Genomic DNA, 72,089 nt, shown 5'->3' with positions numbered 1-72,089 from the left:
GAACCTGAGATGTGGACATGAAATTTGGTGGGTAGGGATGGGACTTGACCTGGAATGTGGACATAAAGTTGGGTGGGTAGGGACAGGGCTGGACCTGGGATATGTGTGTGAGGAGGTGAATATATTCAAAATGCATTGTAAGAAAAGGCTTTGCTTTTACTTCAGAGAGGAATATTTATTTTGTTTGTTTTTTGCTCAAGATCATATCCTTAACCTTAAGCAATGCTTAACAACCTCAGACCTCAAAGGGAGTGCTTAATGAGGAAACTCTTTTGGTGCCTAAATGAATTATGAAAGAAAAAAAAAATCTAGGCTCCTGCTTTGTAAGCACCTTGGCCTTTGTTTGTTTTGAAATCAACAACAATGACTTTCTGGACTCTGGGGTAGGTGTTTACGAGTCCAGTCACAGGGGGCAAAGTCTTCCTGAAAGAGGGCATGGTCAGTGCCACATACACGTGGAAGAAGGGCAGGCTGCCCACGCAGGGCTTCAGCGGCTTCCCTCGGAACCTAAACGCAGAGGGTTTCTTGCACACACACTGCGGGTTGTGCCTAAGTCACGGGGAACGCTGGGTCCCTGACGGCTGCTGCCGTGTTTGTCACTGAGACAGCACACTGACAAGTCCTGTATTTGATTTGTCTCGAATGTTCTACTTGAGTATCAGATAGAATAGAGAATCAGAATTTTTTTGTTTTTTAATGGTGCATGCTTGTGTTTTCCTAGATGCAACCCACTGGTCTTGGTTACTGAATATTTTGCTAAAGCAAGTTTGATGAAACAGAATTCAAAGGAAACAAATTGTCCCCCAAGGGGAAAACGGCAGCCCAGATAGGAGATTCATATAACTACACGAGTGGGATGCTTTCATGTGAATGTCCTTATCATGAGAGCTAACGCTCAGCGAAAACACCAGTGTTAGGTCATGGGCAAGGCAGCATTTGGGGAAACCGTGGCTTTGTCCTGGAGATGGGGAGCTGGCTGGTTTTAAGAGCCACAGAAGTGATAGCCTTGGGCAGGGGGTTCTGTTTCCAGACAGACTTGATTCCTGATTCTCTGAGCTTGTCCCCTGTGATTCTGGACCCAAACTGCTCTTCCAGCCCCAGCTCAGACACTAGCCCATCACAGGAATCACTAACACCGAAGCAAGTGTTTCAAACCTAAGGCTTGCAGAGAACACAGTCTGCACTTACTTTACAGTGTGGACAAACGTTTCTAATCTTTTTATTGGAGGGTGTGTCTAGGGTGCCCATGTAACAAGAAATTTGTTTGATATGTTAGCAAGTCTTAACCCGTGGGTGCTAATAAACATTTTCTTGCAAAGAAATGAAAACATCTGGACTTTAGAAGCAATAATTTGTGCTTGCTCATTAAATTTGGGAAGTTGAAAAGGGCTGCCCTCAAACTAATGTGTATAACCCATCTTCATTTCACACTGGCATGGCGTCCCCACTGCTGCCCTTTCTTCCCCAGAACGCCCTTCACTGGCTGTTTCTACTGTTTCCTCTAGGGGTCCTCCTCGAGGCTGGAAGAGTCTATGATCTGCAAGGAAGCTGTGGGGGAAGTTGAGACAGTTCAAAGGTCATGGTACACGAGAACCAACAGTGTAAACCCAGGCAGAACTGGAAGCCTGAGAGCCAGGTGTGCTGAGGACAGGATGAGTTTTCCTCAGTCCTTACCTGCTCACAGGAGTGAGTCAATTGCTGTTCCCATCCACAGACAGCCTCACAGTCACATCCAGAAACAGAGTTCGCCCAGGGACCTGACCCAGCTTCTCACAGAGGGGCAGAAACATCAGCGTGGAGACAGACGTGGCATTTCATACATACATATTCTTTCCTACCTCCAAGGAGGGAAACTCAAACTCAAGTCACCCAAGTGTGCTGAGTGTCCCCCACATGCATCTATTTCCAGAACAGTGATTATTCTTAAGCAGCAAAATCATGGCTTCCTTCTCCAAAGAGATCAGCCCTGCGCTGCTTCCTGTCTGGAGCCTCCAAAGCCACCACCAATCCTTGGGAGCCTTAGAGGCGAGGAAGCCGCAGGTGAAGTGTTCCAAACCTCTTTGCTCTTTTCAAATATTTGTCAACGGAGATGAGGAGGAACTAGAGATAAGGGTGTTTGGAGTCGCAGAGTGCCTCTCACAGAAAAGTCTGTGTGGAGTAGAAACACTCCCGTGGAATCCTCTCCTGTCTCGTCTGTGTCATACACTTGTGTTTTCCCAGCATCCCAAGGTGAGATGAGCAGTAGTCTGTGAATCTACTCCTGGATAATGTTTGGAGAGCTTTGCCCATCACTAGACACAAGGCAGAAAGAGTAAAGTGTGTCACTGCCCTGGTTCATATTGTACTCTGGTGAGTGGTTTGTTTAAGGGATGACTCACACTAATATTCCTAACTTCTGCAAGCACAGCTGGGAATGGATGGATAAGGGCAGCGTGCTCAGGCAGCATTTCTTAAGGGGTGAGGCTTCTTTCCTTTTCATTAAAAATGTTTTTTTATTAAGAAGTGGGTTTCTTTTCTCTAAGCCAGCAAACCAAAGGAGATAAGCAAGTAGCAATTTCTGGCAGAGTCCTTGTAGCATCCTCTAGAGAACAGTCCATGGGTCATTTCTGCAGCGGTGGAGACATCATGGACTGCTGGGGACTGCACAGTATTACTAAGCAAGGAACATTGTGTCATCCCTGGAAAGGACTGTATGAGCACCCAGGAAATATTCTGTGCAAGACGGCTGAGACTTCTCCCAAGGGTTGGGGGAGAAAAATATCTCTAAAAGTCACACTTCGGTTTCACTGACATGGGTGTGAAACTGTGAAATCCAGTAAGCGCTCATGAGTGAGAAGATGGAGAGCAGATAGACAGGTTTCTGCAAGACGAATCCAGATACCCAAAGAAGGATGAGGGAGCTGTGGTCTGCAGGGGAGCTAAGTGTGGATGCGGGGAAAGAGCCAGGCTGGAAACAGCTCAGGGCTTCATCTTTAATTTACCAACCAGGTTTCAGAACTGTCAGGAGCCGTCCCAGGAGCCACAGCAAGTCTTGCCTCTCATGCTGAACACACTCATTTCTAGAATGTAGGATGTCTGAGGCCATGACGATTCCAGAAGAAAAGCCCCCACTAAAATCACACCAGAGCTGAGAACCAGGATGTGGTCTAAGCCACCACGCAGCTCAGTCAGCTGCTGCTCCTGAGAACCGTGATATAAATGTTGTTTGTTTTCTCCTTACTAAGCAGGTAAGATTTATTAAGACACCCACCAGAGAATTACTGTGACATCCTGGGAGCTGCCGGTGCAGAGAAAAGCTGGCTTCCTGGACTCGCCCAGCAGAAAGCTGAGATCTGATGGAAGCACCCCCCTGTCCTCTTTACGGAGGCACTCCACCGTTCTCGTGCTGCAGTTTCTTCCTCGTCAGGACATGTCAGCAACCAAACTCCACAGCCGCCCTCGCATGGGCAGGCAGCTGGGAGAACACTAACTAGGAATCCTGTAAGAAGCAGAAACTCATTCCTTACAGCGCTGGAAATGCAGGTTTGGAATCTGGTGCAAACCCCTGCCTTAGAGATGGTGGCTTTCCTCGTCTGACTCCACGTGGCAGGCAGGGTGGAGGTCTCGCTGATGCTTCTTTATATAATGGTAGTAATCCTATTCACCAGCGCTCCGCCCTGTGGCCTGTTCTTTCCAATGCCTCACTTCTTAATACCATCAGGCAGGATGTTGGGATTCCAGCAGATGAACTTTGATGGATCCATGCTCAGATCATGGAGACGAGTGCATTCACGGTGAGTTTCACACGGACGGCATTCATAGTCCATTGATCAAGAACTCGAAGAGCATAGACTGCATGCCAGCTCCTGTGTCTCACACACCATTTTGTTCTCACATAATTGTGTCCTCATGGGACTTGGAATCTACCAAAATTCATGAGGAAATAGAGAGAGGAAGAGAGAGAGAGAGAGAGCGCATAGGGTTAGTAAAAACTGATAACCATGGAGCCAGCCCGGTCTGTGAGGCCTCTTAGAGGAAGTGATATCATTTTGGAACATTGCTGAGCCCTAAGTCAAGATAAGCGATTGATATCAAAGTCTTGTGTAGAAGAGGTCTCCAACAGGGAGAAGAGCAGGATGAAGACTGTAAAACCAACCAACCAACCAAACAAGCACAAGGTACACCATCGTCTCTATCAGGATCTTGATGCAGTTATTTTATAAAAACATATATTTAAATTATTCTTTCAGACATTCATGTATATAATGCATTTTGATCATATCTATACCATGTGTCTCCTGTAACTCCTTCCAGACTCCCCCGCTGTGTTCCCTCCTAGGCTTCCCGCCCTCTTGTGGGCTTTTCTGCTTTCATTTTAAAATATTTGCTTATTATTTTTATTATTTTATCATCACCACCACCATCGTCATCATCATAGCCCTCCTGTTCGTCAGTGATGCCTGTACAAACACGGATACAGGACCATTCACTGGAGTATGGGCAGCCTATGAGGGGCCACACCCCTGAAGAAAAGTGATTCTCTCTCCCCCAGCAGGTGTCAATTGCTTTGCTAGTACTTTTGTACTAGTTTCTGCGGGGAAGTCCAGAAGAAAGCAGCGTGTCACATGTGAAGGTGGAACACCCATATGAATGGGCCCCCAAAGTCCCCCCAAAGAGCCAGGCACCCGGTTAGCTGTGGTTCACAGACCCCTCCCACCCTGCCTTTTCTTGCTTCATTTGCTTGATACTCTGCGGGTTTACCTTCTCTGTGTTGATTGTCCTCTTTATGGAAATTCAATCAACAACAAATGACACAAAGAAAGGACATTACCCTGCCGTTGTCTCCTCTGCTGCCTCCCTTTCAAAGAACACCCAGAAGATCAAAAGCCCACCGAAGGGTCTCCTGGTCCTTCACTGTTTTCAGAGTGTCAACCATGCACAACATTCCTGCAGGCAGGCGCTGGTGCAAGTTCACTGGGTCCTTGAAGCAAGGATCCTTGGTGCAAGGCATGGCTATGGCTAACAGACTTTTTCATGGCTGTGCAACTCGGAGGTAGCACGCAAGGGACTTGTCCCAGGGCAGTCTGTCTCCACAGGCTGTGCTCTGTCCACTAGGGATGCCACCACACTATGTCATGTTATCCATATACTTGCTGACCATATGGAAAGTTCAAGGATGCCAAGGTAACTTCACGGTGCAGTCATTACAACTTACACCTGGGACCAGTGACAATGCTCATCCATCCAGGCAGCCTTCAGATGTGCCTTGGTCAACCAGTCAAGGGAATAAATAAGCATAAATAAGCTTAAATAAGAATGTGCTGCTGTTCTTGACTGACGAGGCAATGCCTGTACTCTAGGGGCTGAAACAGAAGCAAGGTAACTCACATTGATTTGAATCAGGCTCTTCCTCGTGAGACAAGGATTCTTTTCACCTTCACCTAGAGATAGAACGAAGATGATGGCAGTAATCTGAGGCCCTTATCCCTCTGGGACATTTCACAGTATTAAAATATACAGTGGTGTGTGTGTGTGTGTGTGTGTGTGTGTGTGTGTGTGTGTGGTTAGTGAAAGTTAAAACACTTGGTACTAGTTATTTGTTAGCACTGAATTATAGACAAGCTGGTTTGAACTTCCCTGCTGACTGTGTGTGCCTCCTTTGAATGATGACCTCTGAAGCCTAGCCTCAGAAAGGCAGCTTTAATCTAATCACTTTTAGAGATTCTTGTTTTAGAAGTACCCAGTAAAGTGATAGAGATCTTGTTCACTAAGAACACTTACTGGTCTTGTAGGGGACTGTTGTTCAATTCCCAGCACCTACATGGGGCACTAGACAATCTCTAACTCCAATTCCAGGTGGAACTGAATGCTTGTGGTGCACATAAACTCATGCAGGCAGAAACACACACACACACACACACACACACACACACACACACACACAGAGAGAGAGAGAGAAGAGAGAGAGAGAGAAGAGAGAGAAATAAATCTTTCTTTAAAAAGTACACAGCAATCAGACACATACTTTAAGAAAATATGAATTTAGCAGAATATGTTGATCTATTTAAGGGAATAACGTATCAGGCCACCAAGTTGACCACTGATCTGTGTATAAATAAATCCTTGGCATAGGCCCTCAGTAGTCAGCCCCAGCTACAAATCTGGAGCAGTGTACCAATAAAAGAAATTTACGTTTCTGTGTATAGAACTACCCTCAACATTCATGAGAATTATTTGATAACTGTTTGAATTTATGTGTGCAGAACACTCAAGCTCAGGGCTGGCTTTACATTTTTGGGTTTTTAATTTTAAATGAGGAAAGGCATGCCAGTGCAAATGGTCCATGCTACAAAAAATTAAATTTGTATATTTCTTTATCCTAATTACCTCAGGGTTAGTTTTGGCTTAGCTGTCTGATAACAAAACTTTTATGGAATTCTTTGCCTAGGATAAAGAAAGAAAAAGAATCCAAACCCTTTCAAGAGGACGATAATTATAAACCGGCCCACACAGTGCGGTGCTACATTAGTTACAGTGGTTTCCTTAGGAAATACTGGTTTACGTCTTGAATAATTGAAAGTTTGCTGAATGCATAATAGATGTATGCATGGCAATGAGGTTGGGAGGCCCACTTCAATAAGCCACTGAGAACTGAGAGCATTCCATAGCCCTTAAAGCACAGGGCAGAGAGCCTCCCTGGCCCGGAGAACATCCCTGCCTGGAGTCCCCAAAGCATGACTTTCTTCTCATTACTTTGAAGTATTCTTCATGAACTGTGCTCAGCATTATCGAACACAGGGTGTGTTTCTCCAATCTTCCCCTGTTCCTGCAGGACTGTGAATCAGCACCATGGGTTTGTCTCTCTTCTTCCTTTCTTTGTCCCGCCCCACCCCCCCAGCACCCGTTTGTAGCTGGGAGGATGACAGATGACCGGCAAACCATCTCTTTCTGAAGCACCCTATCTCCTAAGGCAGGAGTCTGATCGTGGATCTAACTGTTAAAGTGTTCCAAGGAGAAAACTCTCAACTCCTTTTAAGTACTGTGCACTGAATTGTATCCACTCCCCCAAATTAACATATAACCCCCAATTGTGGGGAAATATTCTGTAGGGGATAATTTAACTAAGGTATAAGAGCAAGATCCAAATCTGATGCCCCCAAGTAATCTTTCCCATTCTATTTCCTATGTGTGCATGAGCAGGAAAAAAATCCCATGAGCATGTGGAAATGAGGAGCCATCCAATTGCAGGCCAGGGGGTGGAGATCATCAGACAGACACTGAATTCTCACCACTTGACTCTGTATGTTTAGCTTCCAGGGTTGTTCAAGACCCCGGGGTATAGCTTTCTGTCCTGCAGCCCTAGCCGACTGAGAAGAAAAGTGCGTGCTGTTCTGAATGAGTGGCCACAACCAGTGGGGATCCTCGGCCCAACTCTGCAACACAAATCTTAATCTTATTAATAAAAACAAACCCGGAGCCAGGTATTGGGGTGAATTCTGAAAGATCAGAGAAGCAGAACCAGCCACAGCTAACCTCACCTCACCAATTCCTCAGCTGATCCTGTTTCCTCAAACTGGAAGCCTCTGAGTTTCATCCGAATGGATCTCAGCTGTAGTGCTGCTAAAAGGCTAAAAGCTTAACAAGGCTCTAGTTCCTGGTTTTCATGCCTTATATACCTTTCTGCTTCCTGCCGTCACTTCCTGGGATTAAAGGCGTGTATCACTGTGCCTGGCTGTTTCCAGTGTGGCTTTGAACTCACAGAGATCCAGATGGATATCTGCCTCCCAAGTGACAGGATTAAAGGTGTATGTGCCAACATTTTCTGGCCTCTATGTCTAACTGGTGGCTGTTCTGTTCTCTGACCCCAGTTAAGTTTATTAGGGTGCACAATATATTGGGGACACAGTATCACCACACAGCTCAAAGGGCTCTTGCAATAGTGAGATGAATTTGTAAGCTAGAGGTGTAGGTCCAAGGCAAAGCTGTATCATGTTCTCAAATTGAAAGTGATGTGTAGACTCAGTCTTGAATTCTGGCCACCCTGAGGCAGCATCCTCAGACTGTCATAACCAATCCAGGAACTGTCCTGAGGCCCTAATTCCCTGCACTGGCACTGAATGATAAACACCCAGCCTACCCAGTATTGAACACTTGGACTCATTCAATCATTAATCTGTTCCTTCTGCAAACATCTGTCATCTAGGGGATCTCAGCCTAGCACTCAGCCCAAGTCTGCATTTATTTCACTACTGAGAAAGAACAAGGGATTTTTTTTCCAGTGGATCCAGTGAAATTGGATGGCATAGAGATAAATCTCTTGCACTTCTCCCAGGGGACAAACCAATATCCTAATTAAGAAGAAAAGACTAGTGATGTCCTTTGGAAGGGGACATTTAGATAGATGTGAGTGATGATTATCTGTGATGCACGGGGCTCTGAGCCTTGTCCCCTCCCCCGTGTATGGAGGTTAACTATCGACAGTGTCTCTGCATCAGGCAAAAGGAATAAGGTCTTGCTGATGCCGGCTTCCACTTCCCACTTTGCACTTTATCGAAGGGAATGTAGCTAGGGACACAGGGTGTCACATCTGTAGAAGTGGTGGGACCTAGGAGAATGGAGCCAATGAATGGGGCAGGCTAAATTCTCATTCAAAATCCAACTTCATTCAGAGCCTCAGATAATTTATATCGCTGCAAGTTAAGAAAGGTCATGTGAGTCAAGTTCTCATGAGCTCAAGCTGTAGAGACTCACAAGGACAAGTCACATGTGGCATAAACATGGTTTTCCATAGAAGCGTATAAAGGATAGTTTAAACATTTAGTTGAAAAACAACAGCAAGCAATAATGAACAATTTGAAGTAAACTCATTCTTATCTGCTGCATCTGGGAAGAGCATGAAAACACATTCCAAGAACAATTCTGTAGTTTGTAGAAATTGAGGTCACAAGACTCTTGTCTTGTTTTCTTGGAGTGTTCTCAGAAACACTTAGAATTCTCGTCATACAACTCTATTCCTGGACCATGATCTGATGACAGGGGCAGTCCCTTGGTTTTTTTTTAAGATCCATAGCCAACATATGAGACAGCCAGGCTTGGAATCCACACTGATGAAGGTACATGCAGACATGACCCATGGAGAAGGTTCCAGTGTGTGAAGATCAGGCAGAGGGAACACAACCTCCTCACGAGACTAGGGAGAAAGGAAGATTTGGACCTAGGAGGTCATTAGGAATTCAGTGTCCTGCCCATGGACTGCAGGCACACGTTCCCTTTTAGGATCTTGCTACAAGACCCATCCCAGGACAGTGGTTGGCCTGTGAGAGTCTGTAGCAAGAGTGGGGGTGATCTCACCCTCACTGAGATTCTTTTGAGTGGAGTTGCTCAATAGGTTAAAAGCGTGAACCAAAGACCATCTCCTGACCCTTCCAGATGGTTCCACAAGAAGCTCCAAGTAACTGCATCTTCTCTATATAAAGGAAGGATCACCTCACAGTTCAGCATCACAAATATTAAGATTCACTTGAGACCTAATTGCAGCTTCCTGGGAACAAAGTACTAACCCATAACAACCCTAACTGGGTATGGGAAACCAAGGGATGGAGCTCTCACTGTTGCTGCCATGAACAGCCATGCTTATGTTAAATGGTTATGGAATATTTATGCACATGTTCCTATCTTGTGCACACCTTTATAGCAGGTGCCTTCTGGGTCGTCATTGCAAAGTCCAACAGAGCAATCTAAAGTTAAAACTTCCCACTTCTTCCTTGGCCCCACTCTCCATGCCTATGGGAGAGCTGGCTCTGCCCTGGGGTGTGTCCCCAGGGACTTCCTACTGGATGCAAGATTTCTGCATTCACTGTTTCTCTTGGTGAAAACTCGACTGTCTCAGGAAGAGTCCATTGCGAAGTGAACCATGGTGTGCCCTAAGCACAGGGACTTAGCCAGTGACAAGCACACTGGAACTCCACCCCAGCAGGGAGTCCACAGCATGGTCACCAGAAAATGGATTTTACATGAAAGATTGGAATCTAGTTCAGGGCATTAAGAACCACAGTTCTCAATGCCAGAATTGAAGGAAGGGATGGTATTTATTATGGAAATGCTTTTTTTTTTTTTTTTTTACCTGCAACCTGAAGTTGGTCTTTTCAATAGCTTTGAGATAATGGAGGGGGACATGGGCTTTAGGGAGTCTCGGTGGGTCATGTAAGGTTCACAGAGTACAGAAGCAGCTGTGGGCACAGTGACGGCTCTTGTACGGCCACCTTGCTTTCTGTCCTTTGTGATTAATACCATTTCCTGGTAGGTATAGAAGCCCCTGGAAGGGCTGTAGTATGGAGGTGAGACTCATGTGACTGTCACTGAGGTAGAGGGAACAGACTGTATCTACTATTCTTTTGAGGTGGAGCATGTGGGGAGCATTCTGACAGGTACCTCTCTTCACAGGGTACAGATGCTCTGTGCTGATGAACTCTCTGTAGACTAAAAACATGGCATGATACCATAGCATGGTGATGTGCAAAAACATGCATAGTCCCTAGCTGGGCTAAGCATCCTAGCCTTAGAAAGGTCTGATGTGGCTGGGTGAGCAGAGAGACGAACATAAACGGTATTTCCATCCGATGCTGCCTTGTGTTCCTGCTACAACTTGGAGAGAAATAAGCAACAGCTGGGAAGAATGCCCGACAGTTGCTGCCCCTTCAACCTTGAAATTGCTAAGAGCCTTGGGGTAGGAATCACAGAGATAAAGCTGTCTTGACGCAGGAGCCGGCCCCTTGCATGCAAGCCTGCTTAAGCTCTGCGGTGTGTAATTCTTTTCTCTCAGCTCTATGGTTTGTTTGTTTTTTTCTAGCTAACTGATGGAGACAGCCTCCAAATGCAGCTTGGCTCCTGGTAAACAGAAAAACAGTGTGGCTCCCTGTAGACTGTCTTCAGGGACCTGGCTGACTCCCACAGCAGAGAGGCGAGAGGTAGTCATCTGCTTACCTGCAGATAGGGTAGACTGAGACCTGGATTTGACAAAAGAGTTCTTTGGGTGCCTGGCACTGAGAAGATGCTCCTGTCATTATGGAGTATTGCATAACACAGTAACAGGTGAGAGCTACGGTAGGAGTTGGCTTGGGCCAGTTTAACAATCATATTCATGTGCAGCGACCCCAGTCATTGTGGCTCCTATTGACCCTGGAAACTTGCCCTTGGACTCCCAGCAGACATACTCCATTGTCTCCTATACATATCACCTCCCATCACACATCCTGTCCTCTCCAGTCTCTACCCAGCTTGCTTACTTTCTCATGGCACCTGTACTGTTGATTCCATGTCCCTGGGCAGCTTGCAAGCTCTGTGAGAGAGGAACACCATGTTTTGGGAGCCACAGTATCCTACACTCTTCCTTACTTGTCTTGGTCATGGAGGCTCATGCCCTTAGTACTGCATGGACACATGAGTCTGCATAGACACATAAGTGTAGTGATCATCCCTGGGCAGAAAGAATTTTAGGATACTGGATAGGTAGATCTATAAAGAACATTTTCTGTTTGATTCCTAAATTATTTATCTTTACTTTGTAATTGATGCTGAATGGTTATAATGATTCTTAACTTGGGAAGGAGGCCCCCTTCTCTCAGGCTTGGAAGATGTTCTTCCTTGAGTTTACTTAGAGAACACTTCCTCAGACTCCTCCTGAAGACCTGTGTGCCTCTCTCAGGACCCAGGCTGGTGAGCACTAGTGTGGCTTTAGCTATTTAGGCTGCATAAAACCATTGCTGTGAGAAAGGTTCTGCATTGCAGGGCATTTAACAACACCTATTAGCACATGCCTCTCAAAGCAATACAGTAAAAAAAAAAAAACAGTCTCCCAGCATTGCTTAACCTCACCTAGGGACAAAGTACATCTGTGCTCCAGTTTAGTGACACTCAGGTACAGTCTGCTTCAATGGGCCCATCCTATGTGTGCGAATCTGCCATATCCGAGGCACACAGGTCCTCCCAAACTTGTTTCTATACCCCAAAAGAATCAGAATGGATTTGAAACATGCAATTCAGAGTCTGTTTATGTACAGGGCAGGCATTATTTTTGTGATGGGTACAATCACCATGGAAGACTTCAGCAAGAAGACGTGAACCCAGCGGCAAGAACATCCTATTCACAGAGGGCCGTACAGGAGACATGGGAACTTGCTCCAGCTGCTACAGATGTGCAAAGATGCCCAGTCAGCAATGGACTGGGAAATTTGGGGAACCTCAGCAGGCACTTCTAGATAGGTTTGCCTGCCACTGCTCACATTGCTACTTGATAGGATGCCTCAGTCTTGCAGGCACCAGAGGGAAGAATGGAACGTGAACAGAAGACCAGGGCCCTAGTGAAATGTACCCTGAGGACAAGGTGGGGTCTACTGTGGCTGCTGTGCTTCCTAAACAGAAAATGAGAGAGAAGAGAGAGAGAGAGAGAGAGAGAGAGAGAGAGAGAGAGAGAGAGAGAGAGAGACTAGTGGCATCTTGATGCACACAGTAAACCCATATAACTGTGGTAGCTAAGGCGCCACAGGAATAAGCTTCTGTTGTTTAATTAAGGCTCCTGTTGTATAGCAACTTCTGCCTTCTGGATCCTCTACTGGGACTTCTCCAGATGTGTAGGTGTCCACCTGAAGTCACTTGAGGGGATGAAGTCAGGAGGGACGGCAGTGGGCTAGGACACATCTCAGTTCCTGTTAAGGTACCCTGTTCCCTGAGCCCAATCTCACTCACGGTGCATGTATGCAGCTAGGTTCCAAATGAGGTCCTGTGGGAGAGATGGACCTAGACCTTAGACCTCTCAACAGTGTTTTCATTTCCTGTGGCCGCCCTAGAACACCACTACCCACCCAGCAGGCTAACCCTACAAAGTGTGCTGTCACACTTGTGGAGGAGAGAAGTCTAGATCTTACCCAGTGATCCTCAGCACGATCATATATCTTCTGCCACTGATGGAACATTTGTGTCCCCTCAGAACTCACATGCCTAAAGGCTGCTCTGGAAGTGATAGGAGGTTATAAGAACGAGATGACAGAATCCTCATAAATCCAATCATTGCCCCTGTAAAGGAAGTCCCAGAGAGCTAGATAGTACCCTCCTCACCACACACACACACACACACACACACACACACACACACGTACGGAAAGAGAAGCTGCCTAGGAGCCAGAAGGCATCTATCACCAAATGCCAAATTTGCTGTCACCTAACCCAGGACATCTTGCCAGGGCTGTGAGAAATATGTTCCCATTGTTTCTAGGTTGCCCAAATTACAGGATTTTCATTACAGTAGCTGTAAGGGACTCAGACATCCACAAAGATCCTTTTACCAGGAAAAGTTACATGGAGAGGTACCATGGGTTTGGATATGCAAACGTCTTTTGGGTACCTCGGTCCACCCACTAAAAGCGTTGGTGTACCTAAAGGCTGTGTACATGAAAGAAGGGCTTCCCCACATGTCCTCATCTCCTGGGTCATCATAGCTGAGGGGTCCTGGCCAGCTCTTCAGACCAGCTTGTTTTTGGGGAAAACCTCCATGTCTCTGAAGAAACATGTATTATTCTGGGATGGAGCCAGAGCTCTGTGGGTGGGGCAGAGAGGGAGCAGAGGTAAAGCAGGGTAAGTCGTCATAAGTACAAGTGGACTCTTTACATCTGGAAAAGTGCATTCAATTTTTTATGTTCTTGTCGTGTAAACACAGCCACCTGCATGCACAGTGCTGTGTCAGGAGCTTTGATAACCCTCTGGGGTTTGCGTGTGACTGTTTGTACTGCCTACTCGGGAAGGAGGAGGCGGGATGGTGGCCCATCACAGAGCAGAGGAGTGATGGAGGATGAGGCTGGCAGCAGTGGTCTGCCACACACAAGATTTCTTAAATACTTGATGTTGAGGCTGGGGGAAGGAGAGCCAGAGCGCAGATGCAAAAAGAACAGTTGCCCCAGTCTCATTCCCGCTACTGGGATAAAACATCCTGACGTAAAGCAACTCCGGGGAGAGGTGGTTTATTTTAGCCGACAATTCCAGGTTACAGTCTGTCGCTGAGGGGAAGTCATGGCAACAAGGGATTGAGACAGCTAGCCACATCACATCTATAGCCAAAGAGCAGAGAGAAATGAATACACAATGTTTGGTTGCTTGCCTGTGCTCAGCCACACCTCACTCTTGGACAGTTCAGTGTCTCCCCTAAGGAATGGTGCCACACACAGTGGACTGAGCTTTCCCACATTAATTTACTCAATTAAGACAGTCCTCCAGAGATGTGCCCACACACCAACCCAAGTCTTTGAGACTCTTGATGGGTGACTCTAGTTTTGCCCAGTTGGCAAGTAAAGCCAATCATCACAGACATGTCACTGGTCCCTAGAGAGGACTCCTCGATGCATTGGCAATCTTCTAGCTTTACTAGGGCTAGATGAGGGGAATGCCCAAGTTCTCCAGGCCACAGCCCAAGGAATTAGTTTAAGGACTTTTGGCGATTTATACACAGGGCTCTTGGAACATCCTTTTCTGGGCCTTGGATTTTCTCCAGGTCTTTCAGGTTGACCTTCAGTGAGGATTACAAATTCCAAGTGTATAGACGAAGCATCACAGCCCACAACTTGATTATTAGCTGAGCTTGGTGCCACACTGGGTTCCTGATCCTGCTTTCCTTCTGAATTCATTGTTCCAGTTGGCAGATCAGAACGCTGAAGCCCATACCTGTATACAGCTGAGTAAAGAAACAAATCCATGGCTCTGTCCCCAGCCATGCCCCTGCCCTCTCTACACATGGTTCAGGGACCTCACATGCTTACATATGGTCCAGCAGACCTGCCTCGGGGTGATTCTTTGGTGCATTCGTGCATGTTTGTGAGGGGGCATGTGTTTTGAGATTCTCTCCATTGCCTCTGCATCCTCTACAAGCTCTTCAGCATAGACAGTATTTCATATAGAATACACAGTAAATGCTGAATCAAAATTAATCATTACAGCATGAACGAGGCTAATTCTATAATTTATCACCACGGTAGATTGTCTTTATTTCAAGACTGTAATGGATTCTGCTGCTTCCTTTCCCTTCAGTGTAAGCTATGGGCTATGAGTCCCAGTTCCAAAGATGAACACTGGCTGGATTTCCCCACAGAGAGAGGAGGGAACTGGCATTTGTAACTGTCGCTGAGCACAAGCAGCTGGATCCAGGGATAAATGTGATTCTATTTTGGGGTCCAGATAAAAGATCAGAAAGATGCTAATTTTGTACCATCATGTCTGGGTTACCATAACCTGCCTCACAATAGCAACAACCTCCAGGGTAGGGAGACATTGAATTTGTCAGTGGTGACCTTCCAGCAAGAATCATAGTCACTACTGGGTCACCAGGAAACTCCACTGAAAACCCCAGGCATCCTTTTGCAGGAAGTATCTGGTGGTGGTGGTGGTGGTGGTGGTGGTGGTGTGTGTGTGTGTGTGTGTGTGTGTGTGTGTGTGTGTATGTGTGTGTGTATGTGTGAAAAAGAGAGAAAAAGACAAAGACAGAGAGAGACACACAGAGAGATATTTCTCTCTTTCCAGATCCTACTTTATTTCCACAAATACAATTCTCTAAAGAGAAATTCTTGTAGTGTAAAATGACTGCCTGTGTCCAAGAGAGTAATCATTAACATCTGTAATATTAAGGGAGAGACAAAGTTCATGAAAATTTCAGAAAAAATGACTCCACTATGGGCAAAGCCTTCAAAAGACAGTGAAATGAGATGGTTCAGATGACAGTTTCATATAATGTAGCCACTGTGGCTTGAGGAAGCCCATACCTAAGGACAACTCGGGATTGTAGTGATTTGTAGAGTGGAGATACTCCTGGGGAGAGAGTGGTGAGGCGGAGTGGTCCACAGAGTGGGGAAGCCCATGAGAAAGGAGGCTGGGTGGTACTCCAATGGGGATGATCCATTATGGTATGCTTGGTTTATGTGGATGACAAAGGCAGGTTGACAATTCACACAAGGCAGGGGTCAAGTGGCATTGTATTCTATAACCCTGTTATGTACCAATTAGTCATATGGGTACATGCTTATTATAGAGGATGATCAGGATAAATGGAGAATGCTCTCCTTCCTTAACTTTCAAACAAAATATAATCATTGATACCTACAATACATTGAAAACAATAATAGAGTTTAAAATTAATATTTAATTAGTCAAGTAGTAGATAATCATCTTGTAAAAGAAAATTAAAGAACATACTGTCAGCCAAAACAAGAAAAGAAAGGTCTGAAAAAACCACTGTTGACTATAGGGAGCTGATGGTTTAGATCTTCTAAATGTGACTTCAAAACAGACCAAACTGAGTTCCTTATCTGTTTTTTCTTGTCTCAGAGGTGGAGACAGCCACAGGTGTTGAGTGTATGATGGGCTGAGTCTGACAAAGCACACAGCTGTTGAACCGAGAGTTCATTATGACAGCATACAATATTTTCTTCACTCCCCAAATGTTTGCTCAGACGTAGTAATCAGCCACTCTCTCAAAATCCCAGTTCTGTGAAGATCCGTTTTCTGTGACCATAGCTTTGTACAATGTAGATGAACACAGTGACGTCTTATACTACGCAATGTTTATTTTGCTTAACCCAGGACTCTTAAATTCGCCTATGTAGCACAGGACAGTGATTTATTTTTATCTCTGAGTAGTATCTCATTGCAAAAATACTCTATCGACTCACAGGTCAGTGGATTCTTTAGTTTGGTTATATTTAAAGAGTCAGGTAAAAATGTATATAAACAATTGTTTATGTGGTCTAGCACCATTTGTTGCAAAGATTATCTTCTTTGGGGCTGAGGATATGGCTTAATCATCACAGTGTCTGCTGCATAAGCATAAAGACATGAATTTGGAACCCCAGAATATTCCTTAAAAGTTGAGCTTGGCTTTGCACACCTGCAGCTTCAGCACTGGGTATGTGCAGATAAGGTAGAGATGGAGACAAAAACATCCACGAGTCTTATTTGCCAGCCAGCCTAGACAAATTGATGGAACTTCAGGCTTCGTGAAAGACTTTGTCTCAAGAAATAGAGGTTGAGAGTAATTGAGAAAGATGACTGACATTCACTTCTGTCTGGTTTCTTTTCAATCACCACTACACAAAACACCATGGTCAAGGCAACTTATAAAAGAAAGTGTTTCATTTGCAGCTCATGGTTCCCGGTGGCTAGAGCTCATGATCATCACGGCAGGGAGCATTTCAGCAGGCATGATGCCGGGGAAGTAGCTGAGAGCTTACACATGATCCAAAAGTACAAGGCAGAGAGAGCGAGGGGAACACTAGGAATGCTGTGGGCTTTGAAATCTCACAGTTCACTCCCAGGGACACACCTTTCTACCAAGGCCACACCTCTTAATCTTTCCCAAACAGTTCCACCAACTGGGGACCAAGTATTCAAATATTTCAGTCTATAGAGGCCATTCTCATTCAAATCACCACAGCCTCTGACCTTGCACACATGCACATAGTGTGTACATATATTAATAAACACAAATACTACACACACACACACACACACACACACACACACACACACACACAATTTATGAAAAAGGAGTGTCCAGTCCCTTAGGAGATGTATTGCAAATCTTGTTGCAAACAACATTTCCATGTATATGATGTCTTTGCTCTGGACTTTTCCTTATGTTCTTTGTCTAATACTCTCTCGACTAGTACAGCTTTGCAGTAAATCTTTAGTTTGGGAAATCCAATTCTATTATTTTCCCACACATTTTGACTCTCCTAAACTCTTTGTGTTTCCTTATGAGTTTTAAAATTGGCTTATAAGTATATACACATTCTGCTGGCTTTTGATTGGAGCTACATTGAATTTGGTTATGGACAATTGACTTCTTAATGTTTTGAGAATTCAGTCTATAGACGTGGTACATAACTCCAGTTACTGATGGCCCATTTATTTCTCTCTGAAAGTCTTTTTACAAGTTTCAATGTATGTCTTGCATTTTTCCTCATTTTTATATATTTGTGTGTGCATGTGGACACGTGCACACATGTGTTCACGTACATCATCGTGAATTTGTGCAGGTCAGAGGACAAGTGAGACTGGGCGCCAAGCATCTTTCCTCACCGAGCCATCTTTTTAAACCGTCTTTTATTAGATTTGTTCTCACTTGATCTTATTTTATTAAGTTTTGGTACTCTTGTCAATTGTATTCTTTTATTAATTTTTATAAACAAGATTTCATGGTAGCACATAGATTTCAAGGGATTTTATAGTTATTATTATGATGTACTTTTGTTGTAGGTTTTCCATGTTGTTTAAACACAAGATCATTTTATGTTGTTGGGTGATGATTTCTTGATTTGTCTTTGGTTCAATATGATATCTTTTCTTAAGGGTTTAGATTTTTTGGGTTCCTTATGGGGGAGGAGTGAATTTTGGCTGTGCTATGGGCATGGAAAACAGTGGACAATTTTATTATTTTACCACATTTTAATATGTGGTCATTCAAATCAGAGCACAATGTTTAGAAAATAGGACATTTCTGCAATTCCTCTGTTCCTGGTCTGGTAGGCATGACTGAGAATAAAAACGTAGAGACTAGAGGAGAAAAGAAATGATTGACAGAGTTCAACTCAGATGGTGATTTCTTCTTGTCTCTCAAAGGCAGCAAGCCCTGGGACTTTCCCAATTCCCCTTCTAAAGCACCCTGTGGACATCAGACAGTGTCATCCCATGTCCCCTTGACCCTCATCTCCATCCTGTCTGGGAAGTCTTCTGCAGAGTTTTGCAAAGTTGCAATTGACATAAGGTGACCTACAGGCAGTCGGAGGGAAAAATCTCAACTGGAGCAAAGACTGTGCAATCCCAAGAGACAGACTGAGAGTTCTGATGTAGAAAGATATGGAGTTCAGAAAAAAGCGATTAGCAAATATATGTAGCTTTACTCAGCCATGAATAAGAACAAAATGCCATGTACAGAAAAATGAGAAAAGTGGATGGGATTGAATATTGTCACATTAAGCAAAATAAACAGGTCCAGATAGACAAATGTCACATGTTCTTTCTTACATGTGGAATTTTTTACATGCATACATACACGAACACATTGTAAAAATATAAGGGGACTCTTTTGGAAAGGGATGGGAATGAGCAGGCAGGGTAAAGGAGACAGGAGAGGGTAATGGGGAGGGAATATGGTCAAAGTGATTGATAGACTTAAAATGTTATTATGGAACTCATTGTTTTATGCAATCTGTGTAAACTAAAAACTTTGGAGAAGAAATAAGAAGTCAAAGTTTATTGGCCTCCAAACATGCACAGAGCGGAGAGAAAGCTGCTGTTGTGGCCTCCACTAAGTGCCTTGGCTATGGAAGCTGCACCTAGTTCATGATGTTGAGCAGGCTTGCTCCTCCAGTCTGGGCATGATCTCCCAAATGAAGAGGTGGAATGGTGTGGCGGGTACAGGAAGAAACTGTCAGAACTTCTGCTGACGTCCTTTCTGTGTTTTATTTCATTTATTTTACAGAACACACAAAACATCTGTAGAACATTGTCCACACACAGATGATGGTAATGTGGACTAAATGCTAGTCAAGCATACACATTACAGTGACGGTCTCCAGATATATTTTATTAATGTGGAATGTGATCGAGAGCTGTGGGCTCACAGTATTGAGTAAACATTCAATGATATGATCAAGTGTCTACTGGTTTGGTGTATATGGGGATTCACCAGTACATTGATATTCAGGAGAAAGTTGTTCAACAGCTGAGGTTCAGATTTCTGTGGTCTGGCTCAGAGAGAGTGGCTTAGTTTGAGAAGACCAAGGCCAGCTTCTGCCTGCCACAGAAACGTTTTGTGGTAACTTCCTTTTACATTATGTTGTTCTGTAGTACCATCAGATATCCCAGAGACAATATTTCCCTGCAGATTCCATCACCTACAAGCCAGCTGTCTGCAGGGTTTGGCCTCAAGTTTCTACGGGAATCGATAAAATGAAGGTAATGGTGTTTCGTGGTTCTCTGTTGTGACTAGACTAAAGCAGGCCCTCCTGGTGGCTCTGCTGAGCTAGCTGGGGACACACTGCACCTGGACAGAGCCTGGAGACATCAGTGGCTCTCTGGAAAGAGGATGACTGGCTTTGTTAGCCTTTCCTGTCAGCTCCAGAGGACAGCTGCTGGTAAAGAAAAATTATTCAATTACACACTGGAAGAATGAAACAGGCAGATTGTATTAAGGATAAAAATAGATTTAGGGACCACAGCAAAGATCTCATATAATGGAGGAGAGAAATTAGCCTTGATCCAAACTAAGCATGGGGAGTTGGGATGTACCCAAGGAGCAGTGGGAGAAGGGGTCCAGGGACAGAAAAGCTTTATGACACGACATCAGTGATAGAGGAATATGGTCAAACTGACCTGACATTATGATTACTAAAGGCACTTGGGGTAATTAGATGTCACCTGTGGGTCCAGGAGGGAAATTGGCCACATATAAAGGATGCTCAGCACAGGAGGACATCTTGGTGGACTCATACAGGAAGTGCATAAATGTCCATAGGACTCTAAGCCATGCCCAAGCATGGTCACCTTGCAGTCCTGACTTTCTTCAGAGCCTTTGTAGGAAGACAGCTGCTTCCTCTGTGGCATCTCAGGGGTCCTGTGAGCAAAACTGAATCTTCTTGAATTTCGCAAGGTTAAGGTCAGAGTTGGGTAACATCACCTTGAAATCACTATTTTGGATAACATGGATCATAGAACAGTCCAGATTCATGGTGTGAGGACTATCGAGGACGGAGAACACAGGCTGTCCTCAGCTCTCTCAGTCTCTCGCCACTTGGACTTGGGGCAAAGACCTGGGAAAGGCCAGGGTTTGCTTTATAGAACAATACAGTGCGGCTGTTCATCAGTGTACATGGAGCTTCTGTATAAAACACAGCTACTGCATTGAATCACAGTTATTTTTCACCAAACATTACACATTTATGATCAAAATGTACAATGTGTCAGAAGAAATGAGTCTTGGCAACCCCACCACAATGAAGTTCTGGTCCTTAGATCACAGCATACGAAAGATGTTCCCCCCTGCACGCACAAACTGCTATGTGACGCTTTGAACTGGGTTCAGAGCAATTTGTTAAGGCTCCTTGGCATTTGGTGCTCGCATCTGATTACCTCATACTAGCTTTTAAAGCTGCATGGGTTTTGTACAAAAACCGAGATAAATAAGCACTCAAGCCAGTTTTATCTGTAGAAGCCATAACATCCCTGAGCAGATATTGGGATCTAATGGTACTGGATCCACATGGATTGGATTTTGGGGACAGTGTTAGAGGGCTGAGGTGACCATGCAGGACTTCTCCCTGTTGACCTGAAGTGTGTATGGTGTGCACACCTTTACCACCACTATGGATATACACTCAGCTGCCGCAACACATGCAGAGAAACGAGGAAGAGACGGAGGAGGCCCTGGCTGATCGTCTTTCTTTTAAATGTCTGCTGAAATGCCACCTGGAACTAGGTCATTAATAACAGCGAGTATTACCTATCAGAAGTTTCCACACCAATGAAGGTCTAAATTACCCCCTCTGCATTTCAATCATTTATCCATCTTTTGCAATTAGTAGGTATTTGCTATGCACCTCTAGAGGTCATTCAGGCGCAGTGCTGGGTAGAGAGGAAGGGGGAGAAAATCAACAGGAGTTTAAGACAGGAGATGGCTGTGAGCCTGGGCTTAGGGGGAGAGTCCCAGGTGGACAAGCAGGCAGGGAGTTGGGGGAGATGCTCCAGAGAGGTCATGGCCCCTGCAGCATTGTGTACCTAGTGCATGCTCCAGAGCAGGGGCCAGCATGAAACCTCTAAAGGGTCAGATGCTGCAGGTTATCGTTTCAGGTCACCTGGCTTCTGATGCCATGGTTTATCTTTCCTGTTTCCATGACAATAGACACAGACAGTATAGAAATGAATATTATTATTTTCTTATATCCCAACTTTATTCAAATAGATCAAGTGGCAGACCAGGCTGGACCCAAGGGCCAGAGAAGCTCTCAAACTTTGAGTCTCTGAAAGTCTCCCGGGAGGTTTGTTGATACAGACTGCTGGGTCCTTCCCCCTCCCTGAGGGTTTCTACCTTTATAGGTCTTGGATGTGGCCTAAGAATCAGCATTTTTGAGAGAGTGTCTCATGTTGCCCGGGCTGGCCTTAGACCAGCTGCTTAGCTGAGGCTAACCTTGATCTCTTGATCTCCCTGCCTGGCCCTTCAGAGTTCTGGAACACTAAGCACGTGACCTCACACAGCTTGAGAATCTGCATTTTTAAGATGCTTCCAAGCAATCCTGAGGCCACTGCAAACCACAATTTAGAGTCAGTGTCAGGGCAGCTAAGCAGTCTCAACCCTACCTAACCGCCCCAGCTGCCCGTGGTCACTTCGTGTTTAGGATCCTTCGGAAGGCTTCTCGGAGACGTGGAGGTGCTAACCCGTGGGTATGCACAGCGGGCAAAGGCACAGTGCTGGATCTTTGGATCACTGGATCAGTGGTCTCGGATCCACACTTGGCTGCCTAGCTTCTCTTCCTTCCCCTTTGCCCTGCATAACCGCAGCCTCTTCCCCTGGACCTTCCCACTCCAGTGGGCTGAAATGTCCTGTACCTAGTTTCACAGCAAGGTGGACAGGAGGGAGCAGGCTCAGCAGCCATGTCAGATCCCTTCCAAGTTCTGAATTCTTTGAATAACAACCACAGATGCAGAATATTGGGCATATCGTTTTTTTTTTAACATGACAGCAATTCCAAACACTTAAGCCATTAATAATGGCCAGGTTAATAATTCTAGAGTATTTTCAGACTCATTTACACATCAAAGACTCTATGAATTACACAGAGATATTACCATCTTACTGATGGTGGCACCAAGACTTAGGAATCAATGATGGCACAGAGAAGATAGTTTTTGCTTCCCATTTTTGCTGATGTGTATGCCCGGGCATGAACAGACAATGATGGCTGAGAAAACTGCCCTGTAGAGGGACTCGGGGTCTCAGGGCCAGAGACTTTCTAAGTGCCCTCCATTCTCTGTCTTACAGAACAAACTGCGGGGGAAACAGGTACCTAAGGCTAAACCTGGGTCCTCCCTGAAGTCCCTGAGCAAGGCCTGAAGCACAAATCTTAAAAAGTCTTATCAATAAAAACAAACTCAGAGCCAGGTGTGGGGTGAACACTGAAGGATCAGAGAAACAGAACAAGTCACAGCTTCCTCACCTTGCCATTTCCTCAGGTGATCCTGTTTCCTCAGACTGGAAGCCTCTGAGTCCTCATCCAAATGGATCTCAGCTAAACTGCTGCTCAAAAGCCTAAAAGCTTAACCAGGCTCTAGTTCTTGGTCTTCAGCCTTAAATACCTTTTTGCTTTCTGCCATCACTTCCTGGGATTAAAGGTGTGTGTCACGATTCCTAGCTGTTTCCAGTATGGCCTTGAATTCACAGAGATCCAGGCAGATCTCTGCCTCTGTAATGCTAGGATTAAAGGCATGTGCTACCACTGCCTAACCTCTATGTTTAATATTATAGCTGTTCTGTTCTCTGAACCCAGACAAGTTTATTAGAATGCATAATATTTTGGGGAACACAATACCACCACAAAGGCCTAAGTCTGTAGCCCTGGAAGAGGGATACCACTGTAGAGTCACACGATGTGATGACCCATGCCCTGTCAACCATCTAACCTCGGTGAAGGAGACTGGAGTAGAGATAGTGAGCAAGAACCTCAGTCTTCTGTAGAAAGGACAAGTGAATTCTCTTCTCTACCAACCTGGAAGGAATGAGATCCTCAACATTCTGCTAATGGTGTCCTATAATTGATGGTCCAAGATGTTTTCTCAAAAGAAATTTCTTTTGCATTACTTAAGAGAAGACAGAGGGATGCAAATTGGTAAGGAAGTTCATTGTCACAGCAGAGAGACTATAACTCAGTACCCACTAGAACACAGGCACCAGACAGCAGAGCTGACATTTTTAGAATTGAATGGCTATTCTGAGCCCATTGAAGAGGAAAGCATGGCATGGGAGTGAGCTGGGAAGGGGGAGGTCAATGGTTTCTGGCATGTCCACCATTGCAATACCAGTCAGAGAGGGTGACACATTGCATATTCTTTCCTTTACCAGACCCAGCTCTGTCTATGACAGATGTTCACTTACCACACACACCATGGCTTGGTACAAGCAGGGGGAGTCATAATTCTTGGCATCCTCCATGTGTAAATGCACACTCTATCATTTAGCTGCACACAGCAGTCCTGTGGATAGTGAAGTGAAGCAAGATCAGAGACCTGAGCAAAGGTAAAAAGAAGTATGGAAATCATTCCTTAGAGTAAAGCCAGCCAGTGCTTTTGCTCCTTGAGTATCTGTTATGATCCCAAATTGACAACAAAGCCCTCCTACCCTATAATTAAGAGATTAATGCATAGAAAAGAAGCCAGTAACACATGGGATGGGATGGGATGGGATGGGATGGGATGGGATGGGATGGGATGGGATGGGATGGGATGGGGTGGGGTGGGGTGGGGCGGGAACAGAGCTCAGTGACAAGTCATGTGCCTTGCATATATACAAGGCCTTGGATTTGAACCCTAGAACAAGCAACAAAGGAAGGGAACACAATCTCTCCATCTCTCGCCCTGACATGACTCCATCTTTTTGGTCTCAGCTTGTAGAATGTGCTCCATCTCTCAAGAGTGGAGAAAGCTCTGGGCTTTTAAGGAGCTGTGTGGCATTCTAAGTTTTGATGTGATTTTCACAGGGTTGTATTTCTTCCCGAGCTTCTTTCATGACACACGTTATATGATCGATAATACCACCATGCTGGTAATCTTGAAAAGAGTTGGAGAAAAAATTTAAAAGTCTTTCATTGCATGAGCAAAATGATCTGTCAGCAGAGCTTGTCAGTTTTCTTTATTGCCACCTTTGTTCATAAACAGGATATTGTGTTTTATAAATCAGTCATGCCTTGGCTGAGTTTTAGGCATATATTATGGTAAATCAATGAAATACCACTAGGGAACATGTTTTAATTGGGCTTGGAAGGAAGGACAATATGGACTTATAAGAGAGTAGCCAGAGCCTTTGTCTCCCCTGCCAGATGACACTGTAAGGTATTTAACTTCCAAGAGTCCACAAGCAGATATGCAATCATGAAAGAGTCTACAGAAACAGTTGTCCTTAGAATAATACTGCTCATTTCTAAGTGGCACACGGGGCTGGATCAAGGCTTTCTGAAATGAATGTGAATTTTCTCTCACAAATCAGCCTTCCTCCCCAGCTCTGCAGGCATCTTAACCGGCTGCGTGCACTGAGGCGGATCCCAGCAATGCCATCAGCAAGCTTGGGACTTGTCCAAGGCTAAGTCTTCTTCACCCTGGCAAGGGGCAGGCTTTGCTTTTCAAGCACGGGTCCATTCATGAGTGCTCATCCCAGGCTTGCCAGACACTCACCACGCACATACGCTAAGGGCTCCTCATTCCTCTGTTTTTTAACTGCAGGCATTTTACCTCCATCTGTTCTAACTAAAATCTCCCTCAAACTGAAGGCCCCTCAAATGATTTCCTAACAGATTTTTCTTCCTAATTGCTACTCGAGAAACCTGGCTATCTGTTGGAAGTACCTTTAATTTTGTCAGAAATGTACTTTTTAATATCATAGAAAGAGCCAGCTTCGGTGCTGATGGAGACTGTCTTCCTCCTCTCCCCCCTTCCTCCCCTTCCCACCTTCCCTTCTCTTCCTTTTTCCCTCCCTCCCCCTTTCCTCCCTTCCCTCCTGCCTACCTTCTCCAAATAAGTACAGACAGGTTGCAGTGTCTCAGAACTGATTCTAAGCGACGAAAACACATTAGGTGCATGTCCAAGACTATCCAAGAATGAATGTACCTTAACAATAAACAATAGCAATGACAATAAAACCAAAGACTCCTTATGGAGTCTACATATTTTTTTTGGGGGAGGACAACAAAAATGTATTTGATAGATTCAACACACACATACTTTTGTTACAGCAACACACCTGTCTGTGTATAGCATCTAGGTGCAGGCATAGATATGGACACAGACACAGAGCACGAGAAGGGCAAGCAGTGATATGCCCGATGGATGTGACCAAACCTGGTGGAGGGTAGGAAATGCTGAGGGAGTACAATTCAGTGTGCAGCGCTCCAATAGAACAGAAGGATGAACCAAAGGCTGAGGGCACAGGCTTTTGTGGGAGCAGGGTAGGCAGGAGAGGGCTTTGCTGCTATTGCAGGGGACAGAAGAGGCCAAAGGTCAGTAGAGCAAGGGTGGAGTGATTTGGGAAGTGCAGACAGAAGTCTGACTCTGTGCTCAAGTCTGGTATATTGGAACGAAGATCTTAGCTTTTCCTGAGGGAGGGGAGAGACAAGAGCCATTGGAAATTAAGTTTGGCCGTGCATTAAAAGGCTCGTCTCTGGAAGGCAGGAGTGGATGACAGAGTGGGAAGCAGCTTAAGGTGAATTGACGCCCTAGGAGAAAATGCTGGCTGCCACAGTGGGCAGGAGTGATGGAAAGCTGAGGTCAGATGGTATATGTGAAATAGAGTTGGATTGGCAGACGAGGGTGACCGAGAAGGGGAGAGAAGGGCAGCTTCAAGGTCCTCACAGGCAGGGAATTAGATTTACTGACTCGGGGAAGTGGCAAGATTAGTCTAGAAGTGAGTGGGTGGGAGTGGGGAGTCTCTTTAGTTTGAGACATTTTGAGTGTCCACTGAGCTGTGCATAGACAGTGAGGCTCAGAGGAAGAGGGTGGCGAGTGCGCAGATGTTTGTTTGAAGCAAAAATCCCGTAGGTTCTTCCTAGAAGCAACCTGTTCTGATCTTCTGTTGTAGCAGTCGTGGTCTGCTTTTCTTAGGTTACCACAGACCCAGCAACCATTTCTTTCTGTACCAGTGCTTTGTATGTGATGTTCTAACTGTACACCAAAGAAACAGAAACCCCGAGTCAGGTTCTTAAGAGAAAGCTACCGGAGAACAATGCAGACCAAGGGTTGCTCAGAGACAGAAGGCTTCACACAGCAGAATGGGGAGCTTAGAGCCCGGCCTTGAAGGTCAGAAGGGGGAGGCTACTTGAAAGAAGAATTCTCTGTCAGCTGACTCAAAGGGAGGGTGAGAGATGGGCTGGGGGCCGCAGGGTAGAACAGGGGAGTCATGGAACATGAGGCTTTGCTTTGGAAGATCATGCCCGAAAGGAGAGGCCCTAGGAATAGCCCTAGCCCAGGGCTGGCTTGGCCTGGCAATCAGAAGAGGATGCTTCAACTCAACTGTGAGTTTTTTTGTTTGTTTGTTTTTGTTTTGTTTTGTTTTTTCACCACTGGGCTTTCGTAAAACACACAGGTTGTAAGTTTCAATTACACCGTGAAAGCACTTGCAACTGGCAGTTGATGGAGAGGTTTGAAGAAACTTTCTAGCAGCCAATATATGGGAAAGTCTGAAGGGAGATGCTGAGGCAGGACAACCACCATATTCCTGATTCAGCAATGCATGTTGGGAAGGGTGGGCCAGCGTGGACCCTACAGCTGACAGCAGATCTCCTGGTTTTGGAATTTGTCTCACACAGTCTTGCCTATTCTGTGAACTTCCAACACTTTTGAAAATACAAATGCAAATAATAACAATTTCGATGTTTATAATTTATATAATTATTTTTATAATTTACTTAAAATTATAAAAATTATTTAAAATTTATAATACTTTTGTAGTAATAATAGCTGTTATTGTTGTTATTATGTGTGTGCATGTGTCTATCTATGCTCAGGTGTCTGTGTGTGTAGATGCATATGTACATGTGTATGTGGGACCAGAGGACCTCAGGTGCTATTCCACTTGATTTTTGCAACAAGATCTCACACTGTATTTGTGTGTAGACACAGAAGGAGACCCAATGATGTAAGAAAGACCTCTTCAGGCTGAGCCCATGGGGGTTCCCATGGCTGCCTGCTGGTACAGTAAACCCCTTGTGATTCCTTTTGGAGTTCTTGGACTCTGGATGCAGAGTGCAGCCCTGAAAAGACCAGTCTAGGGAACACTGTTCTAGGAGAGGCATGCAGGGTGCCTGAGCAACTTAAAAGATAATAAAACAAAATGTAAAAGCCTTGCTGATGTTGATAATAATTGTGTAATCAGTTTTGTCAGTTTTTACATGTTTTTAGAAACAAACTTAGCTTTCAGATTTTGAAACTTTTTGGAATTTAGCCATCCCCTAACCAAATGGCATCACCCCGGTGGGCCTTCCGGGTCAGACCAGCCTTTGGTCTTTCAACTTCTACAGTACCTGCAAAGGGGAACAGAAGCCACCACCAAGTCGACTTGACCCCAGACAGAATTCAAAAAGCATTGGCCAAATAGCGGATCAGCAGGAAATGAGGGCGGGGTTGTAGGGATGGCTCAGTTGTGGAACCTTGTCCTGCCCCCCAAGTCTTTGCTCCTTCCCACTGAGGGTTTGATTCTGGGGAGAAGGAAATCCCCAGGACCCCTGTATGCAGTCTCTCTGTAGGGCTGGTTTGATGTGGCAGCTCCAGGGTCTGCAGGTCACCCCCAAAGCCTGGGGTCCATTCATCACTTCTGAAAGGGCTGTTCTTGAGGGCCAGCCTGCAGCCTTTTCCCTCAAGAGAACAGAAATTGGCAGCACATTAAAATGATTCAATTCAGCTACGAGGTTTATGTCACCATTAGGTTTTATTAAAGCACTTAGGTGATAAGTTTAAATCACACTGTAAAGTACTGTAACTCAAAAGTATTTTTCTCCTGGTACTGAAATTTAACCAGGGGCCTTAGCTGTGCTAAGCAAGGCCTCTACTATTGAGCTACATTCCAAACCTTCTTAAAGTTTTTTTTTTTTTTTTTTTTTTTTTTTTTTTTTTTTTTTTCTTGTTGAGGAAGTCTCATTAAGTTACATGAACTGGTTTTGAGCCCCCTGTGGATCCCTGAGAAGCACTGAATCTTCCTTCCTGCCTCAGCGTCCCAAGTGATTGGCGGACAGGGGGTCTTGCTACGCCCTGCAGTAGTAACCCATTTCATCACATCTGGGGCTTCAGTCATTTGTGCTTAGAGTGCAGAACACAAGAAGAGCTTGCGGGCTTGTACCTAAGGGTGGCCTCAAAACCCGCATGCAATAGGACTGCCTTCCCCCAGACTGACCCTAGGGCCCATGGAATCTAAGAAGCACAGTGCTTTTCATCTCTGTCTGCAGGCTCTGACAGAGGAGTACCAACTTGCCATTTGTTTAATTGACTTTGTGGATGTCACCTTCACTTCAGGGGATCCCAGCTGGACTTTTAAGGCAGCAATCAATCCATCCACTTATCTAGAATACTTCCTCCTGGGGCCATTCAGAGACCATCCAGAAGCATGGACGTTAACAGATTACTAGTGATAGCATTTAAAATTAGTGCTTTTTTTTTCCAAAAAAAGAGCAAAGAATATTTAAGCAGTGTAAAGTCACAGAAAATTGTAATACAGATGCAAGCCTGGACATTGTGGTTTAACTGACTAATTCGACACCACAGCGGCAAAATAAAATATTGTGGTTTCTGAGCAAATTTCTCTTGTTCAGCTGCCATTGGGACCCCATTTTGGAAAGAATATCAGTTGAGATGATTTATCCTTGGCTTCTCAGTTTCTAGATATTTGAGGCAATTACCATTGAGAAGTTACTTGGCTTTAGTTCCTGACAGGATGGGCAGTCTCTTTCTCGCTGCCATACAGTGAGTGGAGACCAAATGAGCTCTTAGGTCTGTGCTCAGACTTGACTCACATCTCGTAACTTGGCGGTGGGGGGACTTCCCACCCTGTCTCGTGCCCAGTCACCCTGCTTTAATTTACCTAGGGGTGCTGCTGGAATTCGAATGTCTTCATCTTCCTCTTTGACTCCATATCCTCAGAAGCTCTTCCATGAAGAAATCAGGTGGTTTGTTTAATGCCAAGCTTACATCACAAAGGCTGAATTTTATCCTTACTCGCTCAGTTTCCAAAAAATAAAGCGTGTTTCAAGAGACCATATCTTAAATGCATATTTTATTTGGGCTAATTGGATTATTCAGAAGTTTGCACATCAGAACCTGGCTCTTGGCCTAGCTTCACGGCCCTCAGCTGGGGACACATTATAAAAGAACCAGAACCAATTTACAAAGCTTACAGGGTGATAGAGGCCGATGTTCCAACAGCCTTGCTCTGTGATCTGTTGGGATGAAGAGGAGAATGTGAAGTGTGCTCTGCTCTCAGAACGTCTTTCTGCAGAGAATGCCGAGGAGAACGGCAAATATGCAGAGATCAAGGCTGGTATTTCAAAACATGGTCACTGTATTTCAAATCGTGGCCACACCGTCTCAGTGGTCCACAACTGAGGGCTCGTTGTGTGAGAGCCAGGAAAATCTTGGAGCCTGGATCCATCTCACACAGAAACGAGACCATGTGTTGTTCCTGCTCTGTGATAAGAGCAGCTTGAGAAAACATGCTGAACTCACACATCTCTGATTCTTTATTTTCAAAAGAAGAATTGATACCATCCCAAGCTAGACTGCACATGGCAGACTAGTTGATTCCTCTTATTTCATTCTTCATCTAATAATACAGAGAAGAGCTTCAGAGTGGCCCAGTGGACAAGGGGATGATCTGGCAAATAGCAAATCTGTAGTCAATCTGGGCAATACCGTTCTGCATTGTCTTTATTCAGAATGATGCCAACGAGCTGTTGGTTCTCAGCTCACTTGAGAAAGGGCTCCCATCCACCCCACACAACAGTTAACTGCTAATGACACAGACTTTGCCTACTACCTTTTCGGAGAGACAGGACACAATTTGTAGATGAGGCTCATTCACATATAAACTCTGCTGGCTACGTGTGACAAATGATGATAGGCAAAATGTCCTCAGTAGTAATTGGTGTCATGATAACTAGCCTCAGCTCCTCAGAAGACCTTGCTGCATGGCATGGAGCTCAGAGTCTAATAGAAACATTTCTTATGTGGACAGCCATTAAATACCATGATGAATTATTAATCAACCCCTTTCTGGAAGTCTTTAAGAAGGGATGGGTATTAATTTGGCTGGAATATCCTTTAGGATCCTTCTCAGTGAATAGTCAAACACAACTGCATCCTTTACAGTTTGGAGTTTTACTTAGTAGGAAATTGACCTTGTCATGGTAATTAGATGAAGACCATGAAGAGGGCTGGGGTGGTAGCTCAGTGGGTCATGTGACTGCCTGGCACACACAAGGGCTTGATTCCAAGTTCCGCATAGCAGGACTGTGCTGGCAGCTATCTCTGATCCCAGGGAGAGGAAGGAGGATGATAAGTTCAAGGTCACCTTCAGCTATATAGAGATAGCAAGGACAGCCTCTGCTATAGGAGACCCTGTCTCAACAAAACAAAGCCAGCAAACAAAATTCAGAAAAACAGAAACAGAAACTTCTCCCAAAGGAAAAAAAGCAAACAATATGGACACCAGAACACCAACCCTGCAAAACAAACAAACACGAAGGGAACTGGAGACACACGAGTGTCCTCGAAAGATGCGATGTGAAGCAGGCGCCATCGATCTCTCCCTGCTAACTGTGGCTCTTCCAGACCCTTTTCTCACACAGAGGAAGAGACTGAATGTGAAAAAGAAGACAAGAAAATGACCAAGTGGATGTCAGTGGAAGGAAAGAAGGAAGGCAGGGGAGAGTTTAGCTAACATTCACTGAGCATTACTGCATAGAAGACACACTGGCATTTTTGTCTGGAGATATATTTGCTGGTGGGGGGATTGAACCATAGCATGGCTGTGAGGTCTGAGACCCTCGCAAAAACAGCCACAGATGGATGCTGTGCTTACCTCAATGCCGGATCTCCTCATGCCACATCCTTTCACGGCCCTGCTCTGCCCTCTGTTCTATTTGTAAGGCTGTCTCCTCCCTTGGTTTCATGAAGAGGGAAGGGCCAGTACGTGACCCTTTACAGTGCCCAGCCTTATCTCATTCTCCCCCCACCAACCTTTGTTGTGCCCAATTCCTTCTTGACATTTCTCACTCTTCCTTCCTCCCACATCCTGTCTTCCTCTTCTGTCACCATAGCTACCTCACCTTCATCTACTGCTCATGTCTCCCCTTTTGTCCACAAATAACCACCAAATTTCTTTCTTTGCCATCTCTCTATCCTCATAAAAGGAAATTCCTCTCTGTTTCTTGGTTTCTTCTCTCTCTGACCTCCTACTTCCATGCTTGCTTCCTCGAAGACGTTCCACCCAGAGCAAAGACAAGATGGCTTTAATCCATCACAGCTTAGAGCATGCAGTATGTCAATCCTATGTGTAAAATGTTAGGACACCGGATTTCCAAGAGGCAGGAGTCAGTGCTTTTCCACGTTTTATGGTCATTGAGATAGGTGATTTGGGCTGTCTCCTGGACTCCAGGGAGTGTAGAGAATTGGTGAGGCTCTCTTCCAAATGTGTCTGTGAGTGTAATTCCAAGGAAGACTGGCAGGTGTGTCTTGGAACTTAATGGGGATGACACACCCAGGTGTGGGTGAGAGACTAGGGCCAAAGTAGAAGGAAGAGGCAGAAAGGGGGAACCACTCTTTGCCTGTCATGAGTCTTCGTGAGTAGGTAAGTTCTCTGCCATCGTCCCCTTTGGCTATCACCTGCAGATTCTGACTTCACTGGGGCTTGTAGCTTCTCAGCCTCAGCCAAGAGGACTGCACATGGGTGTTTTCTTTGGGTGTCTGGCTTCTTTGACTTAGTAGCTGTGGCTTTCCTGGCCTCTTGGCACACAGAAGATCTTGATGAGAGTTTTCAGCCCCTGAGACCATATGAACCAACTTCATAACCCACCCCTTCTAATTACAGGTAGACCTATTGATTATGTCTTTCTGGAGAAGCATGACTAACTTAGTCTTACATCATTTCATCTGGAAAATACATTCAACATAGAACATGACAATTCTCTTATTTCATCATTCTTTCATATATATATTCCTTTCATTTGTATTTAAATATCCCAAACCAGCAGATCCCTGAAAGCCCCATTTAAATATTCTCTTTTTCATAAAGTCTTCATTATCATTACAACATTTAAGTTGTCAGTAATTCAAGACAAAACCCTTCCTGTGAAAACAGAAATAGGAATGCATTGCCTTAGGTCAAAGGTCAGTGGACTAAGGCTCACAAGACAAATCTAGCTCATGTTCATTTTTGTAAAGCTGATGACCCAAACTTAGCTTTCAAATTTTTGAAAACTAAAAAAAAGGCAGAAAGAGACAATGTTTTATGACTTGTAAAAAATCACAAACAATACAGACTCCAGTGTTCATCAATAAAGTTTTATTGAAACATAACCAGTTGCATTCTTTTATGTACTTTCTATGGTAGGTTTATTCAGATAATGGTTGAGTTGAGTAATTACAATACACACAAACATCATGTGATAGAAAATCCCAAACCATTTACTACTGACTTTCATTGGAAAGTTTTCCTTGCATGGCTTCAGTAACTGAGCAGATGAGCAATTCGGAAGGAGAATGGAGCTGCACTCAGCTCTATCTGTAGCCCTATGTGGGGCACAGGTTTTCTTTTTTTAAGTATGATCATTTCCTTATAAGGCTCTTCCCATTTCCTAAGACCATGGCCAACAACTGTAGAATTTTTTATTCCCACTGAATAGAAACAAAATGAACCTGTCCCAGCATTTTCAGATGTCCTGGTTGGCCTTAGGTGGCTAATCTCCCCCCATCTCCAACTGCCCTCAGACATCACTCATGCCTACATGCATGGCACAGGCAGCATGGATGGGCTGAACGTCCTCAGGACTGCTTTACCCTCAGGACTCTAAAGATGAGATCATTTTCCAGAGCTACAGAGCTCCTCAAACGATGTTTGGGCCTACAGATAAGAAAAACAAGGAGCAGATGCAAGCAGACAGCCAACCACACACACTGGGATTTGACTCTAATCCTCTATATTTTTTCAAATTACAGGTCATTTCTTCAGGTCTCCTTAGCAACTTAGCACTCACTGCCTCAAAGTGTACTTTTGTGAATGAAATCTCAGCTCCTTAGTAGGCCATACACTTCTTGAAAGCCATGGTCACATTGTGTCTAGCTTACTACATTCTAGTGTCCACTCCAGCACTTTGTGCAGAGAAGGCCATTTATGAAGAGATGTGGAAGGTACAAATCACAGGAAGTCATCCACTGGAGGAATTAGCATATTCGATGAGTGTAGGAAGCCAGCTTCAGAGCTGAGGTAAGAATCGCTAAGAAATGAGATCAACAGTAGAATCATATTGGATGCAGTTAATTAATAGTCACAGACTAAATACCGTGACAATGCAGGAAGGCAGAGACACTAAGTCTAAGCCTGCGATGGAGAAAGTCTGATGTTAAACTTATTGCTCTTCTCTGAAATATCCCTTCTCTCCCAGATGGAATCTTGCAGCTCCATAGGTGCTCTACAGAGGTGTTTATGGCTTTGACCTTTAGGTTCTAGGTTCCACATCAAGGCAGTTAGTTCTGCACATGGGAGAGTCGCTCATCACTTACCCAAAAGATGCATTAATTGGGGGAGAAGATAAGAAAACAGTAAATACAGAAGAATAAATTCATTAATATTTGTTAATTTAGATGAGTACATATGGTAGACTAGAAAACAAAAATTCTAACATGCAAAGAAACATCTAGAGAAAAGTGATATTACTGCATTAATGTAGTATAAATTCAATTGAGTCAAAAAGTACTAAAACCCTAGTAACCACACGGGTTGTGAAGTATGATTGACATCTTGACCAAGACTCTGCAGGACTCTTGGCACTCTGACTTAAACCACTCCATTGCCTCTTACACTGTGTTTCTCATGAGGCTCAATGCCCTCAGATACAGCTTAAACTGGGCCACAAGGTTGGTTCTCCACATCCTCCCACCCTCTCCTATCTTAGGAATCATCTTTTCAGAAGTTTCTGCTCCATGCTAGGCTTGTACTATGAACATGGCTGTTTTTTCACATGAGTCCTGGGGAGTTGAACCCAGACCCACATGCTTCCCTAGCAAGCACTCCCCATCTGGAACATCTCCCCACCCCCTTGCCTGTGTTTTGAAATGTTCTCACCTATTTTCTTTACTATTCTAGTACCTTCCTTCCCTCAAATAATATGTTTAGAAAAAAATCTGAGTAGCAGATATTATAAAATAAAGTCATTTGGATTTCAATATTTAATTTATTATGTGTCAGCATATGATAAAATCCATTTCAAATAGTAAGTGCAACTACTGTGAAATGCTAATCTGCCTTTTGAGGAAAATACTTTAGTTTTCCCAAGGTAGTTACTGTTTTATTCAAAGACAGTTGAAATGTATTAAATGCTAACAATAACAGAAGAGAGACTCGTGGAAGGCCACTGGCTATTTTAAAAAGGACATAATCAAATCACCTTTCTCTCATATATGAGTTGATCTAAAATATGATTTTGAATTGTTTCTGAGATGAAATAGATCTGATAATATTGGATCTTGTGGGATCTTTGTAGGATTCTCATTTATAAAGCAATAAAAATTCTTATAAACTCGGCATCTGGAGCTAGAAGATTTTGCATTGCAAATTTTGCACCGTCTACATTTATGACTATGAATTAGTTAAACACACAGTTCCCCATGCTATTTACACATTCAAATCAGGGGGCAGAAGGGTCCCTGCAAGTTTCCTGCTTGGAGTTTCACCCTCACTGTATTTTGCCCATCTGTAATGCAAAATGATTTGATTATGTAGATAAAATTACCAGGCTAGCTTAAAAAGGAAGTCCCCTCTTAATTGGGAACCCTTGGCACACTCTCCATACCTTCCTTGTGCTGAAGAGTAGACGGAAGTGTATCTTGTGCACATTCCATGCTCATGTCCTGCGAATTCACAGCTATGTTTGCCACATCAGTTTTCTGGGACTGCTTAGGAATCACCGCCAAATGGGTTGCTGACCTGTAGTGTCGTTAGGATCTGGAGCTTAGACTCTGAAGTCAAGTTGTCAGCAAGACCAGGGCTTCCAGAAGACATGGGCAAAGTTTTGACGCTCTTCAGCTTCTGGGGGTTTGCTGGCAACCTTTGTTTTTCTTTGACTTGTAATTTATTCTCTGTACTCATTTTCATCTTGGGTTCTCCAGGCACATCCTTCTGAGTTCCCCTTTATAAAACAAATTCATATTGCCTCAGGGGCCACCCTACTCCACTATGACATAGTCTTACCTCATTACATCTGCAACAATCTTGTTTCCAAACCAGGTCACGTGATGACCTGGAGATGACATCAGTAGGTCACTTATTGCACTTGTGAAGACTCAGCCCCACCCAGATCATCCCAGCCTCATCTGAGATAGAACTCGCTTCCTGTTATGTTTACTTCAGAGGCTTTAAAACATGCTCACACTTAGGCTCAACCGTGTTGTTCGCTTGTTTGCTCATTTTTCTTTTCTTTTCTTTAAAGGTTTATTTCGGCTATAGTTCCAGAGGCATAGAATTGATCATGGGAGGGATGGTACAGCATGTGGGCAGGAACAGGAGGCTGGGAACATTTCCATACACATACACAGGAAGCAGAGAGAAAGAACAGGAAGTGGAGCAAGCCTATAAACCCCCAAAGTTTGTCCTCCAGAAACGTTCCACCTCCTAAAGGTTCCATACGCTTCCCAAACATCACTGCCGGCTGCAGACTACAAGTTTCCATCTTAATCAATTAAATTCCAATGCCTCAAGGGGGAATCCAGGCACCAGTCTTCCTAAAAGCCCCTCTTGGTATCTCTTTAAAACAAGTGCGCAATCCCCAGTCACACTGAACTGAGTCAAGGGAGGAAATGGGTATGCTTACTTTCACATTGCTTGTTTCTTGCTTCCAGACTCTCTCTGGGAAGTGAATCAAAGTGATTGCTTAAGAGAACCCCATGGTATCAACTCATGGAAACAAGTTAACAAAACAGAACCTAAGATGTTACTAAAGACTGCTGCTGAGGCGGGGGTTCGGGGGCAGCCACTGCAGGGGTACCCTTGAGGAAGCTGCTACTCAAAAGTCAAAGGTCAGTAGTGGATCCATCTACATCAATGTGTGTCCCAGGATCTCCCAACTGGAGTCAAATGGCGTCTTTGCTGCAAAGAAGGATGCTGGTTTCCTTCATTACCTTTAAACCAGATAACCTGCTAAACTGCAGAGAGATTAAAGCTCCCGGACATCTGCAAGGGACCGCTACTGCCTCTGTGGGTTCCAGCCCCAGCGTGGGAACATTCTGCTGCAAGAATCAGTGCAGGAGGTCCAAGTTTGTCAGTTCTCGAAGGAATTTGTGAACCTCAGGAGGAAATAAGTGTGTGTGTGTGTGTGTGTGTGTGTGTGTGTGTGTGTGTGTGTTATTTCTCCTGGAGAACATAGCATTTCTGCAATCAGAGTTTAAAGATGTCTCAGAAGCAAAGAGAGTGATGTCATTAGCAACACACACACACACACACACACACACACACACACACACACACACACACACGCATGCACACGCATTTTGAGGATGTATTGACCACTTACTGGATTAGGAACTATGAGTGGTTATTCATTTCCCTTATTTTCTAATTTTCAGATGGTTCTGTGACAGAAGGGCCGTCCTCCCCCTTTGTGATGGTGTTTTTCGGTGCAGTATCTCAGGTAGCTATTTATCAACTCAAAGCATGTGATGTGTCGATGCTTTTAGAGGGTGACAGCTCCTCAGAAGGGGAGGCAGCTCCCGCCACCCCTCATGTTTCGTAGGAGAGGCTCTAACTGGCTAACCCTGCTTCCGAGATCACTGAGAACACTGGCCTCCAGTGACCTCTGTCCTTCCTGGTGCTTCTGCCCAGCGTGGCCTTTCTGGCTGACCTGGAGATGGACCCAGCGCCACTTGAGTCGGCAGCATGCCTGGGTCCAGTGAGATGAGGAGGCAGCCACGTCAGATGTCCGGCAGATCTGATTTGCTGCAGGCTGCAAGCAGCTGCCTCACTTTTGCCTGTGTCCACAGTAAGGGGCACTTTAAAATAATTAATTAATTAATTTCCAGCTCCATCACAATTTCCCTCCCTCCTCTCCTACCAGACCCTTCTCCCTGTCCTCTCCTCCCCATCCATCCCTTCTCCTTTTCTCTTCAGAAAAGGGCAGGCCTCCCATGTATGCCAGCCAGCCATGGCATATCAAGCTGCACTATGACTAGGCACCTCCTCTCCTAGGTAAGGGCCATCTTTAAGGGGAGACAAAGTCTGGGTGTCCGGGTCAGAAGGACAAGATGGCAAGGATAGAATCAAAACTGTCAGACTTAATGTCCAATCTCTTTTTCCTTACTGAAGTCCCCTCGGAAATTAATGCCATCCATGATCATTCAAACCAACTGTCCAAGTGGGGACATTGTGAAATACCAGACAGGGAGAGATGGGGATGAAATGTGTGTGTGTGTGTGTGTGTGTGTGTGTGTGTGTGTGTGTGTGTGCGTGTGTGGTGCCACATGCACAAGCAATGAGTATTGAGTTGAACAAACATGTGGAAAGGAGGCAGAAGCAGACAGATAGGCACAGGATGGAAGGGTGGATTTCAATCCTGTTTTAAATGTGATATAGCCAGGAGTTCAAGGGTCTCACATTTTCAGATGTCAAAAAAAAAATGTGATTCTCGGAGTCTTCCTTTTGAAGTTTAAATCTGTGTAATACACCATGAAAAACTGTTTTTCACAGGTAATGTCAGGAAGGTCTAAAAAATTCCTATGGAAATACAGACTTAAAAAAAAACACACACACAAAATGAAGACATGCAAGCATATCTCACCTGCTGTTTTCTCTGTGATTCTACAGGGACTCTTTCCTGAGGACCAGTGGCCAGTGTGCTGGAGTGGGTGCTCATTCCCAGAGGACTGAGTGGAAGGATTAGCCGGGGGTGCAGCCTGCACACTGCCCAGGGAGAAGGCAGAATGGCGCCAGGGCACAGCTCTTCTTCTCACTCAGGCTTCCTGGATGGCTTTGCTTTCTGCATTCCCATTCTCTTCCCATCCTTCCTTCTCTTGCCTCCCCAAGAACAGTTTGAAGTTCACGGCCAGACACTGTCACCAGTGGCCTTTCCCTGCAGACCCACCTTCACAGAATCTGGGGCCTTGGAGGATGGCCACAGTTTCTGTTTACTCTGCTTTGCCACAGTTGACGCCTGGGGTTTAATTTCTGTCTGCGCTGTTGCTTGAAGATGCTCAGTGTCGTTGCCATGGGCAATAAGTTTAGAATTTTCTTTGAATTTCTCAAGTACAGTCTGCCTCCGACCTTGAAGTGAACACCGCTGCTTGGAAATGGTCAACACAGCGAATCCCCGTTCCCAGAATCTGAGAAAGTTAACCTCCCGCCTCTGCCTAGTGTGGCATGCATGCTCCTCTATGAAGCATGCTGTTCTCAGTATTGCACCATCCAGTCACTTGTCTAAACCACACTAGAACACACTCTGCGAAAAGCTGTTTCGACTCCATATCATGGTCTTCACAGTAACACAATGGCACGCCATCCGTCTCCCAGCAGGAGCGACTCATAAAGGATAGCGGCAGAATTTCTAATGAAGTGTGGGAGGAAAGGGGGGGTCCCCAAAAACAGATGTTACAAAAATAGCCTATGTCATTAAGTCTGCAAAACAATATGAAAATGGGACGCACTTGAGACCAGCACCCATTTCCATAATTTATGGAAATGGTTTTTCCGACATCTAATGGCTGTGGGAGCTCCATTAAGACCCCCTCTTCCTTTTCTTTTATGCCCCCAAATTAGAGATTGCTGCAGCAGTCTGTGCCTTTTGTTTTAATCCCATTTAATTTATTGAGATGCACTCCACTTAATTTTCTTTGGTTTGGCTGGGACAACTACCCTGTATGTGCAGATTGGATATTGGGTCAAGAACGGCTAGCTGGTGGCTGAGTTTTATTCCTCTCAGTCAGTGGCTGGCTGCCTTCATCCTGAAGCTTCCACTTCTCCCCCTGGTGGACAGCACTGATTAGCCCGGTCAGTAAGCGCAGGCTGGGTCTTTGTGAGCTTTCTCTTGAGCATCCCCACACCAACTAGACTCACCATCAGAGTGGATTCCATCTTTCTTCTATACTTTTATTTTGAAAAGACAAATACTGTGGGCACAGGAAAGGGCTCACTCTGGGCCATGCTATTGGTGTGAGCAAAGTGTCTGGAGGTTCAGGGTTGACTTTGCATCCCCCAAATCCTTCGTAAATTTCACCTCCTCTGGTTAGTGGTGGGGTCTGCTCTGGCTGCCTATACATTTGGCTCTTTGTGTGTACAATCACTATGTATTTATTACAAACATCCACTGAAATGTCATGCTGGACTCCAGAGTGCTAAGGTTTGTTTTTGACAAAACCAACTCCAGGACCTGCCTCCTCCAGTAAGGCCACCTAAACCTCCCCTAACAGCACCACCAACATGGGATCAAGTGTTCAAAAACATGAGTCTGAGGGAGAACATTTTTTTTTGTTGTTCATGCCACTGCAGAATGCATATTCTTGTGAATGGGAAATATATAGAAACTTGGGGATAGAAATGGACACTGCAGTTAGCAAAAAAAGCAAAATCATGTAAATGGAGAGACCAGAGCACACACCAAGTGAGCAGGCTCGCGGAGTGATGGAAGGAGCGAGTCCAAGCGAGTTAACCGAGCACGAGTGGGCTCGCTTTCCTCTTCCTTCGGTGAATGGTTCACTTGGCAAAAATCCAACACTGCGGAACGTGCATAAGGAAACTACAAAGAACTTCCTGGGTAACACTCCTAGGAGTTGTTGATAGCATTGACAGAATTTATTTGAGCACCTCCCTTCTGTGCATCTATATTATTTTTGTGATTTTCTTTGGGGGGGGGCAGGAAACAGCAACTCTTTACTGTTACACAGTTTAGTGTAAATGTGTAAAAATAGAGATCTTTCATAAGATATCCATGGTAAGATGATCAGTCAGGCACGTAGGCACACACCACTCTTTACTGACCTTCCACTCACTAATGCCAACAATCAGTGACGGGGAGTGAGACATTCGGCTGATGGCATTTGGTGTTTGATTTGCTCCACGCAGGCAGCTGTGGCAGTCTCTATTGCTATGCTCTGGATAGTTCTATTCGCCTTTCTCTCTTTTCTTTCTTCACTTATAAAGTATCTTGGTCGATGTGTGGAAAGATTCAGACCAAGCTGGCTACTGTTATCTTTGTGTTGCTCAGGAAGGTGCTTTGGCTGGGTTAAAATGAACACAAACAAAGGGTATGGTGATATTTTATTTGTATAATATGGTGATATTTTATTTGTACTGAAATGTGATTTTATTTATATGTTAATAAATAAGGTTGGCTGGGTGTCAGAGCTAATAGCAAGCCATAGCAGAGGCTGGGTGGTGGAGGTGCACACCTTTAATCCACATCACCTGCCAGACAGATCTCTGTGTGTTCAAGGATACAGCCAGCATGGAGACACATGCCTTTAATCTCAATACCAACCATAGAAGACCTGGAGATCTATATAGACAGGCAGTGACAAGGAGGTCATGTGGTTGGGTTTACAACCAATGAGAAGGCAGAACAGAAAGTCAATAAAAAGACAGACACACAGGAAGTAGGTCTCTTTCTGAGGGGAAGGACGACAGCGGCAGTGAAGGGTAAGAAAGGTGGGTTTAAGTCTCAGCTCTCAGCTACTTCTCTGACTTCTTGGGCTTTTAACTCTGCACTTGGCTCTGTGTTTCTTATTTAATAAGACTGTTACATCTACAAAAAGGAATCTCTATTAACCTGCCTGTATCATCCTTACCAGAAGTACATTGAAATGAAGTATCTAAAACATTAAAAATAAAGAGATTGAACAATGGAATCTAGATAAAAGTAAGCAAATGAAAATCTATAGCAACAATATTGATGTCATATATAATTTGATTTTGAAAACATTAAACAATGTAGAAGGGCAGTAATTCAATATCAAAGCCATGATTTACAAATGAAATGCATTGATAGTAAACCTTGAAATATGAACAATGTAAGATGGAAACAAGAAAGTCAAACTCAATAGCTGCAGCTCAAGACATTTCTAGGCATATTGCATACAATTACACCAGAAAAATCAATTTAGAAGCTAGTAGACATTTATACATGCATAAATTACAAATGGCTATTCTTTAGAGATTTTTACAAATGAGTTAGCATAAGGATTATTTACAAAACCTGACATATTTTAACTATAAAAACTAAAGACTTTTGAAGTCCATATTATTTAATTATGAGCTAATACAAATTACTCAAAGCAAGCATAACATTAGTCATATGAATTTCTCCTTTCACATCACAACTTCCCATTTGTAAAAGAGCAACATGCTAAATTTTTCTTATATGTTTTTCTTGCCAGGGGATTAAATAATTTACAATGTGAATTCCTTAGAATGTTGATTGACACATAAGAAGTGCTATATTTAGTGATTATTGTTTCAATCTAGGTCAGTGCTTGGGGGATAATCATCTTAATTTATTGCACATCTGTTACCTCAGGATACTATAAAGTGATCCAAAGTAGACAGCAATGGGATACTTTCCCATGGACATCCCTAAGTGTTAGGCTAATGTGATAAATCAGTTATGAATTATTACTCTAGGTGAGAAAACTGTATATGCTGCTGGAGAGATGCACTTTAAATTCTGAGGCACAGGTGGGACATGAAACTACAAACTGCGCAAACACTGTGAGTCAGAGAGGAGAGGTGGGATGGCCATTTAAACACTACGTAAAACCAGGAGGGGAAATAAGAATTTCATAATGACAAGAGAAAAATTACAGCATGGAAACATGTTCAGTATCGATCTTTATGCACCTAACAGCAGTCTGCCGCAGTATATGAGCACCTGGCAGAGTTGTTGGAGACGAGTCAAAGCCTGAGCAATTAACAAAGCCATAGGTTTATGGAGAACTTGGAAACTGAGGATGGCTGATGGGATTGTCCAGGATCTCTCAACATGCAGCGCCACTAAGCTATTGTACTCTTGCAATGTCAAATAGAATTTTCCTCAGGATATTCTGGGCGTGACTCAGTCCCAATGCATGGATCTGCAGGTCTGTTATAACTGATCTACTACATCCTGATTATTGTGACCTTATAGGAAACTTATGTAGACTGGTGGTTTTAAGAAGGAAGCGCTAATTTTTCTCTGATACAATGTGGCTGGATGGATGCTTTGCTTGACTTAGCCTGTCAGGTGAAGAAATCCTTCACCTCCTGTTCCTGGCTTTTCTTCTCAGCCGGTACTGACTCCTACGAAGTACTTTTTATGCGGAGGGAATTTGAGGGGGTGACCCGAATGCCATAAATGTTGATCCCCGCGGTAACTGCACAATCACATCCCACAAAACAACTTTCAAGTTGAGTGAATTTTACTTTATTTAAATGGCACTTCAGTGAAGTTGTAGCAGGGTCTTGCTGGTGAGGGCTGGATCAACAGCAGCCCCAGCTCTATGAAGCAACGCCGGTGATCACAATGCTAACAGGCACAGAGCTAAAGTCCCCTCCCAGTCATCACCACAGGATACGGTGTGGGGACCAAGGCAAGGAGCTGGACCCAGTAGTTCATGGGACTGTGGGGAGCATGCTGTATCAGCCTTGAAGTTAGACGCTAAGTGTCTCCTGTCCTTACCATTTCTATTTCATGCCATCACATCACAAGTAGTTCCAGGAGTAACTTATGCATCCTCTTTAACATAAGCAGGAGTGGTTTTGTATCTACACAAACGTCACTTTCCATCCATGCACACAAATAACCTTTGTTTCATAATACCACAACAAACGTGTTTCATGAATAAATGACGTCGTTTTTATGCCAACAAGAGGAACAGGCAGCACCCCCATCCAGAGCAGCTACCTCGTCATCGTCTTTGCTTACACCATCCTGAGCAGTGGGCGCTTTGTGTATTACGCTGCCTGTCCTCCCGTGTTCTTCTTCACTAATCCTCTCGCGGCACATGCAACATCCCACATTGTACTTATGTCAGTGTCTTTTCTCAATGCTGTGATCGAGTCCTGAGAATAAGCAGCTCAAGGGTCAAAGGGTTTGTATTGACTTTTGTCTCAGGGACTACGGTGCTCAAGGCAGGGGAAGGCATGTGTCTTAGTGAGGGTTTATGATGGCTTTGAAAAGACACCATGACCATGGCAACTCTTACAAAGCAAACATTTAATTGAGGGGCTGGCTTATAGTTTCAGAGGTTCAGTCCATTATCATCATGATGGGGACCAATGGCAACATGCAGGCAGACATGGTGCTAACTCCATCTTGACCAGAAGGCAGCAGGAAGTCCACTGACTGTCACACTGACAGCAGTTTGAGGAAAGAGACCTCAAAGCCACCCCTACAGTGACACACTTCCTTCAACAGGGCCACGCCTCCTAATGGTGCCACTCCCTTTGGGGGCCATTTTCGTTCAAACCACCACAGCATGACAGCAGGAATGGGAGGAAACGGCTCACATTGCACCTGCAATGTCCAGGGAAGATGATGGACAGGAAGTCTCTACCTCGTCCCACAACCAAATCCAAAACAGTGACAGCTTCTGAGGACACAACTCTATGGGGACATCTCATATTCATATCCTAATGGCCTCTGGGATGTTAAAATGTAGCAGAGTCACTCAAAATATAGCTGCACCATTGTGTTACTGTGAATATCAATAACACTTTATTTCTTCTGTTAATGTTGGGTTTTCATTCATGAAATGGAAATGACTAAAACTCATGTGCACAAATAAACAGTGCTTTATAGGGGACTCTCGACAGGGTCCTTGGCACAGAATTGTTACGTGTGTGTGTGTGTGTGTGTGTGTGTGTGTGTGTGTGTGTGTGTAGCAATCACAAACTCAACAAACCCATCCTAGGGACTCGGGTTTTCAAAGGCCAGATCATGTCCTGTACTTGATGTACTCACACCAAAAGGGTAGCATTCAGTGATTCACTGCGTCATTAAGGCCAGAGACTCAAAAGATTAGAATGACTCAAGCTGCAGCCTGTCCTTTCACCTGGGTAGACAGTCACAAACAGAAGAAACATTTCTGTGTATCTATTACAGACATTATTAGAATTTCCTTCCTTTCATGTATGCAGTCATAACAAGTCACACTGAGGTGAGAAACGCCTCTCTGCCCATTTAATAAGCTGTCTGCACCCAGACTGTGCCAAGCAGGATGATCCTGGATCCCTCCAAAAGGAAATGGCTGTGTCACCACTGAAGGTGGTCTCTTCTAAGGCCTTTTGTGACTTACTGTTTTCTCCCTGCAGCTTGAACCTCACAAGACAGCTTTCTCTGCGACAAAATGATACATAGAAATTCTTCAGGGGATAGAAATAATATATGAGAAATATCTTTTCAGCTTGTCTGTATTTGAGGTGAGTGAAAGCCTTTCCATAGCCATCAATTCAGGTAACTCACAATGTCAGCCTAGGATGAGCCATTACTGCTTAGCTTGCTTCTGGAAGAGACAGAGTCCCACAGCTGTGGGCAGCACCTCCTGCTCCACCCCTGCAGCACCCAGCCCACCCACATATGGTTACACAGGTCACACACTGCCACAGGCAGCAGCGGACTTGTGGAGTGTGAGTCTCTACTTTATGCACGTTTCTCTAGTTGAGTAAGGGTCCTTTTTCCTTAGTTCTTGAAGAATTTCATGCAGTGACATTTTAATTACATTCACCCTCCTCTTCTGGTTTCCCCAGATCCACTGTTCCTTCTCCATCCCTTTTCTTTTTTCTTTTCTTTTCTTTCTTTTCTTTTCTTTTCTTTTTTTTTCTTTTCTTTTCTTTTTTCTTTTCTTCTTCTTCTTCTTCTTCTTCTTCTTCTTCTTCTTCTTCTTCTTCTTCTTCTTCTTTTTCTCCTCCTCCTCCTTCCTCCTTCTTTTTCTCTTCCTTCCTCCTCTTCTTCATCATCTTCTTCCCTACAAGTCCCATTGGTACCATCATTAGATCCGGGATGTGTGACCTTCCACTGGAGCACAGTTGACTCACCAGGGCCCACAACCTGAAAGCAAACAGACTCTCGCTCTCCCAGCAACTACCAGCTGCCAACAGATACTTTGCTGTTGAGGTAGGACTTCCTGCCAGCATGATAGACTTGCTCCCTTGGTGAGTCCTGGTCTGGCTTGGGCTTGCACAGGTCTTGTGCATGCTGGCACAACCACTGTGAGTCCCTATGTGCAGTTGCCCTGCTGTGCCTGGCAAACATGGATCTTTTGTCATCAACCACAGATTTAGATTATGGGAAATGCTTGATCTGTAAGAATGCAGTTTTTTTTTTTTTTTTTCTGAATTTAGGTTATTGTGTTTGAGCTTTATTATGCTCAATCCACACGAGTCTTTTAAATGGGTAACAGAATTTATTAAGATATAATTTAGGAAATACACTCATGATTACAGAACAGAGTAGACAGCAGAAGTTGTCCTCTGATCTGACCAGGAGCAAATCTCCTCACAGGCAGGAGCAGGGAGAAGGGGCCTGTGACCCTTCTCCAACTTCTTATAAGAGGTCATGGACAATGGCAGGAAGCACTGCCTCCTTTCGGCCATACAGCCCAAGGTCATGGGCGGAGCAAATACCACTACATTTCCCCCTTTTTTTGTCTAAATAAGAAGGTTCTAATCTTAATGCAAACTAGACAATAAGAATGATTATCAAATATTGTCCAGGAGAAACAAAGGGTAATAACATAACAAAATGGAACTACAAACAACAAGAATAACATCAAACAAGAGAGACATGCTAAATGGCCAGAAATGTCCAGAACATTGGCAAATTGCTGAGATTATTCCATTAGCTGTCCTATCTTGAAGAGTCTGACTGTAGTACTAATATGTTCTAGTTAAGATATTGATAAGATTGTAGCTGTAACTAGCTAGTCCTCAACTCCATCAAAGACTTGAGAAGAAACATAATAATACCTGAGAAAACAGGAGATGGATGCAAGCAACTTTCTGGAATTTTGTGAGAGTAGACAGAGATAGCTGACAGCCTGGATAGTCACTTGAAGTTTCTCAGAATTGTTGGTACATTCAAATTGGCTACAGACCTAGAATATCTGACAGACCATTTTCAGAGGCAGGTATTTTGGAAGACTTTCTTACCCTGTCTTGGCAGACTTCAGAAGTCACCATCTGCTGTCCAGGAAGCAGCATGTAATGGCACACAGATAAAGCCACGGAACAAGTGGCAACATATAGATTAATAGAAATGGGCTGAGTTTAGTTATAAGAGCTATCTAGCAAGAGGTTTGAGGCATGGGCCATGGTTATACAATTCATAATTAATATAAGCCTCTGTATGTTTATTTGGGTCTGAGCGGCTGCAGGACCAGGCAGGACAGAGGAAAATATCTTACTACAGAGCTTGCTTATTTTGTTTCTATAAACAGAAAATAATGCTCACTCTCTCTCTCTCTTTTAGCCAGCTATTACAAAGGGAGGGACCTTGGTTAGTGACAAATGGAAGTCAGAATGTGTTAAGTATTAGTTTTGATGGTAACCCAGATAAAGTCACAGTAGGGCAGGCTAAGTCTGACTTCTCAATCAGATGCAAGTCATGAAACAAGTTTTATGACACTTTGGAAATTTCATAAATTCTGAGATGAGAAAGATTCATGGTCTTTTTTTTCCCCTAAGTAAATATCACAGCTTTGCATTTATATTGCTTTTATTTGCAGATTAACTTGCGTCCCAATATCATATGCAAATTGAAATGCAGGTAGCTCAGAGAGATTATCTTCTTGTCTTGTTATCTCATAATAATCCAGCTCTAAATCCTTCCTGATGAATTTACCACTTTTAGTAAATGTAAACATATTGGCATCCGGCCGGTGGTGGCCTGTTTCCCAGAGTGCTTTGCACCGTGCCAAGGCTAAGGGAAGGAGAGAGTGCAGAGGAGAGACTGGGGTTGGGGGTGGATGGGTATCCCTGCTGACCAGGGTGGGCAGCTTTGTTGGCTTTCAAGAACCCTTCAAAGACAGCAATGTGGATTTGTGGAGCCTCCTCACAGAAAGCACGGGCTGGATAATTTTATAACTCCCTCACTCAGCCCTCTCCCTCCTTCCCCATCACTACTGGCCCCTGTCACTAGCAGGCGCCTCTGGAGAGACTCAGCCACTATGCTTGTAACGTCCACACCTGAGGTTGGCCAGGTAGGCTGGAAGTCTCACAAACACCAGAGGCAGGGCTGCTGGGCTGCAAGGAGTTTCTAGTCCAGACCCAGAGCTGTGGGAAAGAAATCCTCTCAGCCCTGGACTTGTCTTGTTTTGCCTTTGCACTACTGCTGAGACTGGAGAGTGGGCTTCATGACTAAAAGCTCCTTGGGGCTATTGTTTTCCATCTGTTGGGTGGATGGGCCTTACAGATCTCTTGATTCTCACTGCGCCATCGTAACACAGGAAACCTGGGCATAAAGGCCAATGGAGCACACGAACCTTCTACAGAAAGAAGACTTATCAGGGTCGGCAAAGACTGGCCAGCCACAGCAGGGTAGGATGCTCAGCTAGGACAACCTGCAGGGACATCTGGTGGACCCTGCCTCTATCCATGGAGAGGCTAATAAAACCACCCTGGGCATGAAGAAACGCCCTGGGAAAGGTCTTTGTCACATGGTCCTTATCAACTGGGTGTTACACAGTGAAGCCTGAAGTGGAGACCCCTGTCCAGGGCTGCCACCTTTCCTGTCATGGTTTTCCAGCTCATTTGCTGCTGGCGTCTGAGAGCACAGGCTGTCAGGTGGGTGCACTGGTGGCCACACCTTCAGTTTCTTCTTGCCGCTAGCACTGCTGGGTGTCGAGGTCCCTGCTTCCCAGGAGCTGTGAGATGATGCATGCCTGGGTGGGAAAGGCACCAAAGGGATAATGGAGATGATTTCCAATACTTGTACTTATGGTTTGTTTTTCATTCCCAGAAACACGTAATAGGCTTCATTAATAAGCGAGAGTGTTTTTCTCCTTTGGAAACAACCGTCAGGGTGCCATTAGCTTTATGTGCAATATGCACAGGTAAGATTGTGAGGAGAGCTTGCCTGGTGTTGGGCAATGTTCCCATATTCTACTTCTGGCAAGTAAAACATCCTAATTCCAGTGAGGTCTTCCTGTAGGGCAGGCAGGGATGGACCAAAGCTGTGTGGGTGCTCTCCTCTCTGTGTGTACAAAGAGGATCCTCCTGCCTCCACACGGGAAACTTGTGCAGGAGACTGAGGTGGACAGCAAGTGTCTCTGTCTCTCTTTATCATTTGTTACCCTCAGGACCTTGTCAGTCTTGGTGAGAGAAGTTCCTAGATCCAGGCAGGAGAGACAAGACTGTACATGATGAGCAGGCTGCACAGGCTACAGTCACAATCCTCTACTCAGCCTCCTCTGGAGACTCTTTATCAGCCTTGGGGTTCACTGCTTATGGGGGACCCTGATCTATAGGCAAATGCTGCCCTGGCTGGGTTCAGGGGGTGAATGCATGAGGACAGCCAAGAGAAGAGCTGTTTGACCCTGGTGGATCCCACAGGTCCAGGAACCTGGGGTATGCTTTCTTTTTAAACAACTGAACCAAAGCAGGGCCCAGCCACACTCACTTCCTCCTTAATGCAAAGTCAGCATGAAGGGGCTTCCCTGCTGAGTGTGGGCTCACAGCTCTCTGGCCTCTGTGCTCTGGGTGATCTTCCTGGCCAAGTCCAGGGCTCCATGTCCTCTTCACAGCAGTGTCTACACATGTCTACACGTGAATAGACTGTCCCCTCCACTGTTTGAATTTCTCTGGAAACTTGGCCTTGGGATAGAGCCATACCCTCATCTGTACCATGGTGATTAGTGTGGTCTCTTGAAGGCTTGGTGACCAGTGAAGGGGGGGCACACACACACATACAAGAACAGTATGGGGTGCTCAGAGGGCAAATGTTGACAAATGTATCTCCAACTCCAAGTCCTTTCCCAGCGGGAGACTATCTGCCTGCTCACTTGGAAATCTGCTTTTCAAGGTACCCCAGGGACTATGTCCACAGCACCCTACTATACCAGCTTGTGCTCACTGAGTGTCCTGCCAGCCAGACAATTGTCTACTGCAACACCATCCCACAGACAGACAGGCTCCCATACACATCCAAGAGACAGGCGCCCACTACACCATCCCACAGACAGGCGCCCACTGCACCATCCCACAGACAGGCGCCCACAGCACCATCTTACAGACAGGCTCCCATAGCACCATCTAACAGACAGGCTCACACAGCATCATCCCACAGACAGGCTCACACAGCAGATACTTTTCTCTCCTGGCTCTGGGGACTGAACACTTATTATCAAACAACAGTTGGCTCACTCTTTAGTCAGAATTTCCTGGTCTGCAGAGGTTTTTCTGCTTTATATTCATGCACTGAAAAAGAGAGAGAAGAGAGAATGGAGAAGAGGAGGAGGAGGACGAGAGAGAGAAGAGAAACAGAGTGGGGAGGGAGAGAGAGAAAAAGGAAGGAATGGAGGAAGAGAGAGGCTAAAAGGATACTGTTTTGTGCTTTTTGTGTTCTTGAGACAGCTTTTCTTTGTTTAGTCCTGGCTGTCCTGGAACTTGCTCTGTAGATCAGGCTGGCCTTGAACTCACAGAGATCCACCTGTCTCTGCCTTCTGAGTCCTAGGATTAAACATATTCAACACCACTGCCCAGCCATTTTTATTTTATTTTTTTTATCAACTTGACATAAGCTGAAGTTATCTGAGAAGAGGAAATATCAATTCAGAAATGTCTCCATCAGACCGGCCCAGAGGCAAATCCTTCTGTGGATTTGCTGTGGAGTAATCCTTCTGTACACTGTGAAAATGTGTTGCTCTCATTGTTAATAAAAAGCTGATTAACTGATAGCTGAACAGGAGAGCCAGACTAAGAGGATGCTTATGAGGGTCTGGATGACAGGAGCAGGGTGCTTCAGCCCCCACCTCCTCCCATCAGAATGAGCTTCAGGACCTCAAAGGTAGTTAGTTAGGGTGCCCCTGTGTGCTGACCGGCACTGTGTACACAGGGGGAGCACAGGGCTTTTCAGATCCCGTTCTTGGGGGTTGGAGAGACTGCTCAGTGGTTAAGGAAGCTTACCACATAAGCGTGGGGACCAGAGTTGGGATCCCAGGACCCATGTAGAAGTCAAGCATGGGCCAATGCACAGGTGCAGGGGTGGAGTGTGTGTGTGGGGGGCATGAACACTGCAGCCCCAGCACAGGGGCAGAAGACAGGAGGAGGAGGGGTGTGCATGGAGACAAGAGGACCAGTGGGGCTTGCTGGAGGCCAGACCAGCCAAAAACAAAATATGCAAACTGCAGGTTAAGGGAGAGGTCTTGCCTCAGGAAACAAGGTGGAGGATGATAGAGAAGGATTTCTATTTGTCACTAACACACACACACACACACACACACACACACACACACACACACACATGTGCACACTGCATATGCCCTCACAGTTGAAAAATTAAAAAACGAAATAATAAGAAGTCTCACACGTCCATACCCAACAGCTGGAGTTCACTTAGCGTAGTGTAGCAGGACAGCAGAGGGAAGCCACAGTGTCCAGGGAGGGGGGTATGTCAGAATCAGGGACGGAAGGGCCCTTCCTCTCCCGCCCTCAGCCCCCTGCTCTCTACTGTGAGGCCTCAAGGCAGAGGAGCATCAGAGAAGCGCCCACACATCTTCTGTGTACCCCTTCCACTTAGCTGTCTTCCACCACTACCTAAATCCTTATAGAGCCATTTCTAGAATTTCCCATGAAGCAGAGCCTGGTATTTCTTGTCACTTCCCGGTGTCTCTGACTCTCCGTTGGGTGACGAGAGAGGGGCGGACAGTTTCCCTGAGAGCCTCTCAGCTCGCAGTGCTGCAGAGCTGGGAGAGGAGCGTGGAGCCTAATGTGTCCAGACAGCACATTTAAGCCACAGAGAGGCAACACAGATATCCCTGGCACCCACCATTAGGCCTACGTGGTGGTGTGCTCTCTGCTCTGTATTCCTCCTCAATTTCTCCTAACGGGAGCCGGATGCTGAGCATGTTAATGCCGGTTCTAATCAATTCCACCACCTCAGACAACATTCTCCCCTGACTTACAGGCTCCCTTTCTGCAGACCAGAATCGCCAGTTAAGTGCATATTCCCCTCTTCTGCATGGGGAGCCCTCTGTCTCATTCACCTATTCAGCTACGACAACCCACCCTTAATATGTTGAACAGTGAGGGGAGAGACTGTGAAACAGGCTACAAAAAGGAAATGTAGATGTAGATATAGATAGATAGTTAGCTGTTGTTATTGTTTCTAGGAGCGAATCAGGTGTTTCCGGGCATTTGGTTTATAAACTGGAAAAGAATCATTTCAGGGGGAGCAGAAGGAGCCTGCAGAGCCCAAGAAATGGTGACAGGGAGTATTAGGGAAGCAGAAGAGTTGGGGCAGTGAAAGTCCACCCTCCTGAAGAGAAGAATGTTCACAGTCCAACACCACAGGGACTCCAGGGCCTGCTGGGTGAACTCCGACCAGATGCAGGATCACCTTGGAGACCGATCTCTGAGTGTGTCTGTGAGGGATCTCCCGTATTCCGACCGGTGGGATGGGAAGGCCATCCTCACTGTAGGACTTCACAGTGGAGAAGTCTGCCTGAGTACTGACATTCATCTCTCACCGGTGACACAATGTGGATGGTGGTCTCAAGCCTCGGCCAGCATGACTTCCTGCTGTGCTGGACTGCACCCTAAACCAAATCAAATTATGGATCCAAATAAACCCTCTTCCTTAAGCTGCTTTTATTAAGTGTTTTGTTGCAGAGAGACGGCTGACGTGTTGTTGTTTGCAAATAGGTTTTATTCATGGAGCAAGATTTTGTTAAGAAAAATAACTGAAGAGAAAATTAAAATTTCTGAGATTACATTCAGAAACCTACCAAAAGCTCCACCAGTATCTCCACGAAGCCTTCTTCTTGTCTCCCAACCCCTCATCTGCAGCCACCTGTCACCAGCCCCTGCCCACAGCAGGAAGTCTATACCTCGGCTCTTGGTCCATGCCCCTGCCGCCACCACCTCCTTGTCCCCGTCTCTCCAGTCTCTGCTTGCAGCCACCCATCTGTCCTTGTCCCCACAATGCCAGCCAAAGAAGGGTGTTTTTATTTCTGAGTGGTTGGCCCCAGCTCTGGATTCTCAGCTCAGAGGAGACGCTCATCCAATTTGGCTGAAAGGGTCAGTGGCTTAGGATAGAAATCAACTCCAGAAATAGAAAACCTGAGAACATCCAGGGACTAATGAAGGGAGGGATTCACATGGGGAGACACTTCTTGATGCTGAGCGTCACTGCTGATGAGTCTGCAAGTTCTGAAAAACAGAAATGGAATCACATTCAACTGAGAGGAGAGGAGAACTCCAGAGGAAAGATCCAACTGCTTTTGTTTATAGAACAGAACACAAGAAACGTCCCCACAGCAGCTCCATCTCTCAAACAGATTGGATTCTAAAAGTGTGTGGTTAAGCTTTGGGAAGGACTCTGTAGCGAGGCTGAGCTGAGCCTTTGCTTCTCACTTGACAGCAGAAGGGGGAACACATCAGGTCTGTGCATCAGGGTGTTTGAAATGCTCCCTGCACGCATCAGCTCAGGAGCTTGAAGACTCCAACAATGTTCCTGACATAATCCATAAATTCATTTTCCAAAAGCAGAATAGCATCTTGGATTGCACTCCAATTAACATAACATAACGGTGTGGAAGACACACTTCCTGCTGGCCCTCCTCCCAAGGCCTCTGAGGAATATATACATGTGTATGTATGTGTATCTCCCCAAATCTGTGTGTGTGTGTGTGTGGCGTGTGTGTGGTCCATGTCAGTCTTAGAACTTCCTTCACCATAACTGTCACCCTTAGGCCATACCTTGCTTGATCTCTCTGTACCATGTATAATGGTTTTCATCAGTCTACAAGCTTAGAGTTGTCAGCTGCATTTTTCCTCAGCGCTTATTATTAGTGGTTGGGCTGTGCTGACGTGTCTGTACTGGAGAAGACGATCTTGTGCCTCACTGTACAAAAGTCTGGCCCTGAAGAGGTGAGGCAATTCTAAAGCTTGAGATGAGAACAAAGACGTCTTAGTTTTGCTTTATGTATTTTATGTATTTTGTTTTTTTTTATGTGTGTGGGTGTTTTGCCTGCGCATATGTCTACACACCATGTATGTGCCTGGTGCCCACAGAGGTCAGAAGAGGACATTGGATCCCCTGGAGCTAAAGGTACAGAAGGTTGTGAACCACCATTTGGGTGCAGGGAATCAAACTCTGGTCCTCTGGAAGATGAGCCAGAGCTCATAACCACTGAGTCATCTCCCCAGGCCCAGTTTCTTTTCCAGATACTGTGATGACACACCCTGGCAAGGAGAAATGAGTGATGAGGGGGTTACTCTGACTCAGTTCAAGGGTACAGACCATCATGGTCAGGAATCCAAAGGAGCTGGCGCTTAGGGCAACCATGATAGGAAGCAGAGTGGAGGAAGTTGCTGTCCAGCTCCACCACTTACATCATTCAGGACCCCAGTGGGAAGATGATGCCACTCACAGTAACTCAGTTAACATTATCAAGACAGCCCTAGAAAGCTATGCCCAGAGACCTGTCCTCCATGTGGTTCCAGATTCTGTCAAGTGGCCATTAGTACTAATCATCACAAGTAGACAAGGGAAAGATGTTGAGAAGAGACAGACTGCAATGTGAATCTGCCATCAATGCCAAGTCTCATAAAGTTACCTGTTTCTATTTTCCTTGTTTTCTTGAGATAAATAGCATCTAGTTCTCAAGGCTTATGGGGGAACTACATGATGCTAAACAGCTTCACATAATCCTAGTGTAGAGTGAAACTTACTAAAGAGAGGTGAACCCATTGTTTAAACCACAATTGAAAGAGTTTTCATTACATTTAAACTGCATTGAAGGGAGATAAATTTCTGGCAATCTTAGGAAAATGCAAACATCCAACAAACACAATGATAGGGACCACTTAATGTAAAATGGTTCTGAAGTTTGCAATGTTGGCTTGTTTACTTCTTGAATGTACTGTGAGATTGACAATAAGAGAGACTAAAAGGCTTGCAAAGTCTGCTGGAGTTGAGCCCCAGCTGTAAGGCTTCTGGATTTGCACCGTTAGTTATTCAGTTAGTTCATATTGGCTGTGCTGCCTTGTCAGTCAACTAGGAGAGATGTGGGGTTGACTGTGGCATTAAGCTGGATATAGTTTTAAACTTGTAGAAAAGCTGAAGTCTTGCAATGCCTTGAACAAAAGTGGAAAGAACAGCTGCCTCTACAGCTCTAGGCAGGAACAAGAGAGAGGCAGCGGCCTAGGGTAGGTTACAACATGCATGGCCTCCTAACATGGGCCGATGCAGTGACTACACTCTGAGTCAAGATGCTCACAGGATGACGTCCTCATTGAGAAGGCAGAGAAGACAAGTGCTGATAGCTCAAGAGCCAAGCTTCCCTGCCTACTCTTGGGCTTCACAAAAAGTTACTTCTAAACAACATAAACCACAAGCCCATTTAGCTATTCAGTTTTGTGTTAACTAATGCAACTGATTAGTACAGAAGTGGACTGTGCCCAGAAGAAGATTGTGGTACTCAAGAAGCACAAATCACCCATTACTCATTGCAAGTTATCTGCCTAAGATGACTACAAGTAATGTTCATCCAACTTTCACTCACAGCCAGCACCCAAGGAAGAGTGGCTGCTGCAAGAGGAAAAGACATGGTTGAGTTCAGTCGGGGTGAGAGACCTAAGAAGACAGGATGACATCCAGGCAAAGCATGCAATGAGGTGAGGATGATTAGATCAGTCAGAGGAACAAGGAGGGCTGCTGGTGTAAGAAAAACACAGGATATGAGTGAAGGTCAGGGAAAATATGAAAGAGAACAAGAATGTGAAAGAAAAATATTCACTTATACTTTGTTAGGGATTTACTTAATGCTATTTTGAGGATTGTTTGAAACAATAAACAAAATGTTCAGAGGATTAAAAAAACAATGAATATTTTAAAAAGTTAAAGAGGATACATAGACCTGAAGTGTGTGTGTGTGTGTTTGTGTATTACTAAAATGAAAACACAAACTTATTTTCCAGCAATATAATACACATAGCAATTCTAGAAGAAAGGGAGAACAAAATAATATTCAAAATATAATAGACAGAAAATTTTAAAACTGAGGAAAAAAATCTAAATGCTCCTAAGCATAAATCTCAGTGGATTCAATTGCATAAATAAATGATGGAATATCTAAAATAGCAAAGCAAATACATAATATAAATGAAAAACAGACATTAAGACTGCTCAGTTAGAAAGATATTCTGATAATTTACCTGACTTCTCGATGTTAACAACAGGAACCAAATGATAATGGAATAATATTCAATCTGGACATTAAGGAATATTCTCTTATTTGTGAATTTCTGTACCCAGCTAAACTATCATTTAATAGCATGTGATAAGTATTATAGTTTCCAGGTAGAGATTGTGTTGTGTCAACATTACCCAAACCCCTACAAAAGAAGAGAATATCTGTTTAGAAAGAAGAAACAGTAAAACCAGCATAATCTTCAAAAAAGAATAGTTGCCAAGCCCATAGATCAGTGTCCTCATCTAGAAAAATGAAAACAAAAGTTGTTATTTTTTGATTATTTGTGAGTCATAACAAAAAACATGACCAACATCTTTGGGCATTAGAGACACACAGGTAGGGTCCAGTGATCTCAACTGCAGCCTTCACTACTGAGGAAAATATGGTAAGGATGAACTAACTTACCTGTCAACTTATCTGTTAAGTCAAATAGTTACTCTGAAACTTTGAGTGAGACCAGTAACAACTTGCAAAAGAATGTCTAACCTCCCAACATTAAAGGAAATCAAGAATAGTAAAAAAATAGTTTGATTGCTATGGTAGACATGAAGAGAAGCAACATACAGAAACAGTAGAAAATTGCCTCAATTTTAAGAATCTTCTAATTATATACATTGTAGCAACTAATTTGTTTGAAATAAACACACAGAATTCAGCCTTCAGTTACAATGTTGGACATAACAATATGATAAATGGCTCCTTACAGCCCTTCAAGAAATGCTGAAGAATATCTACTCTAGAGAATTACAACACCCAAGAGAAATAAGCTATTCACCACAATTCCTTCTAGAGGGTTTACCCCAAAATTACTGTTGCAAAATACAAAATCAATAGAATGAAGGAAAAGGCATCATATGTAAAAAATGGTATATCCCAAGCAAAACAATCCAGTATATGTCATGGTTGATTCTCAATGACATGGTTGAGTCAAGTAAGACAATTTATATACATCTAAAGTGAGTTCACAGATGTTTCTGATCTAAGAGATGATGGGGATTAGGGGGTCAGGATGTAGGGAGGTGAAATCTAAATATTGATAAAATTCTGACAGTAGGTAGCTAAATGTTTATGAGTAATTTAGGGAAATAACAGAGAGATTACAAAGAGAAACATATCCATAAAAAGATTAAAAAAGAAAAATATCCATAAAAAGAAGTTCGAGGCCAGCCTGGGCTACCAAGTGAGTTCCAGGAAAGGCACAAAGCTACACAGAGAAACCCTGTCTCAAAAAACCAAAAAAAAAAAAAAAAAGAATTCACAATAAAAGCAAAAGATACCTGCCTCCGGTATGCTTTACTCATGATGAGGTGGAATTAAACCCACAGCAGAATCAAGCTACCACATAGACAGATTATAAAATGAATGCTGCTTAGTATTATCCAGAGTTGTAAAATGTGTAGCATTCTTGATGTAAAGCAGGCTACTGAGAAGAAACATGGATTAGAAAAGGAGGCAGAGTCCTCTCTCAAGGGAAAATCAAGGTGGGGTTTCAGAGAAAGCAAATAGCATATTGGCCAGGACCTTTGATGTGTCTGAACAGACAGGGACTAACTGGGGGACAGAGTTTCAGAAATGTCCCAAAGTGTGGTACCAGAGAGGTGGAGACATTGCTATGGTAACAACTCGATTTGTCTGATCTGAAGAAGAAAGCTTAACATTTCTAACAGATTTTTGGATCATAGACAATCGTCTTAGAAGTAATGGTTAAGAAATTTATGTAGATCTGAAGAGAGTTTTGTTGAGGAGCCATGCCAAATTATGAATTTAATAAACAAACATGCCTGTAAACATCCTTCATGTAGTCTCTTTACATCAAGTACCGGGCAAAAAGCCTTGAAGGCAAACAGAAAAAAAAAGATGAGTCACCAAGGAATGGCAGCTTAGCTGACTTCAGCGCCTTCCTCAGGAACAAAATACCTCCAATGTGCTGCAAGTGTGCACCTGCCAACCTGCAAATCAGAAAAGCAAAGACACAGAGAAATGGTCAGGCCCAAATCTTGCCCAGCGGTCTTGGTGAGGGCAAGAAATCAGTGAAGCAGAAGCTCAGTTCCAGATGAAGTTGGATGCTGGAAGCAGCAAAACTGAGTAAAGATCAGTCACTCTAATCACATCCCGACCGAATGAAACACTACCCCAATCCAAGGCATTCATGGTTTGAAGTACAGAACATGGGGCCTGCAGAGCAGGTGCTGACTTCTGCAACCTCTCCCCCTCTCCTCTTCATCCTCCTTGCAGCCTGACAAGTGTCCTGGCTGCCCCTGTGATTAGCTTTATGCTTTATCTTGTTAACATTCTGAGTTTTATTGTCTTCAGCTATAATGTGGGAGTAGCAACAGTCATGCAAAGTTAAAAGAATAAACAAAGTTTCAGAAAGCCCTTTAGCCCATGGAAAAACCCTAGCCGACACCATCATTATCAGCTTAACTGTTGGGTGTCCAGGGATTTCTGAAGCACCATTAAAGCCATTGTAAGCTCAGGGTGGACTGAGGTGTTACTGAACACACAAAGGAGCTTCATTGCCTCTCCAAAAACTACCTAATATAAGAATTACTAGGGGTGTCACCATCCCTGATGTCAAGTTGTACTACGACAGAGCTATAGAATTAAAACCAGCATGGTATTGAGGTAAAAACAGACACACAGGTCAATGGAATCAAATTGAAGACTCAGACATAAGTCTATACACCTATGGACACCTGATTTTTAAAAAGCAAAGTCAGAAATACACACAGGACAAAAGACAACAGCTTAAACAAATGATGCAGGTCAAACTGGATGGCTACATGTAGAAGCGTGCAAATCGATCCACATTTATTACCCCGCACAAATCTCCTCTCTAGATGTGGAAGAACCTCAACCAAAGACAAAATAATCCAGAATCTGATAAGAGAGGGGCAGAGAATAGTCTTGAACTCATTGGTACAAGACAAGACGTTGTAGAGAGAACACCGATAGTATAGGCACTAGGAACAATAATCAATGAATGGGACTCATGAAACTGAAAAGCTTCTGTATGGCAAAGGACATCATCTTCCAGACAAAGAAGCAAGTTACAGAATGGGAAAAGACCTCTACCAATAACACATACGACAGAGGATTAATATCTAAAATGCATAAAGAACTAAAACAAATAACCTATTTAAAAATGAAGTAAAGCTCTGCTGCCCAACCCCATATTCCTGAACATCCTCCGCATGGCCAGCCCTTCCCTGCATCCCCAGCAGACTACACAGGCACAGGTGTAAACCACACCAAGTGAGAAAACAGGTGAGTGACTGGCCTCCCAGCTGGACTACCCCAAAGTCCAGACCCCAAACCCCAGGGCACAGTCTGTGCCCCCCCCCGCCCCATGCCAGCACCAGCAGAGCAGCCGGGCCCTGCCCCCAACCCTGCGGGAACTCCACGGCTCTGGTGCAGTCCCCACCAGCAGGCAAGCAGGTGAGAGATCTGCCTCCAGGCTGCGCCATGACCCCCGCCACCCCTGGACTCTGTCCCTCCAAGAGCCACTCCGCCACCCAGCCCCATGCACCTGAACATCGTCTCCATGGTGAGCACTCCCTGCAAAGCCAGCAGGCTACACAGACACAGGCACAGCCCACACCAGGTGGAAAAACAGGTGAGTAAATGCCAGTGTGAGAATATGTTCACCAACTGAAAGAGCAATATGGCACCACCAGAACCCAATTATCCTACAAGAGCAAGACCTCAACATTCCAGTGCAGCTGAAACACAAGGAATTGATCTTAAAATAACTTTATGAAGATGATAGAGGCCCTTAAAGAGGAAATGGAATATTTTCTTAAAGAAATTGAGGAAAAGACAAACAAAAAAAATGGAAGAAAGTAATAAATCCCTTAAAGAAAGCAAAGAAAAAAATCAAACCAGTGAAGGAAAGGATCAAAACTGTAAAACTGAAACAGAAATGATAAACACACACACGCACACACACACACACACACACACACACACACACACACACACACAAAATGAGAGAATTCTGGAAATGGAAAATCTGGGGAAGCAAACAGTAACTACAGATGCCAAGATCACCAACAGAATAGAAGAGATGGAAGAGAGACGCTCAGGTGTTGAAGGTGCGATAGAGGAAATGGATTTATTGGTCAAAAATGTTAAATTCAATAAATTCCTAACACAAAACATCCAGGAAATCTGGGACACCATGATGGGGGGATAAATGGAAGGTGGAGGAAGGGATGAGAAGAGAGGAGGGAGGGGGAACTGTGGTTGGTATGTAAAATAAATGAAAAAAATTAATAAAAATGTAATAACTAAAAAAAGGGGGGTATAGTACTAAATAGAGAATTCTCAAAAGATGAAACACAAATGTCTGAGAAACATTTAAAGAAATTCTTGACATCCTTAGTCATCAGGAAAATGCAAATCAAAACTACTTTGAGATTTCATTTTACACCTGTCAGAATGGCCAAGATCAAAATAGCAAATGACAGCTCATGCTAGTGAGAATGTCAAGTGGGGGAACACTCATCCATTGCTGGTAGGAGTGCAAACTTGTACAGCCAAGTATGGAAATCAGGGAAGTTCCTCGGGAAGCTCAAAGTAGACCTACCTCAAGATCCAGCTTTGCCACTCTGGAACATATACCAAAAGGACTCTACATCCTGTAACAGAGGCATTTGCTCAACCATGCTCATTGCAGCTCTATTCATTATACACAGAAAGTGGAAACAGCTTAGATGTATGTCAACTGATGCATGTATAATGAGAATGTGACACATTTACACAATGGAATATTGCCCAACAAAAACAAAATCATAAAATTCCCAGGTAAGTGATGGAGCTAGGAAATATCATCCTGAGTGAGATAACCTAGACCCAAAAAGACAAACATGGTATGTGTTCTCTTATATGTGGATGTTAGCTTTTAAGCCTTCAATAGGCATGCTATTATTATCTGAATAACCATGGAGGTTAGATATAGAATACAGAACTAGTAGGAAGGGGTGATCTCCCAAGGAAGAGGAAATAGAATGAATATACAGTGACAGAGAAACTAGAGAAGCTAGAACAGGAGGAATAAATGGACAGGGGAAGGTAAAGGAGCGAATATGGGGAGGTCAGCTAACATGAAGTCATTTGAGAGGGTCAAGGGGAGATCTGCTACAGTAGAAGCTTCTTAAAAATATATAAATATAATGAAAGAAATCTAAATGCAGTCACCAGATAACCGAGGATTCAAAGTCCCCAATAGACATCTTTCACCACCAAGTGAAACCTCCAGTGCCAGGAATGGGTCACATCTAAGTGAGTTGTTGGCCAAAGAGGCCCCGTGGTGGAAACACCCTGAACAACCCAGGCTGTTGCCAAGGCTATTAACTGGTCTCCCAAACCTGATGGTAAGACCCTATTGCTGAATACAACACCCACACACCACACTGAACATGGAGAAGTTGAGCTGGTGCCTGACTAGAGTCTTCACACTACTGGAAGGTGCTCTGCGTGATACCAGAGGAGAAAGATAAACACCAACCCAGCTACAAACCCTGCAATCTACAATGGTGAGCTGCCTGCAGGATACACTGGTGTAACAGTGGCACAAAGTTGTGGGAATAACTAACCACTAATCCCAGGCCCACTCCAAGAGACGGAACCCACGCTGGACCCTGATTGAGTGACCAAGAACCTGAGAATAGATAGGCCAGGGACCTAGGGAGAAACCAAATCTCTTGTTCTGATAAAGGAATGTAGCAACAAAATGACTCCTAATGATGTTCTGCTGTACCCATAGATCAGTGTCTCAATCACCCATCATCAGAGAAGCTTCCACCTGCAGTAGATGGGAACAAAAGCAGAGACCCATAGCCAGACAATGTGAAGAGAGTGGAAGACCCATGTGTGAGCATGTGCACAACACACATGGGTTTGAACATGCATTACTCATGTTCTTTCTTTGTTTTTTGTTTTTTGTTAGTTTGTTCATTTTGATTTACCTTTGTTTGTCTTTTCTATTTGCCTGTCTGTTTTTTAAGAGGAAGAGAAAGAAGTCAAGGAGGCAGAAGGGTGGGTGGGTGGAGAGGATCCGGGAGGAGATGAGGGAGGGCAAACCATGATCAGAATATATTGTATGAAAATGACTTTATTTTCAATTAAAAAACTTACAGCATAAAAGAGTTCATGGGTGAGGGCTAGAAGGAGTGAGAGGGGGAAGTGGAGATGAATATAATCAGGATATATTTTTATCTCTTATGTTTTCAAGGAATAAACCAAAATACTACATTTTTTTAAAAAGCCCAACCATCATCATCATGCCTTGCTTGAAAGAAGGCCTGAGTCCAAGTTAAAAATAAAAATAAAAATAAAAAAAAACCCTCCAGGGGTTTATCATTCTTGATGTTAAATAGTGATGTGAGAGTTTACACTCAATATCAGCCCCCTCACACACGCCATCGAAGTCAGTGTCCAGAAACTTTGATATAAAGAAGAGGACATCTGTACCGAGAAATTAGATAACACTCTAGACCTCGCATTCCACACTAAAGATGGAGGAACCTTCGGTGAGCCAGAGAGACTTCTGTCAGGAAAATGAAGTTGCCTGCCGCCTTGCCTCCTCCTGTCCTTTTAGCAGTTACAGTGATAAATGTGTGAGTTCCAGGATGCAGCTAACTTACTGATATTCCTACAGTTACATCATGTCGTCCCTCATCACCTCCTCTCTTGTGACATGAAGCTTACGTAGGCTGAAAAAACAAAACTTATACTAAAAAAAATGTCATGCCAACATCGCTTTTTGCAGGCTTGGTTGAAAAATGCATTGAGTACAACTTTCTGTGTTTTAAAGATCGGTAAACACTTGTTCCTACAAGGACTGGTTTTAGATACTGATTAACAATTGCTAACTGAACATTTGACAGGAGCTAGAAAGTTAGAAATTACATACAGGAGGAGGGAGGCTATCAGCACAGGTTGGCAAGGAGTGTGTGTCTGGGGGAGAGCAGCTCTCTCTCTTGCTTTTACTGTGTTTATAATGAGCTTCTGTGATGCCACAGGACAGTTTAAATGCTCCTTCACTTCTACTGAGACACATAGGCACATGTGTGCATGCACATGCAAACACATACACACACACACACAAACACACACACACACACACACACACACACACACACACACACACACACACACCAAGTGGGGGCAGAGGAGAGAGCTGTCTTGAAAAAAAAGAAGCCATATCTATGCTGTGAACGTTTAACTTCTTAGTGACATTTGGAACATTATTGTCTAATTTTTAATTTGTTATTGTTAAGATTAATCTGGGGAGTGGGAGGAGGGAAGAGGAGGATCTTTGATTAGTGTGTAAAATGAATGAAAAAGTTTTCTTAATAAAAAAAGGAAGAGAAAAAAAGATTAACCTGGGAACTGTCAGGAAAAAAAGAATTTGCTAACAATTGCTGAAAAGTTGGCTGTTTCTAGATGCCTTTGTCTACATTTACAATATCCAGGTAGTTGTCAACAACAGACACAATACATAGAATAACAAATCACTATTCTTTTTGAAGATATCCACCAATAATTCACAGTTTAAAAAGTACCCAGAGTACAAAGCCTCCACTAATCTCTCTAGTAAGAGGTTACTGATCTTAGTTAATTTACACACAAGACACACATGGTTAATTTACACACGGGACACACTCCTGCATGTGTGCACAGCATCTCTGTAAAGCTCCAGCAAGGGTGACCTCAACCCTCTCTTATGGGTCTGAACTTGAACTGTTGGTTTGTATTACTATTCACTTTAACTGTTAACCTGAAATTGTTTTTACCTTTTTGCTTTGGATACAATCTTTTATTTCTATTGCTTGGTCACAAGATACATCATAATCTTAATTTTGATTTTTTTCTTTTATTCGTCTCTCATACATTACATCCCCACTGCTGTTTCCCCTTCCTCCACTCTTCCCAGTCCCCCCCATCCCACCTCTCCTCTTCCCCAGATCCACTCCTTCTCTATTTCCCTTCAGAAAGACCATACAATAAAATCTTGTCTTTACCCTGTGTGCACAGCATTGGACTGAGCTGCGTGGTAGAGTTTAGGATTACTATGTGAGTAGGTACCAGCAAAAGGTAGACAGAATCATGTGCCACTCAAAAATTCCTCATGTGGTTGCATGTGGTTTCTTTATTCTAATTAAGTAAGACACAATCAGGAGACAAACACTAGTTCGTAAGGGCGAGTTTACCTTAGTTTTGATATAGACCCCTTACTGGGGGAGGGGCAGATTCTTGCAGTCCAGGAGGATCCTAAGGATTCACTGTCCAGCTGTAAATGCCCCTTTACTTTTCCCTTGAGCTTAGATAAGTGGTACTAAAGGATTTCCAAGGTCAAATCAATGTAGCGTCGGAGCCAGTCGTGACTCTGCAAGAGGAACACTGTGGGAACTTCCTGCTTTCTAATGGAGAAATAGATGTCATGAGATGCTGTTGGTGATTTGAGGACTAAGTAGCTGTGACTTGAATGCCTGGAGTGAAGTCCCAGGAAGAAAATTTAACAGCTAAGAGTTTGACAACAGACTTCAGCCGCTAGCATTGGGACAGCAGAGAAGAAAACGCTACAGAAGAGATACACACTCTACAGGACTCCCAGGACCGTGGCGGGGGCAGCAGCTGGTGCTTTCCTTGGTTGATTAAAATGTAGATGGATCATCAGGAGCCCAAGCAGTACAAATTAGAGGAACAAGTCTGGGGAAAGTGTGAGCTGGTTAACAATGACACTTGCCACAGACGGCCACAGAGTGACAGTGAGATTTTCTGTATGACCATGCTTTGTTTTGAGTTGTCTTGCACACACCCATTTTTCTGTTTCTTTGACAGTTATGAGCTCTCCTGAGTTGCCCTTCAAAGGTTAAACTTCTGAAGTCAAGGGAGGAGTCCGGGGGTTCGAAGAGTGCGGAACTGGAGCACATCTTGTATGACAGACTAGCCCTCAAGTTCTAGTCAGAGGACACATTTCATCATTCTATTTTGCTGCCTTACAGCAACCCAGTTCCATGGTTACTGACTGAGAATGCCGTGTCAATCACAGCACTACTGAAATGGTTAAGAGGCATTGCAGATTCACTGAGCTACAGAAAACCACATAGCCTCTTGGAACTTCAGTGTCTTCTTCTTCTTCTTCTTCTTCTTCTTCTTCTTCTTCTTCTTCTTCTTCTTCTTCTCCTCCTCCTCCTCCTCCTCCTCCTCTTCCTCCTCCTCCTCCTTCTCCTTCTCCTTATTGTTATTACTATTATTAATTAGTGTGTTTATGTGTGTCAGTGCATGTGGAGGTCATCAGAAGCAAACTAAATTACTGAATCCTCCTGATCGCCAACATTTCAAGTTTGCAAATGTGCTAAAACTGCAACTAATGCAGATAATAGCAAATTACTCTAAAGCAAAGCTATAATCCTTGACAATTCTCCCTTAGTTAATTCTAAAACCACCATAGGGAAATGGGAATGCTCTGGAGAACATTCTCTCCATGTCTTGGCAAGAACAGGGGTAAAACTATGGCCTTCCCTACTGTCTTCCCTACCGTGACACCTATGCTCCGTCTCAGCATCTGTTTGCAGGGCATCATAGCATTGGCCTCAGCTGGCTGCCTTGATAGGCAGGCATGCACCATAGGTTTTTCAGGTTAGACTCCATGGCTCCTGGGGCACTCTGTGCCTTTCATTTTCTAAGAAACTGGGGCACTCCTTCAGGCAGTGAAGCATTCAGGCTGCCCTGTTTTTCTCTGTGTTCCCTAAAAGTCAGCAGAGCATACAAAGGCTTGACAGGACAATTGGTCTTAGACCTTAATCTTGTGGACCATGTATTGCTTGCAAATGTCACTGTATCCTGGCAACTACCATTGCATTGATCCTGGGAAACCACCATTATATCCTGTTTCTGATGAGGATGCAAAAAGTCTGATTCCTTGGAATAAACCTGTCACAACCTCAGTCTTTCTGTGACCCCCTCCAACCCATGCCTGGTTAAGATTCATTTCTCCTTGGCCATATCAGGTCACCTTGGCCCAGTAAGTAAGCACTGATGCTTACACCTATTGAACAGGCATCTTGTCTAATAAGGCAGAGCACAGCAAGTACTCAGTTCCCCTGGCTGCTGCACAGTGCCCAGTAGTCAACGCCCAGGGTGGGATGGAGGACATAGAAAAATAACTCCATAATTCTGCATATGTGAACATCTCATCTGTCAAAGCCCTTTGAGAACAGAACAGTTAAGATGCTCTCAAGCCAGCTGCACACAGGTTCTTATATACTCAGTACTTACTTGTGCTCAGCAACTTGTTTATTAGGATCTCCAATGTTGTGGAATATTAGTTCAAGATGTGCTATATTTGTTTATGCTGTGGAATATTTGTTTAATGATGCGAAGATGTGTTGCAATCATTTAACTTGGTGAAGCTGTGTTATTTTGCCTGCCTAAAACACCTGATTGGTCTAATAAAGAGATAAATGGCCAATAGCTAGGCAGGAGAAAGGATAGGCTTGGTTGGCAGGCAGAGAGAATAAATAGGAGGATAGATCTGAGCAGGGAGGATTGAGAAAAGAAGAAAGAGAGAAGGATGCCAGGGACCAGCCACTCAGCTACACAGCAAGGTACAGAGTAAGCAATAAAGAAAGGTATATAGAATAGAGAAAGATAAAAGCCCAGAGGCAAAAGATAAACAGGATAATATAAGTTAAGAAAAGCTGTCTAGAAACAAGTCAAGGTTAGGCTAGGTATTCATAAGAAAAAATAAGTCTCGGTAATTTATTTGGACACTGGGTGGCCAGCCCGCCAAAAAGTAAAGAGCAGAAACAACCAACCACACTCCAATATCTTTATGGATAGTTGCAGATTATTCACCCTGAAACCTGGATGAAAATGCTTAAGGTGAGGATAGCAGCTGAGAGGTCTTACTATAACACCAGACAGTGAGTGAAGGTCTACTGAGGTCTGTGGAGAAGTTTCTACTGGCTTAGAGGGAAGATGTTCCTACTGGTTAGAGTACCAGAAGCAGGCAGTTGACCTCAGGGGCAGTCTGCATCTTTAAGCAGGTCTAGAAGACTTTGCCACCAAAGATGTCCTGGGCCAGGTTATAGATTAGAGCTGAGTCTCCTCTGGTTCCTGTCTATCTATTTTTCTATCAGATCTGCCTGTTATGAGATGTGGGAGATGGACTGGTGTACCTTGGGATTGTGGACATATCTTCCATCCCATGTCAGGCTGACCAGAAATCTGTTCATGAGCCTTCGGTCATCTGTTCCAAGGCCGGATGTCTCCACTGTAATGCTGACCTCTGACTCTGTGTGGTTTCCAACATCTTTCTCATGACTCACCAAGGGAGTTCACATCTTGTTTACTATCTGCCTCAGCCTTTCCATATTCTGTCCAGTGATGCACTGTACATGCATAACCCAGAAGTCCAGGGGTAAACAAAAGAAGAACTTTTTTTTTTAAACCAATGAAATGGCAAGCTAAAAGTCACCCTTTCTTCCATGTTCCTCAGAAGCTCTGAACTCAGAAACAGTTTCATGTTTTCTGCACTTGAGACTCACAGACCTGAACACATGGCTGGGAGGTAAATGGCAGGCTGTTCTGACAACTGGCCTTCACTCTGTGTGTGTGTGTGTGTGTGTGTGTGTGTGTGTGTTGTGTGTTTCTGAGTTCACACACCTGTACACATGCACGTATGCATACATACGTGCATGCATGCTGTCCCCCTGTGCTGCAGGATTGCACTTCCTAATCAACAACACTGCAGAACCCCTTTGTCTCAGAAAATTCTGAGGTCAGAATCCTGAGCATTTTCCTGTAAGGATGTCCGTTGGAGTTGCCAATCCAAACACATTTTTAAAAGAGGAAGGTGTGGAAGGTAGGGGAAGGAGTGATTAGTCCTTTTGAGGGAACATAGGGAGTGTAAAGCACAGAATTAGACATTGTGTCCAAATACCACACTGAACAGTGGGGGACAGGAGGTAAACTTCAGACAGAATGACAGCTGTGGGCATGAGGTCCAGTGCCTGGAAGAGCCTGCATCAATACAACAGACAGGTGTCCCTGCTGTTCGCATAGGCCCCTGCAGGACTGGGAGGTGAGAGGCAGGTCTTTCCATCAGGCTGAGCATTTCCTGGTACAAAACTCTATGTGCTTTTCTCCCTTAGGAACAGTCTGCTGAGGACCACAGGGTGCAACAGTTAGGAAGAGCCAACTCTAAGAATCCTTTGATGAAAGATCTTCCTGACAACAAGGAAATTCTGGATCATCTTCACCACACTTTAATACTTTTACATTACACAGCTTGCCTCTGAGTTTGTGGGATATATATAGCTTGCAATAACCGGGAGCAGGATTAGTGTGGAGCCAGAGAGATTGGAGTTCTTTTCCTGAACCCCTTTTGTCCTTTGGGGAACACTGGATCAGCCAGTGTGCTTCCATGATGTGTTGTCCTTCAAAAATTCCATCTCAGTTATTTACTTATTCTTTGAAAATTTCATGCACAAAAACTAGATATCTGGTTTATATCCAACCCCTGCTCCCTCTTGTAAACCCTCCCTGTCCCCACAACACAGTCCCCTCCCACTTCATGTCCTTGTTTTTTCAATAATCCACTGAGTCCAGTTACGACTGCCCATATGTGCATAAATGTGGGGTCACCTATTGGAGCATGAGTAACCTACCAATGGCCACACTCTTAAAGAAAAGTGCCTCTCCGTCTCCAGGAAACCATCAATTCCCCGCAGCTGCTCAGCTAGAGGGAGCTGGGTGGCTTCTCCCTGATCTGTGTTGTAATTTTTAACTGGTTTGATATTTTGTACATAATTGGAGCTGCTGTGAGTTTGTGTGTGCAATGGCAGTATCCTATCCAGAGGACAGCATTTCATGTCATTCTTCTCTGTCTTCCCATCACCCTCTTCCACATGTCGCCCATCCCTGTGGTATGGGCATGCTTTAGATGTCCCACCTGTCACCATCCTCTTCCTCATGTCCCCCATCCCTGTGGTACGGGAGTGATTTAGATGTCCTGTCTGTGACTCAGCACCTACTCTCAGAATTTTGACCAGTCACGAGTCTCTGTATTAACCATCACCCACAGCAACAAGAAGTTTCTCTGACCAAGCTTGAGGGCAACACAGATCTATGATCGTAAATATAAATACTTACATAGTAGTTTGACAACCTGACAGCTTAGAAAAATAACATCAATAGATTCCACCATTGAGACTTTGACTTCCAACCATGGGTTTTGACCACTTTCCCGTTACCAAGCATAGACTTGCTTCTGTGAAGCAGGCTTCACATCAAATTAAAAATGTGGTTGCTTATTTCATGAACAGTCTTGCCACGACTGGACCACTGCTGCAGATCTTGCCTGGCAAGTCAGTATTGTGCATGATGCACCCAGTAAGATCATTGGTGTCTTTCTTACCCCCAGAAGCCTTTGTCACACCATCTAGCTCCCAAAAAGATACTCTTCAGAGAAAGAGTGTTCTGGTCAGTTTAAGACTGATTGATCTATTCTCTGCTGCCAAATTGTGCATTGTCTTCTGCAACAGGGTCTTAGCATCCTATTGTCTAGTAGTGGTAACCAACAAAAGGCAATGGCAATAGCCCACACTGATTTGATTGCCTTGAGGCTCTCCTTGACCAAAAATGCGTCAGACACAGCCTCTGTGCCTGGAGCTGAGATTTTCGTTTAATCATTCATGTCTTTTGGGAACCACAATGTCTCTCTATGTGGCATACCTCTATTCAAACTCCTTTAGAGATATTTTTAATTAACTTACATATTAGTGAGGTTTCATAAATCTTCTTCATACCTTTAGCTTTGGTTAATGTTGTGGGATAGCTTTCCATGTGCTGTGAATATGTGGGGCTCCCATTGGATAATAAATAAAGCTGTTTATGGCAAGAAAGCTCACAGCCAGGTGGGAAATCCAAGCAGAGATACAGAGAAGAAGGAGGAGATACTACTAGCCGCCATCAGGAGAAGCAAGATGTGAAAGTCCTGATAAGCCACAAAGCCAAGTGGCAAGAATGATTAATAGAAATGGGTTAAGTTACAAGGGGTAGCTAGTAAGAGGCTTAAGCCATAGGCCATATAGTTTGCAATTAACATAAGCCTCTGAGTAATTATTTTATAAGTGGCTGTAAGACCACTTATACAGGTGGGAGAGATTTGTTTGGACCTTGGGACTGGGCAGGACCGGAGAAATATCCAGCTACAGGTTAACCCAGCTGCAATCCCTCCACTCCGCTTCTTCTTTAGTTCCATCCCCAGTTAAACCTTTAAACTCAGTCTTTTCTCCGCCATTTTTTTAAATTCCACATGTGTTCTACTATTCCCTCTTACTGTATTTGTTAGTTGTGGGATCATAGGTCCCCAGGTCTCCTTTCCATGCGTCCTTCATTGTGGTCAACACTTCCCCTTGCTGCTCGTTTCTCCTCGTCCCCACCACTCCACTTCCTATTGAACCTTTGTGCCCCCAGGGCCCCCTATTTATTTTCACTTCAGATGTGGCCTACTATCCCCCCTCCTCCCTCAGGGCATGCCCTGTCCATTGGCCTGACTTCTACATACACTACATGTCACACAAACAAAACGACAGATTTGAAGACATACTAAAAGGCACACATGCTTGTCAATCATCTCCGGGATGGCAGTGGGATTTCCGATGAGGAGCTTTCCTGGGAGACCAGGTCCCTCCTTAGAATGTGACCCTGCCCTCGAGAGCAGAGAGGGCCAGGAGGGCAGCTCCACTCCAGGTTCTAGTCAGCCAGTGTGATCCCAGCCCTGCTACACTCCGGGTCTGAAGCATTCCTGCGTAAGAGTCACCAGGGAGCTCTGGACAGTTTAGCAAGCTCTCTATTTTCTGGGTTGGAAGAAGGAGCTAAGACAGACGAGGCCCATGGAACACAGATCTGAAGTGAAAGGCCAGACCTCCAACCTCAGCAAACCCAGCAACTGTCCTTTCATTTCAAGGATGAAGTTTCACTCCCCTCTCACTTGGTTTCTGCCACCAAATTGTTCATCACGGATGCTGCTGGCCGATGGGGAGTTTTATGTGCAGGGAGGGGGGGAGTTTTCTAGATGAAAGAATCTTAGGCAATTACACAGATAACATCCTGTATTACTCACTCACCACCAACTCGAGATCTCCCATAATTTGTGTCTCCCTGACTAACAAGGACTTAAAAAAGAAAATGACGTTGTTTACTCTGAACAAACTGTTTCTCCCAAATTGGAGTTCAGCTACCAACATGATGGTCCAGTGTCTCTTGTCCATTTACGTCTGCTCATGTTTCTAGAACTAATTCCCTCTGAACTGCGGCAGAGTGCAAGCCACTCTCTCAGGTCTGTACCCTGCTAGGACACAGATTTTGGAAGAAAATTATTTTCCTTGTCGGAACAGAAAATCAAAAAATTAAGCTTATTCCTGCAATTAGCTAACTTATAGAAACACTGACATCAAGCGAACCTAAGAGTCAAAGGAATCCTTGATTCAAGTATGTTTTCCTCCTTCTGAGATGAGAAAGCTCAGAGTCCTCTGCATGGGTGAGGGCCATGGGACACCACCACCACCACCACCACCACCACCACCACCACCACACACACACACACACACACACACACACACACACACACACACACACACACGTCTCTCCTCTCTCTGGAGGTTGTGGCCTACATT

This window comes from Peromyscus leucopus, chromosome 19 (genome assembly GCF_004664715.2).
Source record: "Peromyscus leucopus breed LL Stock chromosome 19, UCI_PerLeu_2.1, whole genome shotgun sequence".
NCBI lineage: Eukaryota > Metazoa > Chordata > Mammalia > Rodentia > Cricetidae > Peromyscus > Peromyscus leucopus.
This window is presented reverse-complemented; position numbering follows the sequence as displayed.